Source organism: Hesperophylax consimilis, chromosome 9, assembly GCF_061612785.1.
Source record: "Hesperophylax consimilis isolate HC1 chromosome 9, BYU_Hcon_1.0, whole genome shotgun sequence".
NCBI classification, from domain to species: domain Eukaryota; kingdom Metazoa; phylum Arthropoda; class Insecta; order Trichoptera; family Limnephilidae; genus Hesperophylax; species Hesperophylax consimilis.
In genome coordinates, this window is record NC_142844.1 from 39,929,084 (window position 1) to 40,001,172 (window position 72,089).

Below are 72,089 nucleotides of genomic sequence, written 5' to 3' on the forward strand. Positions count from 1 at the left end.
CAGATTGTAGTTGTCTTCTTATTGAAATTGAAATTAGACATTTGAAGAGCTTGTGAGGTTGTTTGATTTTGATATATGATTAATATTAATACAGAATTTGTTCCACGTGAACTCCAATAAAATTACTGATGTTTTCTACGAAAGGTGTTTTGAAATAACATTTCAATCAAACAAATTGAGAAAACTTGGTATCTTGATGACGAGAAAAGTTGTTAAAAAAAACTCCCACGCACCGACAATAATATTGAATGGAAAAAAACTCCCCCGAAATAAAATTGCGAGGATCGCAAACGTAGATAAAACTCTGAAATCTTTTTCTTTCAAAACATTTGGGTATTTCAATTCTCGCCCGTTATAAAAGTAGGGTGTAATAAGCCGTAGTATTTAATGTTCAAGTCCCGTGTTAAATCTTCGAAGAAAGCAGATTTACTTAGAGGAAACCTTTATAAACTGAAAGTTTGCCCAAACTTTAAGTAGACTCTGGTACAAAATAGAAAATAAATTCCCCTCAGCTAACTAAATGACATCAGAAAGAAGATGGGCCAAACTTTTTTGGGAGATTAATTAAATCTAATAACCCCCCAAAATTAAAGCATAATTTATATCATCACGGCATTATTTCACTTTTAGTATTAAATCATGATTGCTTCTTTATAATCCTATAAAAATATCGTTACAGATTTCACAACATGTAATATCAGTAAAAAATAAAGGAGAGATTAGAATTAGTGCGAATTTTTAACAGTGGTGAAAATTTATTTTAACCATCGCACAATATGTTTTTTTAAATCCATGTGGTGTTGAAGGTCAGACTAGATGCAGAAAAGTAAAATCTATAGAGGCTACTACAAAAACCATAAATTCTGAATTAATAAGCATTGCGAACAAATAGTAATAATTCTAAAAAAGGCGCTTTCTTCGAGTCACAAGTACCGTCAAACACAAAAGGCGTACGTACATGCGAACTTAATACCAGAAAATCTGTACCTCCCTACAAGTTGTATGCTATTTTTTCCTAGTCCATTAATCAAATGGCCTGCAGTGAAAGGGTAATCGCCATAATGTTTTAGTGTTACTTAAAACACTCAAGATTCTAAATCACCTGTAATTTTCTTTGCATAAAAGGAACAGGTCTCAGGCACGGTATTCTGCATTATGGAAACATTTCCGTGCCGCTGGAAATTGCCACACCGTACAGGCACTTTTTAATACACTGAGGGTAAAAGATGCTCCATAAAATAGATTTACGTATCGGCTACTAAAACTTCCCTTCTCCTGCATTATCTATTGTTTTTTAATTCTAGATGTAAATAATCTGGGTTGTGTTTATTTATTATTTTTACGCTTTTCTATTAAAGATTTATAATGATTTTTGTACTTTAGAACAAGGCCCTAGCAAACTTACATACAAATATTATATAACATATATCAAATTTACAATCTAAGGAATAATTTCTAACAAACCTCACATAACTTCTTTGATCTACAAGAATCATCTCCATCTACAGTCTTCATGCTGAATGTTGGTAACTAACAATAATCTTTATGAAATTCCTGCCATCTTTTGCATTTTGATCCACACCTTTATGCCATAGGTTCTTCAAATCATTCGTTTTCCTGATGCTTGACTAGAAATAGCTTTAACCGTGTTGGGTGACCAGATTTAATGGCCAGGTACATCACAACCTTCCTCTTCCATCTCCTTTCCTCCGAAGATCTCGGAAGTTTCACCACCTACCCCAAATTGGGATTTCAGTAGCTCACTGTTTGTTTGATGTTTAAACGAAATATCCATATATCACAATTGTTGTGATCTGCTCCCATGTTTTTTTTTTCAAAACATTCGTTTAAGGAATGGGAAATAATCTTACTCCCTCAAGTATGTTTTTCAGAATTCATAGCTCGATTTTTGTACGCACCTAAGATCTAATTCAGGACTCTTATAGCAGGAAGAACCAAACATAGAATAACATTACTTCTTGCATGAAATGCAGGTTTTTATAAGCCCCTGGGATCTGATTCGTGACTTTTATAGCAGGAAGAACCGAACATAGTCAAGCATTACTTCTTGCATGAAATGCAGTTTTTTAAACTGTTTTACACTTTTTTTCCAGATGAAGCTTGAATTAATATAATTGGATAAAAAATATGTATAAATTAGTAGAAACCGAGCATTGACTTTAAAACTATGTTTTTTTTTTACGCTCAAGTACCTACCGTAAACAAATGTCGTAACCTAACATCTATGGCCAATCTGTCAAAAAAGAAACAAAACCATTTAAGGCTCAACGTGTTGTAAATTTAAATCTGCAAACATTAAGTTGAATTATAAACGATTTTTTAAGAACTAAAAATTTGAGTACTCCTTAGTTATTATCGAATAATTGAAGATTTTTGAATTATTTGAAATTATTGAAGAAATAGAAAAAGAGATGGTAAGTTTTTAGATTCTCACGGCCAAAAGCATTTTTATTGTTTGTTTTTGGGGTGTTATGCCGTGTTGCGCTAACTCCTTCTTTAGCCGACGTTTCGGACAGCGTTGCAGTGTCCATCATCAGGGCAAATCCGGTAGATCCGAAGATGTGTCACACATTATCAGTTTAATTAATTTTTTGATCTTTTTTTTATTTTTATTTATTTCTCTTCTTTTCTTTTTTTCAAACTTTTTTGTATAAAACAAAATATGTCCATTAATTAATTTTAATTTGACTGTCTTAAAATGGGAATTCCACCTAAAAATTAAAATATATGTTTTTTTGTCTTTTAATGGGTCCACGTTCATCAAAATGTAGACTTTCCATTCGTTGGGCACCCCTGGTACAATATTTAGGTATCCTTTTCCGGTTCCACGATAACTCAACACAGTGACAATTCAACACACCTTTAAAAAGTGATATAAAGTCATTAGAAACGATGAAAAAAATAAAATTTAAGCCTAACCTAACCTAACCTACTTAACCCAGTTAATAAAGTTTTTGTTTCATCACTTTCCATGACTTTATATAACTTTTAAAAGATGTGATGAATTATCATTGTGATGATTTATCCGTTCACCCATTTTCCAAACGTGTGAATTATTAATTTAAGTTATCGTAAAAATAAAAATAAATCGATCAAATTAGCCCCATTTTACGTCAATTTGCTTTCAATGTATTATGTCAGGCATTAAATGTAAAAATTATTATTAATTTTTCAAAAATATTTTTTATTTATAAGCTTTCAAAGGATAATGTTTTTACGGTAAGAAGTTATAATGTTATGTTTATTTCTGGGAAATAATTTTTTATTGCTGTTCCTTTTATGCGAGCTTTTCGTCATTATGTGGAGAAGCGACGGTAAAACGTATTACTTTTTAATGCGATGAAACATAATTCATACAGTGGCAGAGCGCTGACAACATTATATTTAATGTGAACTACAAGGTAGGTACGCATTTTAACATAGGTTTATAATGTTATTATTATTACTGCTGTTGAAACTAAATATTATATATTGGATACCCAACTGTTCAAGTAAAACTATGAATTGGAGTTTAGACGACAAACTATTATTTTTGAATGACTTCCTGACACCATCTGAAAAACAAAACTACTGATTTAACTTTTCAAAATCAAAATAGATACCGTGCTTTCATCGGTTAAGAAAATGAAACAATGTTAATGGTTTTCATATCACAAGAAAAATTGATTGTCCAACAATCTTGTTAGTTTTTTTAACAACAGGTGACGAGGTGTAACACGGGTTGCAGTCAAATGGTAAATCCGTGTTCAACTACCAGTGGCATCTCGATGTTATTTAAAAAAAACTTTAATTTTAATATTTGCCTCCATGTTAATATTGGCCTCAGTGTTTCCTCCCTCGTACAACATGGGCCTCTTTAAGACCTGTTGTGACACTTTCTCTTCTCAAAAATACTCCTCCACACAGCAACCCTAAAAATACGACATAGGCCCTTCCTCAAGTCAATGTAAAAGAAAATATTTTCATATAATTAAAATGACGTCATTTGTAATTGCAATCGAAAAGTACATTTGTCATTAAAAGATTTTTGGAAGTAAAAAAAAAATTGTTTCAGCAATGACGAATATAATTTCAAAAACTTCTTATTTACGGTTCCGTCACCATAATAATTGATGGGCAGTAAAGGCCTTGAGGCATGACGGGTATTGAAGTATCACGTGATCAAGTCAGTTTTCGTAAATAATAAAATATAATTTCATAAAAAACATTGCAAGATAACATTTATAAAAATAAGAAAAATATCCCACTTAAATTATTCTTGGTCGATGGCTTATTTCCTTGCTTCAAAATTTTTTTTTATATGTTTCTGGCGTGCACCCTTTCAAGAATGTTCATGCATTTCGTTTAAATTGTTCAATCTCAAATGATTCAATTCAATTCAATTCAATTTGTTTATTTCTTTAAAAACATTACAAAATTACATTTTATTTCGTTTTTAAGTATATTTGTAAAATGGTATTACATAATAGTTAGCGGTGTATAAACTATACCAGCATCAATAGAGCTTGCCTTTTAAAGGCAGCTTCACCGATGCTAAATATGTCGATATCCGAATTAATTCTGTTCAACAGCAAGACTGCTCTCCCCACCGGCATGACCATTGGCAAGTTGGTCCTGCAGGCCGGGAGATAAAACAGTCTATGCTGTCGGTGACGGAGATAACCATCAGGAACATAGAGACTAATACTCTCCATGATAGTCGGATTTTCAAACCATCCACGAATCAGTTTGAAGAAGTGTGATACAATATTCACATCTCTTCTGACCCGTAGATGGTTCATACCGAGCATGCCCAAGAGAAAGTCAGTAGGATAGAGTCACGGGTAGTAGCCATACTCCCTCAGGTAAAGGAATCTCAGAAATTTGTTCTGCACTCTCTCCAACATAAGGGAATACTTCACCTGATGTGGGCTCCAAACCACCGACCCACTCTCAAGCCTACTCCTAACCAACGCAATGTATAGCACTTGGAGAACCCGGGTGTCTCTAAAATTCCTCGCAGTGCGTAGGACGAAGCCCAGCATTTTCAGTGAAGCACTACACGTCATTTCAATATGAGCATGAAATGTCAGCCTACTATCAAACATGATGCCAAGATCTTTCATAGTGGAGACACGTTTTAAACTTCGGGCATTCATGGTATACCGGTAAAACCAAGTATGACGTGCCCGTGTGAAAGAAAGAATGAAACATTTAGAAACATTGAATTCGATCCGATTCCGTTTACTACAGTCAACAATTCTATTAATGTCCGATTGGAGTCGAATGCAGTCTTCTAAGGTTTTAATTTCCAAGAATAGTTTCAGGTCATCAGCAAAAAGAAGTGACCTGGAATGCAGAATATTTTCTGTAATATCGTTAATAAAAATCAGAAAGAGGAGCGGTCCTAAATTAGAGCCCTGTGGAACGCCTGACAGCACAAGGAATAATTTTGACAAGAATATTCCATGAGATACAAATTGCTTTCTTCCAGTAAAATAGCTTGCAAAGAATATGAGAAACCGTAAAGAAAAACCTATAGTTGACAATTTATTTAATAATATGTCATGGTTTACGGTATCAAATGCCTTCGAGAAATCATTATATGAGCAATCTACTTGGTAGCCCTTATCTAAAGATTTGGAAATATAATCTGTGAGTACCAGTAGGTTAGTATCTGTTGATCGACCTTTTCTAAACCCATGCTGTTCCGATATTAAGAAAGGCTCTACTTGAAACAGCACATGTTTATGAATTATCGATTCGAATAACTTAGCCGGGGCGGAAAGTATTGCCACTGGCCTGAAATTTTCGACAGATGTCTTTGATCCACTTTTGAAAATGGGACAAATTTTTGAGACTTTTCAGGAATCAGGAAATATACCAGTATTTAAAGATAGGTTGAATATAAAACTCAGTGGCATTTTTAAAAATTCAACACATCCTTTTAAAAAAATACTGGAAGAAAGTCTGGCCCAAGTGAATGTGTATGTTTCATGTTATTAATTGAAGATTTAACATCTGATTCGTCTATATGACTTAATTATGATATATATGACTTATCAATGTTTTGGGCTCCCTTCACATTCATCTTGGAAGCAGAAATGGGATTTAGTAATGGAGGCTCATTACTGTACACTGATTGGAAATGGGTTGCAAATGCATTGGCTACATCCGCTCCTCTAATTTCCCAATCACCATGCATCATGATGTCTGTTATACCACCATCCTTGCGCAGTGATTTTACGTAGTCCCAAAATGCCTTGGGATCATGCTTGATATCACTCTCTATTGAGTCGACATACGTTCGGAATGCTATATGAACATTTCTTCTAACAACTGCTCTGAGATTACTGAACACTTCATACTCATTTTGGTCACCAGTAACTTTCCATTTTTTATGGTGAGCATGTTTTTTCTCAATGCTCCTGATGGTATCTCTAGTGAACCACTTCGGATATCTACGTCCACCTCTGTTGGGAGGTTTCCTAGGGAAGCAAGCGTCAAATACATTATATATACATGGATAAAAATGGTGTAGCGCCTCATTAACGGTATCGAATTTAGAAAGTTCATGCCAATCCAATTGGCTCATCATCTGATAAAGTTTGACAAAATCACCCCTACCAAAAGTCCATCCCCGCAAAGTGCCGTCTGTAGTTTTAGGTAATTTGGTAGTCTTCGGAGGCTTTTTACAAGAATACCGGAACTCTAATGCGGGGTGGTGCTAAAGTTCTCACTTCTAGATAACAGAATGTACAATCTAATTCGTCAAGCATGTGAATTTTAAAAAGGTGAGAAGGAACAATGTTCAATCCCAATTCGAATAAGCGGGGAAATTTGTTTTTTATAAAAAATAGGGAATTGTTGAAACCACTGTTTTGATGGGATAGTTCTTTGTATTGAGGCATAGCACGCTCCCTTGGGTTGACTAGCAATGTGCCAATACTCTGACCAAACTTTGTGGAATCTATTTTTGAGGATGGAAAAAATTTCGGAGAGGGGAACGTAGTTTACGAGGGTAACATTAGGGTTGGATGCTCCTTGTTTTGCGAAGGAATCCGTAATATCGTTACCCACGATGCCAACATGTTCAGGAATCCAAATCAGAGTTACGGTTTTACCAAAGCTTTGAATGACTATCAGCGCTTGAATAATGCATACAATGTGACTATCAGGATGAAGAAGAGGACTGGTTTTAAGTTTTGGAGCGAACTGAGAAATTCAGAGAGAATAAGGGAAAGCTAAAAAACATTTTTTTATTGTATATTTGAGAGATTCAATTGCAATGCTTTCGTCTGATATCTGCTCACAGATTTTGGAAGACACCGTAAAATACGGGGACCTTTTAATCAACTACAGAGTTCCCACATTAGTAAGAAAGCATTTAAGAACAAAAATACTATCAAATAGCTCGCAAAACCCAACAATAGCTTGTAAATTTCTAGTCACACAGAAAAAGTTTGGTGATCGGGAAAAGATCACTTAAGCAAGGGTCGGGGGACACCGAGGAGAGAGTGGCCAGACTAGTAGAGCATATGGAGAGATCCACTTCATGGATTTGTGTTAGGGCGTGTGATTCTAGTAGGATATCCGTCATTCAAAATAAAAAGGTTGGATTCGTCTGGGAAATCCATCACACTTCAGCCATCTCGGTCAGAGAAAGCAGAACCCAAAATTGGGGAATGGCCTTAGTTGACGAACAATTCGCAACCGAGATAGCCTAACATAAAGGATGTGTCCTTTATTTTACCTGCTACCACTTGGAAGTCAGCATTGGGGGATTTGATGTTTTTTATTAAGAAAAATACTTCTTCTTCTTCTTTATGTGCCGTATCAGGTCCCCCCGACGTTGGCGATCACTCTTGAAAATGTCTCTTTGTCTTGCGCTGCCCGGAATAGCTCCTCCACACTTCTAATGCCGGTCCACTCTCGTATATTTCGCAGCCAAGACATTTGTCTCCTACCAGGCCCTCTGCGACCCTCTATCTTGCCTTTCAATATTAACTGAAGCAAGTGATATTTCTCCCCTCGAAGTACATGACCCAGATATGAAATTTTCCTGATTTTTATTAATCTAAGCAGTTCTCTCTCTGCTCTAGCCCGCCTGAGAATTTCTGTGTTGGTGATCATGTCGGTCCAAGGGACTTTGAGTATTCTCCGGTGAAGCCACATTTCAAAAGCCTCTAACCTGTTCATGGTATTTACTTTCAAGGTCCATGTTTCACATCCATACAACAAGACCGACCACACATAACATTTTAGCATTCTCTGCCTTAGTTTTAAGCTGATATTATCATTGCAGAAGAAGGATTTCATTTTAATGAACGCAATTCTTGCTGCTTCAATTCTGCACCTAACCTCTACATCTGGGTCAAGAGTCTCCGTGAGAATACTGCCGAGGTATCTAAATCTTTCGACCTTTTCGACATTGCAACCATTTAACTGTATCACTGATTCAGAGTGATCTAGTCGTCCAAAAGTCATCTATTTTGTTTTATTGACGCTGATTGTTAGGCCCAGTTGCTCACCAGCATTATTAACAAGATTTAATAGGTCTCGGAGGTCATCGATATAGTCAGCTAGTAATACAGTATCATCTTCGTATCTTATGTTATTAATGACAACTCCGTTGATCTTAAGACCCTTCTCAGTATTACTTAGAGCTCTTTTAAAGACATAGTTGGAATAGAGATTAAACAATAGTGGCGACAGGATACAGCCTTGTCGTACTCCACGCTGAATGGCAATTGCATTAGATCTCTCATTCCCATGTCTTATTTCTGCTGTTTGGAACCAATACAGGTTTTTTATGAAATTCTGGTCTTTGGAGTCAACGTTACAATCCGCAAGCATTTTCATTAGGTCAGCATGTTTTACCCTGTCAAATGCCTTTTCGTAGTCAATAAAACAGGCAAAAACTTCCTTTCTTTGGTCACGACACTTTTGCAATAGTACATCGATAGACAATAATGGCTCACGCGTCCCAAACGCATTTCTGAAGCCAAACTGAGTGTCATCCAAGTCCTGCTCGCACTTATTGCGTATCCTGGCATGTATTATTTTAAGGAATAATTTAAGGACATGACTCATCAGGCTTATTAATCGATAGTCACTGCACTTCTTAGGGTATTGTTTTTTAGGCAATGTCACGAAGGTGGATTTTAGCCAATCTTGGGGTATATTCCCTGTGTCGTATATAGAATTAAATAACCTCAACAGTTCACTAATTCCAAGAATATCTACTTTTAATCTTTCCATTTCCTGTATTGCATTATCCAATTTACCGCTGTATAAACTTCTTACATTCCATGTTCCTAGTCTTATTTTTGAATTCACTATTTTGAGCCGGGAGATTCTTCGCACCCCTGGCCCATTTAAGGGCCGCCCGGGACTCGGGGCCATTGGTTGGTTTCTCTCCATAGTGATATGCTGGGAAAAGATACTGGAGTGGTTTCCCATTGCCTTCTCCAGGGATTTTTCTGTAGGGGTTACCTTCCCTTAGCTGAGCTGATCCGGTTTTATGGCGCCGGAAACTCGCCATTCGCCCTCTCCTTATCAGCTACGACCATGATGTTAGGGTCAGTGGTCATATTGCCCGGGACTCGCGGGATCATAAAGACCACTCTAGGACGCTAAGGAGTAGGACTTACTGGAAATGTTGCTGATGTTATTGCAAGATGGCGTATCACGGTATTTTATAGGCCCACATCCCCCAGCAGGAAAATGTTCCACCGTGGCCTTTCCAGTCATTGAGCCCCAAAGAAAAATACTAATGATTTTTTAATAAAAGGGGCATCACCGCCGCCCGTACCACCTGGGCGATCATCGAATTGAAACGAGGACCATCACCTTGCCAGGCGATAATTTAATATTGCAATATTGTCTTCGATAATTAAATATTACAAAATGATATTTTACTCATTACGTTTTTCCAAAAAAAAAATTTAAAAAATTACATATAATAATTGTTTAATGAACGTGAACGAAGCAAAAGTGTGAGTCAAGTCCGAGCTTTCTGGCAATAACTATGTCCGTCCACTTGCATCAAAAAATATTCTCCGATCTGTTCAATTCAGGTTGAATAAATATCAATGCAGGTAAATAGACACACTTAAAACCTTTTTCATTCAATCTTTCCACTCCAAATGTTATGCACCTATCCCATTAATGCATCGAGTACCTGCTTTCTTTGTTTATTTATCTTTCTAAACACGTGTTTAACTCGCCCGATTCTCATGAAGAAACCATAAAATATTGCCAGCAGAGAAAAATACAACCAGTCGGAACAGAAGGTAGCTACCTACCTAGATACTTGCCACACATCTCTACCAACACCGACTGGGTATAATACTGTATACACGATGGTGGTGTATTGTGTAGGTACTGTGTATGGAATGATTGTCTCGTTTACTCAAGCCAAGCGGTACATCGATCATTGCAAATCTTTTTCTGCTCCATTCTCACGGTTGTCACTTGGGATGCGTACCTCCTCCCGGTGTACGCGCAGGGAATACGCTTACAACGAGAGACAATACGTTAAAGGAGATATCTATGCATCACATCGCACTCCTGGAATGGGTCGACTTCGTGGAAAGCGCGAGGAACGTCCATATTATGTGATACTAATCTTCGTCTAGTCTGAATAGTGAGACGAATTGAAAACAGCGTTATCCAAAATAGAAGTGTTTACATGCGATGAAATAATGATACTTCGAACATAAATACACTCAATACAAGAGGAGAAAGAATCATTTGAGGCAAACGAAATAATTTTTATGTGAAATTTAACTTTATATTAAAAATCACGAGAGTTATTAATAGTCGTATTAAAGAAAGTGTACCCAAAACAAAACCTTTTTATGTTTTTTATCATTTCAAAAAATCCGCCATCAAAAATACTAATTCTCGATGTATGTCTGTAACTCCGGTTCGATGAACTCAAGAACTCGGATTTACTTTGAATGAACTGGATGTTTGAAAAATAAAACAAGCGATAAAATAGGTACGTACGTACCTAAAATAACACAATATTTAAGGGAAAATACTTTGGATGTCTTTTTCAAAGATTTAAAAGAAAAATTTTTAAAAACAAATTCTTAAAAGCCTACGGCTAGGTATTTTATAAATAAAATAAACGTCAAAAGTGAACCTGTCCACAGAAACAAAATACCAGGAGCCCATAAATTTCATAGAGTAATTTTGTGTTAATTCCACCTGGAGAACAAATATATTATTGCAAAACATGTATTGCTCAGTGACAGTACTTGTGAAAAATCACATAACGATCAAACCTTTTATATTTTATAATTTTTTTTTCATATTCTTTCTGTGTAGGAAATTTGATAAAAGCGAGCGCGTTTCAAACATTACGTCCAGTTTGAAGGTGTGGGAGTAATATTGTTTAAATATTTTATTTTATTAAGAAAAAAAATTGAACTGTTTTACCTACCCTGAAAGAAAAATTCTTCAGGATTTTTACAGTAACAGGCAGTAAGTTTCTTCACCATCGTTCCATTTGTGACATAATTTTATTCGTGCCTTAAGTCGAAATATTTCAAGATGATAATATATTACTTGCATTACAGCTAAACGTTGATAGAAAGCTATGTTTGCATACCAAAAAAAAATATTTGAATCAAGATTCATTTTCAAAAAATACTTGATATCTATTTTAAATGTTGAAAACATTAAAAAAGGTCTCCATTGTATCATTCCCGGAACAAATTTCACGCCAAAAAGCGAAAAACTAGCTGTAGTCAAAACAGATGATTTACATTATTTGTTAAAAATGCAAAATCTCCTGAGAGGGCCAGCAAAAAAAATCATTAAAACACATGTAAAGCTTAAAAAGCGAATGATATTTTAAATTCGTGGATAAAGCATTTTTATGGTAATATAGTACTCTGGGAGAGCGGCCGCCTGGCAAGGGCGGGGTAGCGATGCAAGGGAATAATGGCAGTATTCGCATCGCGAAATGAATGAATTTTTGAAGTAAAACGGAGTTGGGGATGCAGAAAATTCTCTTTATGTGACAGGATATTTTGAATAAAAAATTCATACAAGAGTGCCCGAACGAAGCAATGTGTTTCACGGTGAGCGAAGTGATATATACACACCAAGTTAATTAGTTTTTGGAATTTTTAATAAAACATCTGCTTGAATATTTTTATGCACTCTCAACATTGTTATCTTCTCGCGTTTTTTGTTCTACCGCAATATCACAAGACTTTGAACTCGGAGTATATCATCTGAAATGGACATGCAGCCAGTGTGCAATTATTTATTTTATGTAAATTTAATATATTGAATAAATACATGTTTTATTTATTTTCTTTGGATACGTAAAATTAAATATACAAAATAAAAAAAATATACAGAAACAAAAAAATTAAGATGGTTTTGCAACTAATTCGTGTGTGCTTCGACTGCGCTCATTCAACAATTCAACAATGTGTACGGTAGGCCAGAGAGAATTTATTTTTTCAATTTAAAAATTCATATGTGTTTAATGAATGACCCTTTACTGCACGCATGAGAAAAAACACAAAATTTAATTGACCTGCGATAACATCTTCAGAAGTTCCTCGCATAGCGCAATTCAGGTAACTTTTATTATTATTGTTTATGGTCGCTCGTGTTGGACTATTATTTCTCGCTTTTGCAACTCTTTCTGGTGACTTTCGTCAAAACTGTAGCAAAGTTTCTTAGACGCGATGCGCGTGAAACTCAAAATAACTCGATTATTTGATGCCAGACATGTTTACTAAAAAAAATTTCGTGTCCAGTGTTTGGTGAACCAACACAGTTAAATACAACATGTTAACTACTTATTTTATGGTACCATTTGGGGTGAAAAGCGATTTATTATTATTGAATTAAGGAAAAAGTGTTCGGATCAGAGTTTGTGAATATGAGCAAAATACATAGAAAAAGTGTGGTAAAATGCTTCTATTCCTGTCTTCGAAGTTCTAAAAATTCTCTCCGCCTTAGTGTACTGTAAACCCTTAATAGGAAAAATAAAAGATATTCATTGATCAGTTAATTTTATTTTTGTATGGTGGGGTAAGTGTACTGAGGTAAGCGTGCGTGGTTATCGGGGTGCTTAGATTTACCCCACTACATAAAAATGATTTTTAGGGATATACAAGTTTCACTTCCTGTTTAATTTTTGCAGTGAATTCGAAGCAGAAATATTTAAGCAGAGTGCATACACTTACACCATTTATGCGTATATTTACCAAGCATATCATTCAAGTATACACATTCGACACGCACCGACCGGTCGGTGGCCGAGTTGACATCGCGCTTGGGTCCCACTCGGGCGTAGTGTGTTCAATTCCTCGGCTGGCTAAGTCCTCCATCACAACACAAGCAACATTTTCAGCTTACTGTGGTGGTATTAGGAGATTTTCAAATATTTTCAGGTTATTCGTAACCCGGGAATGTTTGTCTTTCTTTAAAAAAAAAAAAAAAGAAAAAAAAAAAAAAAAAAAGTTAACTTTTCGCTTTATGAACCGTTTGACGTTTTTGTCTTCGTTCAAGATACCTTATAAATCAATCATAGTAATGAACAACACATTGGAATAAAATATATATATAGCGTTTTAATACAAAAAACATAACGTGAAAATTGCATCCGGTAAATTCGCGTGACTCCACACATTATAGGTAGGTAGGTACAATACACCAGCACGGATAAAATAAAATATTACTGCTGTGATTGCAGCAAGTGAAATTAAGGCGATGGGAATGATGAAAGATGGGATAGTGGAAGAATAATGGACAAGGAGAGTTTAGAAGTATGAATACTCAAATCTGATTTGCAAACAAAGCTATAGCCGTGTCTTTTTCTAAATGATAATCACTAGGGCAATATTAAATAATCATAAAACAAATCTCATCTGCCCTGATGATTTACACTGCAATGCTGTCCGAAACGTTGGCTAAAGAAAAAGTTAGCGCAGCACGGCATAATACCCAAAAACAAATCACTATTATGCTTTTGCCCTTGAAAATCTCAAATCATACAGGAAACAAATGAGTTTATGGGGCAATTTTTCTTATTAATCAATAAAAAATATCTATCAAATAATATGATACGTGTATAGCTCGTAATAGAATGGTGTTAAAAGCTAAAAAAGTGGAGTTCCATAAAATGTAATTCCAGGCTTGATTAAGCCTTACTTCATAAAATTATTTTAATATAAACAGAATTTCTGAGTCCATGCTGAAATAGGTATTATGTTAAAATACATTTTTAAAATGCTTTTAAAATATTTTACAAAACGCGATTCGTTCGAAACGTGATTTTTTAAATCTGAAAGTGCATTCAAAATTCTTTTGTCGTCTTTTATCCGCAAAAAAATCTACCAGGAGCGCAAACATGCGAGAGGAGTGATAGAAGCGCTCGTTCTCCGCTCGGCGCACCTTTGCACAATCCCGGTGTCAATTTACCCGGCGCACATCTCACATACTTATCAGCTTCCAACTGCATCATGCACCGTGCTCAAACACCTTCCCTCTCTTCTGCTCGCCTGGTTGCTGGTGCCTGGTGCCATGTACGTGTAGGAATACCATTGGCGGGATAAGTTGGGGTTATTAACGATAAACGTGCAAATTGTTTTTTTAAGGTATCCCCTTCGAACACTAATTTATATTATTTTACACAGTAGTTATCTGGTGTGGCCAACTGGATTTTAAACAGCTTGTTTGACTTTGATAGAATGTGACTTGTTCCTCTAATTATGAATGAAATAACGTTTTAAATATATTTAAAACAGAATAAAAAAGATGTGCCACAGAATCTAATGTACCTATTTGTGAATACGACGTAAGATTTATGTATTACTAGTTGACTAGCTGGGTACATGGCGTTGTTCAGGGTTATGAATGGTTTGGAATAAAGTTTCGAGGTTGTAATGTAATTCTAGTGTCCTTGAAAACTGGCTCTATTTTTAAGGTGGAAATAATATTATTCTAAAATTGAATTGAATTGAAAGTTTTTGTTTCAGAGAGGTAAATTTCTGATTGTGTCAATTATTGACTGTTTTTATTTTTGAAATGGGTTTCAATCGTCTGTGCTTCACAAATCCTACAATTATAGTCGTCTAAGGATTTTTGCTTAAAATTAAAAAAATCAAACAATGAATATTATCTAATGATCAGGCAGCATTCTGCGGATGAACTCATATCTGATTTCACAATAGTCTTAACAGTAAATTAGTTGTTTTAAATTGAAAATAAGTTAACATTTTCTGCTCTCCAAATAAGAATTCAATCGTGCTATAAATTGGTTTATATTAGTAGAATCAATGACATGTTGTGGAAGTTTGTTCCATGCATCCACTACTCTATTTGCATACTACCTACTCTGTTTCCGGGTGCAAAGTGAGTTTTTTTAGTGTTGAGATGGTTAGAAAATTTCGATTAGATTAAACTTTTTTTTCAATCAGGAAAAACGGGGTAATTTTTTTTCTTACATTTGCCTAATTAAAATTACACATCTTAATTATTTATAGCGGATAGTGATTATTTATTGCTAAACACTTTTACTTTGTCATTTGAATCTGTTAATACGATATATGACTGTGAATAACGCTAGGAGTGTGTCCCAAGAAAGGGTTCTTGTTGGTCCGTCTACTCTGCCTACCCGTGGAAAATGGCGTGAAGTTTTATTTGTTCGTTAGTTTTTTTTTAATATTTCGCTTTTATTTGACAATGTTGTAATATTATATTAAATCACTAATACGTAATGTTGTTTATTCCCTTGTCGACAAGATACGTACTTGATGCGGTTTTGCACGTAGACATTTGTATGTAAATAAGGTATTATCTAACTGCTAAACAAACCTGCACAGGCGAGCTTTTCCAATAACTGGCGCCCATAACGCCACGTTAGAGGAGAAATAGCTGCCCAATAGTAATTGAGGAAGTTGGAATGAAAGCGGCATAAGTCTAATTCCAGAACTGAATATTTAAGGGTGGGTTTCAGTACGATCAAGAGTTGTATAAAACATAGAGAAACCTTTTTTTTTACCAAAATTAAAAAAATAAAATAATATTAGACTAAAGCTGCTTACACTCATGAGATTTTTACCTCCTTCTTTTGCCAACGTTTGAATCATCGGTGCAGATGTGTAATACACATATAATACACTTGTAATACACATGTAATACACATGTAACACACACGTAATACAGACGTGTAATACTCATGTAACACACATGTAATATACACGTGTTATAAACACGTATATTACACATTTCCCCTTAAGATAGACATTGTAATGCTGTCCGAAATGTTTGGCTAAGGAAGGAGATAGCACAATATGGCACAATACCCCAAAAATAAATCATTGTACTGTTTACACTCCTTCATTTAAGTTAAAAGCTTAACAAGTACAGTGTATCAATAAAATCATGTTTCGAATATGTACACATAATTATTAATTTTCTCTCTTTTCCAGTCTCGTTAATGTTGTTATTTTATCAATTTGTAAGGTTTAAGTATATAATATATGGTCCAAGCTGTTAATTAATAAATTAGGTATATAATTATTTTTTTATCAATAAAAAAATATACCCGAATTACATTAAACAATATAATACAGTTATTAATTACATAATATAATATAAGTATTTGATGAACCCCCATAAATAAGCAGGGCTTGTGTGTATGGGGGGTCTTGTTATATTGGTTTAAATTTGATATGATTCAGTTCAAGTATTCGGAATACTTTTTAAGGTGGTTTATGAATTCTTTTATATTTGCATTCATGTTTCTAATTTTTTCTGGTAATGAGTTAAAAAAATTAACTCCGAGATATTCATGGTTAAACTGTCCTATTGTTTTTTTACATTTAGGAGTAGGAAGTATTGACGTTTATCTAAGATTTCTGTTATTTTGAAAGTGTGCAACTTTATTTTGAATATTGTGTTTAAAAGTTTGTAATGTTCCATGGTACAAGTATAATACTTAATTTTCTGACCTTAAATTGTTTGAATAAAAGTTCGGACGATTATGAATAGGGTTTTTTTTAATATAGTTTTTATTATTAGTTTTTGTGATATGTAAATTGTTTGTGTTTAATTTTTATATGTATCGCCCCAGCCTATAATGCCGTATTGTATAATTGATTGACAGAAAGCGAAGAATGTGGTTCTAAGTAATTTTTCGTTTAAAATATCTCTTAAGCATCTAAATAAATATGTTATTTTCCTTATTTTGTCTTTCAGAATATTTATATTTGGGGTATATGTTTTGATAATGCTCATAATTATTTGATTTTACCATCTTCTTGTTTATTTTTATATTAAACAAAAAATAATTACCGTTACAAGATGCCTGGCGGATGTGAGCATCGAAATTACTGAAGGAAGTGCTAATGGAATTAAATAAGTCTTTATATTTTTGATAATAAAACAATTATTTTTTGTTATTAAAATATAAACAAATAATTTATCACAAATTAAAAATTCATCACCATTTAGAATAGATCTATTGCCAATTCGAAGGAGAATTGAGAGTTTTGGCGGCCGGACCGAAAAAGCTGACGAGTTACAAGGCTGGACGAACGTCGTTCCGTGGAAGCGTCGTACCGTCTTGCCACGATTGCTAAGCCAGGGTCGGTTTTACGGCGCGCCAAAACATGATGTTCATCAAAAATACATCGAATACTTCACCGGTTGATGCAACATTTCATTTATTACGCCATTTCAACCAAATAAATACTTATGTCGTTTTCATTCTGGTCGGCTCAAACTGCAGGGGCTCACCTATATGACCGATGACCGTTAAACTCAGTAATGGCTGTACTATCATAAGTTAGTTTTAAATCGCGTAACAATAACTGCTGCCTAGCAGAGTTTCATAAAGTCTTTACTACCTACGATAGTTAGGAATTACACTTATCCGATTGTATGCGTTTTACTTGCCTAGAATATAGCGGGTATGGAGGTTAGGGACGTCGGGTATTTAATACTTACCTGTGTTACAAACAAAGTCACCATCCAAGTATATTTTGACTCCAATAAACACGATTATATTTCAGAAGGATAATTTTATTTTAACAGATTTAAAAGATCACAATTTTACATTAAACTAGAAAGGCTTTAATGTGGAAAATGACAAACGTATAACAGGACTCGTCAGAACGGCTATTGAACTCGGAATGATCTATGGTTATCTTTAAGCCGTTCAGGTCTCTGCGTTTAGGGATTACACATCTAAAAATTAACTTATAAGGTTGATAAGTGATTCTCCACACGGGCATTAATTGGGGACACTATAGTATAAAGTATAAAATTGGGGACACTGAAGCTGAAGTATGATATAATTAGAAAGGACGTAAGTTGATATGGTCAAAATTCTGGGCTCAATTCCAACAAGCTAGTGTATCACATTTTTCTTTCGAGACTCGTTAATATTGTCTTTAATGATTAAATAGCACTTATTCCAGCCAAATACAGAAATGGCGACAAAAATTTATTAATATTTATGTAAAATAATTTATATTCATTTCATATGTTTTTGTTATAATTTGTGTAATTCGTAAAACCCCCTTTTTAAATTAAAGTAAATCAAATTTAATAAATAATTGAAACATCTTTAACGGGTGCAATTAATTATTTCAAATTATATCCAATTGTAACTAAATTGAAAATAATAAAATTAAATCGGTTAAACGGTCGAGCTAAAACAAATAACATTCGATTGAATATGTATTACGGATTTTTTTTTCCTATTTTTTTGCTTTTACTAGTTTGAATTGAATAAAATCACAGGACTTTCTCATATTGTTTTTATTAATACCCATATCCATGTTTAAATTTAAACCTAGGTAGGTAGTTTTCTAGGTAATAGTAGATGCATGCACAATGTATATCTGTTTTATGTTACATAAGCGCAGAACAGTGAAAAATAAAGATTATCACTGACGTTAAAATTGATAGACCAGCCAATCAGGAAAAGGAAAATATCGATAACTTTAAGAGATTCTGAATAAATTAGCAATTCTCATTTTTTTCCGTGTGGTTTGCCTCCAGTTTGTCGAAATGATTGAATGAAATGAAAACCCAAAAAATGAAAACCCAAATTTCAAGTTACGGCAAGTTTATCAAGTGAAATTTTTATGGACATTATAAACATTGTTGGATATGTGAATAAGTAGTTCCAATTTTGAAAATTAAAAGTTCATTGAAGTTGCGCAGGAATATTTCACATTATCCACACACCAACATACGAAATTAGTGAGATTTATTGTTATTACCCTTTTGTGGTTTCTTATTTCGAATATATTTATTTTAACGGTCAATTATATAACTTTCTTAACATTGTTACGTCCTCTTTGCCGTGCGCCTCTGCCGGCACGTATATTATGTGCTCGAAAAAACCGCACTCTCAGCGTCACGCGAACATATAAACATGTACATTCAATTTCATATAACATGCATTAATGCCATGAAAAGTGCAGCATCCAAGTGTTTTTCTATGAATATCAACCAGAACCTGCTGAAAGGGTTTCAAATATTAATTTATGTTAATGCTAGCAAATTAAATATTATTAAAATCTAAAATTAGCTTTAGTACCTAATTGCGAAGAATTATTTATTGTTATTAAGGTTAATTTGTAGAACTACATTTTGTTTTTTTATTTTTTTATATATACAATAATATTATTATTGGGTTTATAAAAACAGTTTATTTTTAAACAAGTTCTGCAAGTATTTTTAAACAAGAACCAATATAATTCGTTCACCCCTACTAGATATCTTCAAAACTAGTGCAAATACGAGTGCACATTGAAGTACTTAATTATACTATTAAAATAACCCTATGAGTCATCGTTTGGGAATAACTAACATTAAGACATTCAGTCAAATTTAAACATTTCACTAATTGGGGAAACTTTACTAGGGTAATAACCATCAATAATTTCTATCATTTTTACACAGAAATCAATTAAGAAATCAGTAATTGAAATTAAAATACATACCTAGAAATAATATAAATGTATCGTCTGTAAGTGGGCTACCCACAGTTTGATAATGCCTTTAGAGGGCGAAACAGCTGTCACGCGTAATAATAATTACACAGCAGAACTTGTTTAAAAATAAACTGTTTTTATAAACCCAATAATAATATTATTGTAATTATAAAAAAAAAATAAAAAAAATTAAAAAAAAAAGCGAAGAATTATATTTTGTTTGCATAAAACGAGTTTAAAGTGTGTGAAATGATTTATAGATCTTTGTTTTGAATGTATACTTCCAAATATTGCAGGGGACTTATTTTAGTTTACCCATGGCACCCATTGTATTACCAAACTTCGTAAGCTTTAAAGTTTCTGTCTCGAGAGCGTCTTGAATAAAAGTTGCCACTATGAATATTTAAAGTAACCATTAACACAGTAATGATATAATTACATTACGTCGGCAGTTAAGATATTTCTATGAATCTAAATGATTCAATGCCTTTAAAGTGTATTTAGTGGTTTTCGTAGGCTTTGAAAGCATTTGGAAATTGTAATATTATTTATTCATTTCGCTTTTATTTTTTTCAAAGAGACAAACAAGTTTACTAAAAGATTACAATTTAAAAAACAAGTTCTCTCTTCTCCAATTGGTAAAAGCTTTTATTATAGTTTGTACTTTGATAAGGAATCAGCTTTCAGAGGGTTTGCGATGCCTCGGTGCAAATCCTACGCTTTTAACCAATTAGCTACAAACCCGTTATCTTTTCTCATAACTTCGAAATAACATAATAATAATACATTGTTAATTAGTTTAGAGCGAATTTTGTGAAAAATCCCTCCCAAGGGCGGTGAACATGCATTTAGTGGGTTATATCATTATCAAATGTTCACAGCATGTAATTATATTCCGTTGCGGTTAAGGCTAAGAAGAATATCAAAATCTTTAAGAACGAAAATCGGATATTCAGAGTTTTTTTTTTAAAGTTTTTGTTTTTCCAAATTTACAATGCCGGTCCGGGGGTAATTTTAAATATCTTCTCGGGGCAATTCTACGATTATACACGATGGAAGTAAAAAAGGTGAATAATTTTTTCGAAATTAAATTTTTTTTGTCACAAATAAAAATATTTTTTCATAATTTATTTTTTCATTCAAACAATTCAACCTTTTTTTACTTAAAACTGCCTTCAAAAAATCCCTCTGGGCCGCCAAAGTTTAGGGCTGCCATCTCAAAAGGCCGCCATAGTTTATGCTTATCAAAAAAAAAATTACGTTAATAATATTATGCATTGCCATCTTACGTTTTTTTTTAATTTTTAAAGTTTAATAAAAACAATCACATATAAAAATAAATTTGTATTAAATAATTACAAAAACTAAAAATTTACAGCAGTCGAACAATTTACGTCTAAGATATTGACATGAGATCAACATACAACATTATTCCACGAAACTGTCTCGACAAAAATAATAAAAAAGGATAAAAATCAGGCTTAATAATATGTTTTCTAAACAAATACTCCTTTCCTATAACCTTCACTCTCTAGGCTTTGATGTCTTTCCAGCTTAAAACATAAAATGTATGTTTTCTTCTTTTTTTCCCGTAAATTAAATCACGTTCCGTGATTTTGACAGACATGTACATTATTTTTCCATAAACCAATAACTTTAAAATATTCCACAGGCTTAAATATTTTTTTCATTACCATTGTCATATAAAACATTATTCCATCAATAACACAATATTGATTGTTTTATTGGTTGCATCATTATTCCGGACACAATTGCTTTATTATTTTAAAAACCAAAAAATAAGAAAATCATCATATAAAAAATCGTTTAAAGGCGAAGTAGTTTACTAAATCATTTTCCGTGCATTAAAGTGAAGATACCCTTCGTACCAGTAGTTCTGCAGCCTCTTTCGAGCTCGGCTGGACTTGGCAGTTATTCTCTCTAACAAGGCAGTATATAAAACACAATCACATTTAAAAAGAAATTTGTATTAAATAATTACAAAAACTAAAAATTTATAGCAGTCGAACAATTTACGTCTAAGATATTGACATGAGATCAACTTACAACATTATTCCACGAAACTGTCTCGACAAAAATAATAAAAAAGGATAAAAATCAGGCTTAATAATATTTTTTCTAAACAAATACTCCTTTCCTACAACCTTCACTCTCTAGGCTTTGATGTCTTTCCAGCTTAAAACATAAAATGTGTGTTTTCTTTTTTTTTTCCCGTAAATTAAATCACGTTCCGTGATTTTGACAGACATGTACATTATTTTTCCATAAACCAATAACTTTAAAATATTCCACAGGCTTAAATATTTTTAACATTACCATTGTCATATACAACATTATTCCATCAATAACACAATATTGATTGTTTTATTGGTTGCATAATTATTCCGGACACAATTGTTTTATTATTTTAAAAACCAAAAAATAAGAAAATCATCATATAAAAAATCGTTTAAAGGCGAAGTAGTTTACTAAATCATTTTCCGTGCATTAAAGTGAAGATACCCTTCGTACCAGTAGTTCTGCAGCCTCTTTCGAGCTCGGCTGGACTTGGCAGTTATTCTCTCTAACAAGGCAGTATAAAAAACGAGCAGCATGAAACCCGCCACGTGACAATAAAACTGTCATATAACCATAATATAACGTACCGTTCCTTCCGACTCTGGGAGGGATCACAGAGACAGTTCATAACTAGCCCGGAAATAAGTATATGGCATACAAACTCGTACGTAATTTTCACAAACAATATAAACCAACACATTTCATAAGCGGTGGGGATAAAATAAAACAAAGGGTTGAATTAGGGACACAGCTCAGCTTTTTCTGAATTATGTTTTCTTTTATTGTTTGCAAACATGCTTTGTAATTTGTAACCATGTTATTCTGTAAATATTTGACAAAGTAAGTGGAGAATTATTTAAATATTAACCTTGTGGACGACCATCTTCAACACTTAAAAAACATGACTTAACCTATGCTTTTGCTAAAAATGTATGTGTTGGCGTATAGTCAAATCATTTTAAACAGACTCTTGCTCATGTAGAAGTGAACTGGATCAAAAACAATGTTTTTGTTAGGAAGCTGAACAACGAAACTGAAAAAATAAAAATCACATTGTCGAAATGAAAAGCCAGTCTTAATAAAAACGGAAAAAAAATTCGCTACGCACCCAGTATATTTGGACATTTGCGTGTTCCAAATGTTTTTTTAAATTTTCGTACCAAGTGTTCTTACTATTGGTGTGCATAAATACAATCACCTGTCCTCTTTAATGATCTGTCTAATTGTAGATATCGGGGTGCCATCCAGACTTTCTCATCTTATGACCACGGCTCAGCAGCACTACTTGTATTTAAGTATTGAGTATGAGAGTGAGGGTGAGGTCGTAAGATGTTACAATATATGAGTGTGAGAGTGAGGTCCTGAGATGTTACAATATATGAGTGTGAGAGTGAGGTCGTGAGATGTTACAATATATGAGTGTGAGAGTGAGGTCGTGAGATGTTACAATATATGAGTGTGAGAGTGAGGTCGTGAGATGTTACAATATATGAGTGTGAGAGTGAGGTCGTGAGATGTTCCAATATATGAGTGTGAGAGTGAAGTCATGAGATGTTATAATATATGAATTTTAGAGTGAGATGTGATCAAACACAAAATGAAGGTAACCGAAACACTGAAATATGAACAAGTCAAAAAGCAAATTAACTCCCTGAAATTGGATAATGATATATTGTTACCTTAATATACGTTTTCTCAATCTGTACTATATAGCATCTTAAAAAATATAATTTAAAAACTTCGGCTCTTGTTATATAATACTAATTCTCTAAAATTTTGTATGTTTTTAGTTAATTTGAATATTGAATTATGTTAATTTGAACGTTGAATTTCGTTCGTAGTCTTTGAATATTATGTTCACACCGCCTTTTAAGCATTATTTTATTTTTGTATATACTTACTCCTCCCATAAACACGAGCTCCTGGAGCTCACCTTATGGAGTTGTAGAATAATTAGGAAAAAAGCATTTTGCATACTTTTACAATTTGAAAGCTTGTATTATTTTGTAATTAATAAATACTTTTCTGCCTTTACTTCATGTTATCCTTTTTACAATCTTGCTCATTTAGGAGTTCTATAGTTCCAATTTCTGAACTATAAATGGATATTTTACACAACAACACAAAGTCATTAATATTGAAAATATAATGTTAGTTAACAGGGTATTTTAACATAATGTTAGTTAACAGGGCAGCTAATGGGTAAAGTTAACAAAGGAAAAGAAAAAAGTAACTGAACCTATCCTTAAATTAACATTTAATTAAAATTATTTTCAAGTGTTCACAGCAAGTGGACACTGTTTTTTTTTAATAACGGTAGTAAATATTTTAAAATTCAGTACATAGATTTTAATGCAATAACTGAAACTTGTGTTTTTACTGTAAGTCCAAGATATACTGCTCAGTCAAATTATTTTTAAGATGAATCATTCGCGTATACTTTCGTAATTTTCGAAATAGATATCTTATTATCAGACCTTTATTGAGCGCAGGAATAATCTCCATTATAATGTTATTTTGATGTAACGTTTTGCTCACAGTAAAATTTTCCAAGAAAACGGTTTCAAATAAACAAAAATATTTCAATGCGCAGTAACATTTTTATTCGTTGTGTTGGAAAACATGAATATTATTTTTTGAGAGTACTGTAAATACAACTGTAATAATTTTCTTCATTAAGAAAATTTTCGCTAAAGTTAACAGTTTCCACAGACAAGCAAATACATCGTTTATATTAAAGCGAAGCTTAATGCTAATCCACTATTTTCGATTAATCTTTACTACGAATCGGTTTACGAGTACATCAAAAATATGTTTTTGATATATTGAAGTTTTTCCTATCGTTTCCCGTTTAGAGTAGAACTAAAATAAAATTGTTAATAATTTTTTTTTTAATATAAGCAACAAGTTCAATTTAAAAATAAATATAAATTTATTTGAAATAAAAATCATAATATAAACGTGTCCACCAGATACACGTTGCATCTCGTCAAGATAGCTACTAACCAAACAAAATGCATTATCATCATAATACCAAGGCTTGACTCGGCCCTTTAATAGATGCGCACCATGAATCCTCAGCTTAAAACCATATTGTAAACTAATGCAAAAGTCGTTCTAAGTTGGCCCGTGACCTCCGGATCGTTTGCCTAATAATGACCTCCCCTAGAACTCTCGCAAGATGACCTCCGATAGCAGGTCACCATCGTAATAATACGGTTAGGTTACTTAGCATATTGTCGTGAGCTGTGTCCGGTCAGGGTCCGGTTGTTCTTAATGAGATATCAGTTCTGTGTAATTACACCACGTGTAACATTCAACTTGCAACGCTTGCATTATCCAACATATTTGAGAACATTCGTTAGTAGTTACTTTTAACCTAATCCTTTTTCGCAGTAGTTGAAGGAAATGGAAAAAAAAACGGGTGCTGACTGATTTTATTTATTTAATTATTTTTTATCAACGGTATAAATATACCATAAAAATAATTGCGTGACACATATACAAGCTAATAAGGTAATAAAAATATGTTTTCGTATGCAACATCTTTTGGCGCGCCTACGAGGTGAAACCGACTCTTGCGTAGCAAGCGTGGCAAGACAGGACGACGTACGGAACGACGCTCTATTCGGCCAGCGTCGTGACTCTGCTCTATCCGTCTGCTCTATCCGCCCGGCCGCCAAAACTCTGTGCGATATATTTGCTTCTATTCTCACTAACATTGATTGTGATCTATTCTAAATTATCATGAATTTTGAAATATGTAATAGGTATGTATACTTTAATAATAATAACAAATTAATACATTTTTTCTACCTTTTCACTTTACTTTACTTTCAGTTTCACTTCCTTCAATGCGAATGCGAAAATATGCTAATTAACAGTCATTAACTTGCTTTTCTTAAATGTCATTTTTTCGAACTACCCTGTATTTTATGTTATATATATATATATATTTTTTTAATGTTATATATATATATATATATATATAACATTAAAAAATATATATATATATATATAAATATATTTAAAAAATATATTATGTATTACAGTAAATTTATGTGTTTACCATTGTAAATTTAAAATCTGCTTATAACCTTTCTTTACATCTTTTTATTTTATTTTTCTTTTTTTTAATTTTTCAAGTCTCTTTTAAATTTTAAAAATTAATTTCATCCAAATAAAAAGTAAAATTTCAATTTTATAAACTCATTTGTCAATATTTTTTTACTATATTGCTATTTTTGTATTATCATATTTGAATATTCTTTTAGTCTATTCTCTACGTTTATATTATTTAAAATACAAGTAAGCAACTTCTTATATCAACCAAGAAAACTTTTCATATTATTTATAAAGTGCAATAACTAAGTAAAAGTCAATACACTAGACTAAACATGAATCGCTTTTAATAAATATGCCTATTTCTGCCTGTCCTAATACAGGTAATCTCCTAGTTGGATAGCCAAAGATCACTGTAATATGTAATATGTCATGTTTTTTAAAAAATTAATAAAAAAAAATAATAATAAAAAATCGATGTTGATGTTTCACATCTGTCAGGCTTCCCAAGACGGCATTTTATTGAATGAATAGTTAATACATATCAACAAACAAGTCCTGCTAAGCCAATTGAATTGGCTTGTTAACAAGTGCTTTAAGTTTAGTTACATATACATTTTAGAAGTTATAATTTACATCTTATATCTACAGATTCAACATTTTTTCATATATATTAATGTAATTATTTTTTCCGAAATCCAATTTTACAACATATATTTAACCTTATTGGTAGACTTACATTGCTTTATAGTGTCAGGTAATAAATTAAATATCTTCGGTATGTTGTATTCAAACGTTCTCTGTCCTTACTTATTATTAAATTTCTGAACTATTAACCCATCATTGCGCGTGAATGTAGTGCTGTATTTTTGTTCTAATTTCTCTTTATGCTGCGAGGTAATTATGCTGAATTAAAAAAAATTGCCATAGTATAGCCTTAACAGGTAAAATTTTGCTACTCTGAAACAGCAATGGTGTATTATTATGTCTCCGTTTGAAAATATTAGGGACGACTAGTAATTTTATAATTGCGTTTTGTACAACTTGGACTTGTTTCAGATTGGTTATAGTAGTATTTCCTCATACTGTTAATGCATATCTTATAATAGATTCTGCCATTGAAATAAAAACGGTTTTAAGTGTATCAATTGATAGGAAAAAAATTAATGTGTACATTATGCGAGCAATTGATCCAACTCTTTTACAAGTTTTTTAATATGTTTGTCCCATTTGAAAAAAGCAATCTACTGTTACACCAAGATAGACATATTCCGTAACTGATTCTAGGCTTTCACATTTATAATTAGTTGGGATATTTTTATGAATGCAATTAAAATTATGATAAATAATATTAGGATTTAATTTAAATTTGGCATTAGGTGATCTTATATGCATTACTTTGTTTTTTTTGCATTTTTTAATAGTCCTGCATCATGTGACCATTTAAAAAGTTGATTAAAGTGAATTTGCATGAGTTTAACTGCATTTTTTAGATCTTTATGTGATATGACCAATGCCGTATCATCTGCGAACATAAAATGTTTAACAAAAGAGAAAAGTTTTTTCATTATAGTTACATAAATTATATACAGTGTGGGACGTAGGTCCCAATATGGACCCTTGTGGAGCTCCTGCAGATACATTTTTTTTATTTTGTAAGTATTATTTATTTTGGTACATATTTTTCTATCTCTAAGATAATCTTTAAATAAATTTAACACATTTCCTCTTATTCCATTTTTTTCTAGAGTTTCTAGTAGTTTCTTAGTTAATTTCGAGTTAATTGTGTCAAAAGCTTAAGAGTTATCGATAAATATAACAATAACATGTAATTTATTATTTAATTGATTATTTATGTAATTTAGAGTTATCGATAAATAAAACAATAACATGTAATTTAATTGATTATTTATGTAATTGGAAAAATCTTGCAGTAGTTTTTGAGTATTTTTTTTCTTTGGAAGCTATATTGATTTAGTTCTATGATAGCGAATTTTTCAATGTAATTATTCAATTTATTTGATAAAAAAATTCAAGATTTTTTTCTAATACAGGTAAAATACTAATAGGACTATAATTTCCCAGTTCAATGTGTTTTCAAACTTTAAATATTGGTCTAGTAAAGCTACATTTAAATTCCGGTGGAATTTTTGCTTGCTTTATTATCTTTTGATTAAATGAGTAATTTATTATTGGCCCAAGAGTTTTTATATTTCTTTTAAATCAAACGTTCTTATATTGTCAATACTTGTGGTTTTAGAGTTTTTCATTTTTTTTAAATATTTTCAATATCAGTTATAGTAGCTCTTGGTATAAATAAACTGTGAGGTAGTTCCTCCAGTATCTACTATATTAGTAGCTTTGTGATAGCATTTATGTAACATGTTGCTGATGCTATCCGAGAAGTAATTCACAAAATCATTTGCCACACAATCCTCAGTTCTATCTATTAACATATATCGTGTTATAGTTTGATCACAATCGTTTTTGGGTTTACGTCCTAAAATGTTATTTTTCTCGTCCCAAGTTTTTTTTTTGTATCATTAAAACAGTTTTTAAATTTATTATTATAGTAGTTGGTTTTATCTTTATTTATAAGTTTATTGACAAGGATTCGTGATTTTTTGTATTCTGTTTTAGATGTTTTGTTTATTGGAGTACTTTTATAAAGTTTATCCCTTTTATTTATATGACTTAATAATTCACTGCTTACCCATTCATTTATTGCATAAGTTTGTGTTTTCGGTTTTTGCACTATCGTTTTAGAACTACTTTTGTAAAATTTGTTAAATAAAGATTATATTTTTTCATATAATGAGATAAAATCCTTCTCCTCTATAAGTTTACTCCAGTTATAATCTCTGATATATCTATCAATATTCTTTTGTGAGATGATTTGAATATAATTATTTGCAAAGTCTACCTGACGTTTATGAGATTTTATATTAATAGCAGTGATATAAAATGATCGGCAATATTATTTTCACAGACGCAAGCAGTTATTTTCTTGCCTCTAAATTTGGTAAATTTATGGTCAATACACGTGCGAGTAATTTGTTCATTTAAAACAGCTTCTCTCGTTACAACATTGATACATTTAAAATTAACAAATAAAATAAAAGGCTGTATTTAGCTACAAGAAAAAAATGAGAATTGCCAGAAGGTGTTAAAAGCTACAAGGAAAATATCGACATTTCCTGCAAGTTAATTAACCTAATAGGTCTTCCCGGGGAATCAGCATTGGGAAGCAAGTTTTGCACTTGGGAATAATCACAATTGGGGGTTGACAACCTTAAATTATCCAGGACATGTGAGGCATTAAGTATTTTACTTATCAATCAAGTATTTATTTTTTCCTTAGTGTTGTTCGGAGTTATGAATGGTTTAGAGTAAAGTTTTGAGGTTGTTAATTCTAGTATACCTGTATACTTTTTTGTGTAATATTTTTAAAGTTAACTTCTGATAAGTTTCTGTTTCACTCGATCGTGCCACGTCTTCCTCGAGCGTGCCCGACTTCCACCATTCGCTACTACATATCAAAAAACTGTATCATAATATCAACTTTTATTCCACTCCGTATCTCATTCCGGTGCAGAGATATTGCGTTATCTTCCTCGGGCGTTTCCGACTTCTTCTACAATTCAAATTACCCTCTAAACACTCCTGGCAATAATAAGAATAATCTTTAAAATTTTCTGCGAAATCGGATAAGTAGTTTCTGTGTCTATGGAGGACAAACAAACAAACATTGATTTTCATATACATAAATAGACGTCATGAGAGGCTTTAACGTGATATATATTTTACAATATTTACTGCATAATAAAGACGTGAAGATTCCCGGTTATTCACATTTGCAGGTATCGTTTTGAATCTGAATAATGCTCACTCACTTGAGGCCCAATGAGTAACTTCTCCTTAGGAATAAAATGAAAATAGCATATCATTTTAAATAAATTATATTTATAATATTACGTATAAATGAAATAGTCAATACGTATTATCTAGAAGTGCAATGCGTCGTGGCATTTTACGAAGTGAAAGTATTTAATCTAAATCCTACCTGCAGTTAAAAAAAACAAACGCCAGTTGAAAAAATTTAGAATTATTTTTTACCTGTATACCTACAAGTATATATTTAGAAATAAAAATGAAAATGCTTTTTATACCTACAACCATTTTGGCAAATTCCCTCAAGCGCGCTTTACGAAGCTATAAATTAATTTTACAGTATAATAATAATAATAAATTTTATTACAGGATGTGGTGAGGTTGGTGTAATACCAGATTTCTAATATATACTCGTACATACTAATACACAAGTAAGTTAATATAGTACAAAAACTTAACCTAAAATGGTTAAAAAATTAAATACAATAGATATTATAATTATTTTTAGTGTGGAATAACTTATTGAGTTAAACCTCAAATTGTAACATTTAATTGTTGAAAACAATATTAACGATTCTCAAACGGAAGATGTGAAACAGAAAAAAAAACACAAAAATTCAGTTGAACCCAGGTCCTCTTCCTTGTATATTCCTAAAATACACATTCATCCTAGACTTGAAGAAAAGTATACAAAACGCCATTTAGATTGCACATAGTTCGGGCAGAGTCTTGCAATTATAGATAAAGATATCTACTGTTTACGGGTAGTATCATAGTTTAATTAAAGTTTCTTGTTGTATTTCTTGCTAATATTAAAAACACTATTGTTACAATAGAATATCGAGCTTCGATAAAAGTTTCGTTGACTCTAATTAGCAAATGGTTATGAATATAAAATCACGGAAAGCATAGAAAAGACTGAAACGGCAAAGGTAAATACAAACATCACCTGAAAGGTTGGAACGAATGTTTGCTTAAGTTAAATATTCACATCCCTTTCTCAGTAAGTTCTCCTTTGTTATAAATGTTAAATTAAGTTATCCGTCGCTCGGTTAGTTAGATCGGTAAAGAGTATAATGGGAAAGTTTTGATTGTGTTGTTTGTGAAGCTTTTAAAACAACGGCGGTACCAACAAAATATAATTTTTAGCTTTTTTGTACCTATAAAAGGCTGACAAACAACCTTGAGTTCTTGTTCGTTATAAAAACGAGTCAACAGAGTGTGAAGAATGAAGAACTTTGTAGACCGAATAAAATCTATTGATTTATTTGTACTGCGTTCTTACAAATGTTCTCACTTAGGCACTTGATAATAATCCAGTTACAAAAACTCAGTTATTGAATTTATCTACTTTAAGTTATCTACTTCAACAGCCTACCCGAAAATATCAGAACAATAGAAAACGATAAACACCCACTAAAAGCAATTACAGAGAAGTTCAATGAAAAAATACCAAAATGATGAAACTATCTTTTTAAGTAATTATAAATTTTAATATTCATAATTACAAACACTAAATATTCTTATTCTTGATGATGACCACTCTTCTAGACACAAGCGCCAGCTTCTATAGATGAGGAACATTAATAAATCAAAATCAGGGAAAACTAATTGTATGAATTATTTTAGTTAACATTATTGAATATACTCGGTAATACTATTATACTTTAAATTGATTAATTATTTAATAAATAAATGCATTGTTAAAAAATATATTAATATCTATTTAAATTTACAAGTTTCAGCTAAAACAAATATATCTACAATAAATTACACAATTATAAAAACTCAAATAAAGCATAATACGGCCTCCGTGGTTGAGTGGTTTCGATTCTCGCCTATGAATCCGGAAGTCATGGGTTCAAATCCTGGCGTGCGTAAGTAAATTTTGTTTGATTAATTTGTCTTATTTCTCAATTCATGAGTTTAAAATCAAACACGCCAAACTTATATTCGGCACATTTAAGAGTGCTAGAAATTTCCTTAATCGCCCTGGAGGAAAACCATAATTGAAAATCAAAATAATGCTTGAAATGGCTTTTGCCTTCTTTGAACAGATATGAATAGGTAGGTACTGCCATCACCTTCCGCTCCCCACTACCTTCAGTCTCACAACGTACCTCAATTGGGGATGCTATAGTCTCACTACCTTCAGGCGATTAAGAGGAGTTGGAACTGTTGTGCGGTACTCCCACAAAGAGAGAAGCAAAGTACATAAGTGAAATATATATATATATATAGTTCCAATATAACTAGCCCAATCTTCTTGACATGTTTTTGAGTTATAACAGGACATTTTTTTTCCGAAAATTTATAAAATGTTTATAAAAATGTGCATCGGCATGCTTTAAATAGTAGATTGAACTATTTTTTGTAAACATGTTAAATTGTGTTTAAATGTTGCATACACCCATATATTTTTCAACGCATTTTGTAAGTAATAAAAAACATTATTTTTAAACCTCAAAGGATTTTGTTGATGGTGAAATGCGTAATGCACCACAGCATAACGTAAGTTAATAAAGAAAACAAAGAAACAAAAAACATTGCTTTTTGTTTTTGGACATTACGACTTATTATCTATTTTGCGTTTCATTTAAGCCCTACAACGAAACACTACAACGAAATCCCACTCTCATTCAAAAAACAAAAGGAGAAAAAATATATATATCCACAACAAATACAGACTTAAATCGAAACCACACAACTGCACTATAAAACAACATGTATTGTATTTTAAATTATTTCATAAAAACATTGCACACCACATAATACATATTTTTTAAATGTTTTTTATTAATATTTAGTAGAATAGAAAGATTATTAAAAAAAGTTACACCATCATTTCCATTACATCATTTACGGAAAATACGTAACAATGTAGGTAAATAGTATTTACTAACTAACTAACCATCACGCCGTTTCTCCGCAGGGGTAAGTAGAAAGGATGGAGCAACAAACAACTGGGTCTTGACACAAACTCCTTGCATCATTCACATTTATACATCGCCTTATACATACTCTTCTATTATACTGATATGGCCCGACTCAAGTATCTGGTTCACTTGATCGTACCATGTGTTCCTCGGTTGTCCCCGATTTCTACTACCTTTCACATTTGCGTCATATATTCTCCTTGCACTCAAATCATCTAAGCGTCTCTTTCTTAATCTTAAATTACGCTTACATCAGCTTTACTTTCTTTGCGAGATCATACATGCGCCTAATGGATTTCATTTCAACAGCATTCAGTCTACTTTAATCCTTCCTCTGCCAGTTCTATGCCTCACTGCCATATCTCAGGGTAGATACCAGCACCCCATTGTGGACTGCTAGCTTCACTTCTTTGTACATTTTTTGCTAGCGCCAACTGCGTTCAGCCCTCCATTCAAAGAGTTGCATTTACCCTTTTTTTAATATCTCTGTCAGCCTTACCATTTCTCGTAAACGTACTTCCCAAACACACAAACTCATACATCATCCATTTATATAAATTATTTCTCCCAATTAGATTTACACGTAAAATTTTTTTCAGATGATACTGCAATTTTCTACTGGGGTAAAGATTTAAACATCTTACTAGAAAATGCACAGAGACATAGAAAAAATTAACAGTTGGCTCCATTCAAATATCCTAACAATGAATGTTAAAAAAAACAGAAAACATGATTTTAAGCTCAACTCTTAAAATCATTCCTCATCATGTATCCTTAAAAATTGAATTTTAACAATTTAACAATCTGCAAATCCTGATACAGGAGAAATATCTTGGGCTGTGCATTGATAAACACCTAACTTTGAAACAGTATATTCAAGATATTAATGATAATATCACCCCCCCCCCCCTAATTAGCGTATTTAGCCGGATATTATATCTGTTACCAAATAAAATTTAAAAAGGTCTGTATTATAGCCTCGTACATTTACATTTAAACTAATTGATTGAAATCTGGGAAAATGCATATGAATCATATATAAATGCACTACAGGTAACAACACTAAACAAAGTAATCAAAAAGCTATTTCACTTCAAACCTAGAACATCCACAAAAAATTATATATGGAAACAAAACTATTAACATTAAGAAAATTGTATGAATATAATACATGTCTCCTTATATAAATATACAAAATAAATAAAAAAACTCATACATACAAATACAGAACTCATAAAAACGTCCCAAGTACACATACACTTTACACAGAAACACGATAAAATACATTTAAACACCTTATATACTCACTATGGCAAGCAATCTATTGGTTACGAGGGGAGCAACATATATAATTGCCTCCCAGACAAAATTAAAAATGAACAAAAGTGTAGGTCGGAACCTACACAAAATGTTGGATTCGATAATTTCGTGGTCTGCAATGGCATCAATTATTGTCTCGCTAGATATCAGTTTTGTTTTAAAAAAAATTGTTCACTTTTATGCGCAATCAACAAAATAATGTAAGTGAATAATGTCATTAGGTACATTAAAAAAAAATCACTTTTATGCACAATCAACAGGACAATTAATGTGAATAATATAGTTAGGGAATTTATTTATATATAATGTATTAGTTATTTCTAGTTAAATAAGTGAAAATGTAATTTTCTCTTATCTAGAATAAAATGAACAAAAAAATCCATCCACCTGCTACAAATATTCATCATTCACAACCATATTATTATTATGGCATTCTATCTTTTAAACACTACTTCGTCCTAGACACAAGAGACTAGATCTTCAATAGTATTAGCAATCAGCACCGCATTTTCCAGCATATTTCCATCTTTCAGTTTTATCACATTCATGCTTCCGTTTTCTGGACCACTTCGAAACTTTTTTACCTCCTTCCAAAACAGTTTAATGTTTTCTTGGAAGTGTGTTCGTTATTTCTTTGTTTATATGTAAAGTATTTTGTTTATTTTTTCAGAGTGTTTTAAAATGAAATTTAAAACCTTTATTGTATTTTATGTTTCTGATACTTTCTGGTAACGTATTAAAAACTTTACTCCAAGATGTTTATAGTTGAATTGATCCATTGTTTTTTTTCTTCACATTTTGGAGTTGAGAGAATCGATTTTTATCTGAGTATTCTATTATTTTTAAAAGGTGCAGTTTAATTTAAAAGATTTTCTTTTTATGATATTTTTGATTAAGATTGTAAATTTGTAATGTTGCGTTGTAGAGTTATAATTCATTTAGTTCTGTGATTTTAAATTCTTAAAACAGAAATGGTGATGTTTTTTTATATTAATTATTGAGCTGTGTAAAGTTGTGTGCATGTTTTTTATAAGTTCCACCTCATCCTCAATTGTATTATTGATTGGCAGATGGAAAAGTACGTCATTTTGAGTAAATCTTCATTTAGGATATGTCTAAGAAATCTGAAGATCTATGTTAATTTTCTCAATGTTTATTATTAATTTTTTCATATTTAGAGACATTCAATAAAATATTTCGTGGACATATATGATAAACAGCAGAGGGCCTGATACTGTACCTTGAATTATTGAAAGTTCACTACATTCAGAGTCACTAACTTGATAAATTAATTTTAGTCTTTTATTTAGGTAACTAGTCATCCATGCTAACAGTTTTCCATTTATCAATATAGATTATAATTTATTTATTAGCTTTTTATGTGATATTCTGCCGAAGGCCTTTTTTAAGTCTATAAATATTTCTAGAAATTTTTCATTTAGCGGTAGCATTATATAAATATATATATGAGTTTATTGTACAGTTCTATCGGAAATGCTTAAAATCACTCATTATAAAATATAAATATTTCTAAAATAATCGTTAATGTATTCAATATGATCGATGTTAACGCGTCAAAAAATATAACATGAAAATTTATCATAAAAGCCATATTTATATTTGTTTATAATAATTCAAAGTCTTGAATCAAAAATAAATATAAATACATTTTAATTAAATTTCACATCATTTTATTCTAGCTGACACCTCACAATCCCTGTCTGTACAATGTAAAGACAGGGGAATTACGAGTATGTCACGATCCAGTTGGGCAGCGTTGTGAGTCGGGTTAAAGTAAGGGCTTTAGGAAGGTATTTATTAATGCGGATCTTGAAAAGGCCCGGATTATAGTAAGGAGAAACAACAGGCGCCACATACGAGCCGACTTACACAAAAACAAGTCGAAGAAACGACCTGTTCTCATGAAGCCAACATCAACTGTGAACTGGTGTTCCACTAGTGTCGGTCGAGTTTCACGCACGTGTACAGGTGCACCAGGAATCAATGCTAACAGCTCCTTAGAGCAGGCTCCGTTATAATACCTTTATAACAGACTCAGCATGTCAACATTGCGTCTGTGCGTTAGGGATGGTAATCGGTCTGTTAACTACGGATGAGATGGATCGCCCTCCTTTGCACAAAATTAAATTGGTTAAGTATATGTACATAAATTGTTTTTTTTTATGTTGTTATTAATTTTATAAGTTTATTTTGATGGCGCTGATAGTGGCGAAACTAGTTGGCATTGCAACTTGGCATATTTACATGAGTAAAAATAGATTTTTTTGCATTATTTATTTTGAAATGAAGGGGCAGTGCAATCTAACGCAATACATAATTTAAAAAACAATAAAAATAGGTACCTAAAATAAGAAAAAAATAGTCAGTGAACTATGGCATCCCAAATATATTTGAGTGGTAAGGAGATGGAGAAGTAGAAGGTAGGAAAATAAAACCTGGTCACCAAACATGGCTAAAACTTTTCAAGACACCTTTTAATTCTGAATTGTGGTCTTTCACGATTTCCACCGTCTATTCTAAAACCTAAATTACCCAATGACCATTGTAATCTTCTAATGATTGATCCCTGAATGCCCCGATTACTGGTCCCCGTTCATTGATCCCTCGAGAAGATGATCCTTCTGCCACAATTGGCAACATCCCTCAAAGCTTCAAAGCTTATGTACTAATACAATTATTTGTTTTAGTACATAAGCATCCGTGAGTATTTTAAAAACGTGCTTGTCCCTTATCCTTCCTTAAAAGAAACATAATTTATTTTTAATTTTATTTGTTTTCACTGTAAAGTTTTGTAATATTAACGAGCACTCCATTCCTAAGAAGAAGCACCAACTTACTTTAGGAAATAAAATATACTGCACGATATTGTATGTTATGCAGAAATTGTATTTTATTTACCTCAAACCCACACAGGAGGCCTTGAAAAAAATAATTTGGGGATGCTGTGGAGGGGAAATGAAAGATTTTTAAGGAAATGAAGGAGATTAAGTTCTGGGAAGGAAAATGGTATGAGAGGTGGGTAGAAATCTATGAATCATTGTTTTTAGGAGTGACGGACGAATGAATATATCCCTCTCACTGCTGTAAAAGGCGATTGGTCAAGAGACCAGTTGGAGAGGTGAAAGGGTCTCCCAAAACCAGCCTCTCCCAATATGGCACGACTCGCAGCTGGTGGAAAGGCGCATCCTAAACATACCTCACCGGATGAACCCGGCACACCTGCTAAATCACCCAACTTGGCGAACCACTTGGGGTGACCTATGAAAGAAGTGTAATTTAATAAATATGTGATAATGATTCCGGGGCTGCGGTACCCAAACCCTCCTCCCAAATTGAAAAGTTTGAGCTGAGCTATTGTTAACTGTTAAAAATGATATGTGTCAAAAACTACCGAAAAAAGAAAAAGGTATTTTAGTAAGTTGGGAGTAAATTTATTCACTGATTCAATTTTCAAATAATATTAACACTTTTCCGTGGTCGTATCGCGGCGAGTCGGATTGTGGTGTGGGGTGTAGGGAGGTATTGGCAGGTGCAGGTAATTGGTAACGTTCCGGCGCATATTCGAGTGCCAGCGAGAGCGAGGGCGGGGGGGAGGGGGTATCGAGTGACGTCTCGGGCGGCCGCTGACGTCTGCGTCGGCGCTTCTTTTCCAATTTCATTTGCCGCTCCAGCGGCGCGCTCTCTCGCTCTCTCCAATAGGGACGCGGGCGTGCTTATACTGCTTATACTCGCTCCAACGACTGCCTGTTTGTGTTTGTGTCGTCTGATTTACTTGCGCATTGTGACTGCTGATTTCAGGAAATGATATGGCTAAACGATTGGAGTTGAATGCTTTTATCACTCAAATGATAAACCCAAGGATCCTGAAACATGTGACAGACCACGCTATAACGCGCTATATTTTCATGGCTTGATCTATTTCAGAATATGGCAATATGCTGAAATAGGCCAAGCCATGATGCGTATAGCGTAATGGTCGCCTACCTTATTCCCAACTCATTAAACGTTTACACTGCGTCTTACGTAGGTGAAGTCAATGCGAGCGCAATTGCGATGCGGTTTGAAGCAATATAAAGCGGACCTATGCAAAGCGGTCCTCCGCATCGGGAGCGGGAGTAGGCTTTTCAGCGATCTATTTCTGTTGAAGAAAGATTGATGTCTACTTCGTGGAACGAAATTAACAAAAAAATCTATCATATTTTACTAAATTAAAAATTATTAACACATTTATACATAATATTTAGTATAATACTCAAAAAACAATAATTTTCCATTGTCCGCCGGGTCCATGATATCGATTCTCCAATTCAGGCCGCTCGAAATCGCCGTCGAAAGTACATACATTGGTCGACATTCTTGTTCGTAAGTCTCGTCGAAGTACATAATCAATTTCCGCAATGTTCTTGCCCGCATATAGTCCAAACTAAAACAATTAAATATCTTGGGATCGTAATTGACGACAAACTTCATTGGAATTCACACATCGAAGGAACCTCAAAAAAGCTCACAAAACTCATCTATTTCTTCAAAAAATTACGAAATATTTTGTCAACTACCGATCTAAACAGAGTATATTATGCTCTATGTCACTCTCTATTGGAATATGGAATAATAGAATGGGGCTCAGCATCATCAAACCATCACAACTAAAGAAAACTCAAAATTGGATCATAAAGACCATATTAAAGCTCCCCGTAAGGACGCCAACTACTGATATTTTTAAACTGTTTAATGTTCCAAGCTTACAAAAAATCTATGCTAAGAATATTCTAGTTCATCACCTAAAAAATAAACCAGAGGCAAACCCCTCTCACTATTATAAAACCAGAGCCAAGCAAACAGACATACTAAATATTCCTAAATGTAATTCTACCTTTGGACAAAGAAGCTCTGAATTTTTAGCAATAAAATTATATAATAAACTCACTCTCAACATCAAACAAAGGAAAACGAAAAATAAATACTTTAAGGACATCAAATCTTGGCTTAAGGAAATATCGGAAGAAGAACTAGCTAATATATTAAAAACATCATCTTAGTCGCTGAAAACGTATACTAACATAATATATATATATAGTCACCCTCAGCACAGGATCTCCTAGTGAGGAGGACTTCAATGATCTGTTTTAATTTTTTTTTCATGTGCCATACAAAAATGTACCTAATTATTTTAAAAAGTAACTAAATTAAAAAAATAAAAAAAAATACGCCAAACGTCAGAAGTTATTAATCTCGAACAACGAATGGGTCGAACGAGAATCGAGGCCCTGTTCGCATGAAAATGTCAAACCAATTGATGGGAGTCGCTGTAGTCACCTTTCAATGGTCACGTTGGACGCTTCCAAGTGGCGAAAAGCATTTGAAAATATCGCGCCGCGCTGCGTTGCGTTCGCAACGACTTCGCTCACGTGAAAGCAGCGTTACCGTTTTCTTTTTCTGGCGACCTATCGTATCGTATCAGGACAATCTTCACCTTGCATGGCTGTAACCCGTGACAACTATACTGAACTGAACTTTATTTATTGAATATCAACGGTATTATAAATATACCACACAACATAATTGATGTCACAGAATAACAATTAACTGTGGCGTTTTTTTATATAACTTGTACGAGTTTCGTAGATTATGCAAAAGCTGTATATACCATCAATCTGGATTGTGAACTAAGTAAACTTGTGCTTTACTTTCTTCGTAATATGACTAAGATATTGGACTTTTCTTTATATAGCTAATACAATTTCGCAATTCTTGGTCCCTCGAAAAAATTTCTTAATTATTGGCACCACATCAGTTCACTTTGATGATACGCCTATAGGTATCAAATACATTTCATAAGCGTGAAACAAAACAGCGTGTGAATATTTCATTATTTCAGTTTGATTAAATTCGTGGAAATGATTAATTAGTCCGACTGACCGACTAAAGTAATTTCATCATAATGTATGAAAGGCTGATAGGAACTGGTAAATAATATGGCAACTTATCTGTGAGAAATAGATTAGGATGCAAGAGAAACCTTGAAAATTTTTATGTTTTTTAACGTCTGTGTTTGTGTTTACTCTCCGATAAAAAAAAAAAAACAGAGATGAAAATTACGAGAAAGACAAAACTAGTTCCAATGTAGAAGATATAGGAGATAAGATAATTATACTCTTGATTATATATCTGAAGTAGGAACATATAATGTACTTAATTTCCTCACGCTTACTTAATCTGTAAAAAGATGAATTATTTTAATTATCTTAAAAAAAAACAATTTTCTAATTTGTGTACCTATGTTAATATTATGTTTGTATTTATTTCAAAAGTTTTTGATTATTGTTTAAAAAATCATTAGAACTAAATGTAAAGACTCCTCCCATAAACACGAGCTCCTGGAGCTCAACTTATGGAGAAATAGAATAATAATGAACAAATTATTTATAAGTCTGCATATTGTTATCATTTATAATGTTAAAAAAAAAATAAAAATAAAATAAAAAAAAATTTAAAAAAAAATAAAAAAAAAATAATATTACATATATTTTGTGTGGTAAAACATTTTATTAGTGAATTATAAATGAGGAGAACCGTAAAGAAAATGAAGTTACTGGGAGCGTGAATAACGTGAAAACATACAGACATTCTTATATAAGTAACGTTGAAAAGTTTCAATGTTAAAACAATTCTAATATGTAATTATGAGCACTGATATTTCACAATTTACTGAGAAGTAAACACGAATGCTAATTAAAAATAATGATTGTGTTACCTTTCGATGTTGTTTCACAAAATTTTCAGTGTTTAGAACTCATTTTTTTATTTCTGTTTAATTACGAGTAGGTTTGTGGGGATCTGGTAAGGAGACAATGGAGAATGATATTGTTGTTATGTCATTATTGTGAGTCATTATAATTTTGCAGTTGGGAGATGACTGGGACCGATGAGACGCCGCGTTGATGGAGACCGGACTCATGGATGTGTTCAGCACTGGTGAAGATGTGGAGTCTTCCAGGTACTCCAGTGTGAACGAGGTAGCCGAAAGTACGATGAACCTGGTCGGCAGATGAGCTGGAGATGCAGGCCGGCGACGATGCTGCGGGGCGGGGGCGCAGACTGGCGAAGTGGTTGCAGGGTCTAGGCGCGTGAGGTCAGCGCTGACCAGGAATGATAACCGGGGCCAGGGAGCAGAGGTGGTCCCAAGGAGTCCATAAGTGTAGTCCGTGCAAAACCGGGTGTAGGTCCTGTATAGCGGTGTGGTGAAGAAAGGACGCGGGGGAACCGGCCATAGCGGCCGACTCCTCCATTACGCCGAGTCGGACTTCTTGAGTGGAATGATGTTGATTCCTATTTTTTCGTCTTCCACGACAAAGCGTTTGGATATCGAACCTGCAGGATCGCTGACTCAGTTCATTTATTTATTTATTTATGTCTATTCTTGAATACACATTTTACAAATGATTACAGTGGTTTATATTGTAGTACAGAGAAAAAAGTACAGAAAAAAGGTATAAAAAATAAAGAACATAGGTTGATATAGGTAAAACTGTGTATGGGTGATATTGTATGTTACGTGAACACCTCACTAGGAGAACCTGTGCTGAGGTGTTAACGTGTTTGTGATTAAGTGTGACAGGTATTTATGTGTTGTAGTAAAAAGTTAATTTTTTTTTTCACAGACATATATTGAAACATGAAAACACACATTTATATGTGAGTGTATGTTTAAATATTTAATTTTACTGTTTATATTTTGGTTATGTTTGGTTTGGAATTATAATCTTTTGAATAAAGTGAATATCTTGATTTTTTATCCAGGCTACGATAGGTTTTTTGAGAAAGTTTGTAGATGTATTTGTAGTCATTAATTAATTGTATGAATGTTTTGCATCACCATGCATTCCTTCACATTCGTCTAATCAGCAGTTTACGTATCGCGGTATCAAAGGTCGATTTTTCAAGTGATGTTTCGTAATGCATTGTAGTCTGATTGTTGATTCACCTTTTTTCGACTTCCTGCAAGTGCGGTCTGATCTATGATATGATGATTCTAGCAGCGGTGAGCAAAACGTAAGCAAACTAATGAATTGCAGTTTCGGCAAATATTGTTTAATTTAATTCGTACGTCACTGACATAATACACAATTGTGCATTGCACTCGTACGGTACAGAACAGCGGTACCTCAAATTATTCTCTTCAATTTTAGTTTCAGGAAGTGTTCATGAATATTTCTTCGTCCCCTTACTGTGCCCATTTTCAGCGTTGTCTGCTGAAAGATAAAGACGATAACACCATAGCGCACTAAGCGCACTGTATCACACTACTGCATAGACACTTTACGCTAAAACTGCCGGTAGCGAACCGTCGAGTTTTGCGAGTGGAATAAATTTTAAGTGGAGAAAAGCAAGTCTAGAATTATCACTGAATGATTCAAATGAAGTTTGTAGTTGTGTTGTGGTTCAGTTCCTGGCGCTCTTTTCGTTCGTTCAAGAGAATTGTTAGTTTCATTGGCTTCTTTTAAATACTTTTTGGTGATACTTCAAAAGAGTAAACTGTCAGCGGAACTATTACATCTCGTTTTGAAATATATTCTAAGTCTGTATGGTGTATTATGAAGAATTTTATGTATTGGAGTTCGGATTTTTTTCAAAGTAAATTATGCATTTAATAAAACTTTCATTGGCTATAAAAGGATGCCGGAAGGTTTTTGTACTCCCTGTGCGAACATGACTTCAATGCTAACGACTCTCCACACTTCAAAAACTTTAAATGCTTTTCTGCCAATTTAACGCACATACAATGAGATGGTCTTTTCGTTTTCAAAAATAAAAATCTGTTAAACTTATAGAGTTTGAAATGAAAGTACAGTTAGTTTTCGATGTGTCCAAAAATGACGCAGTTATGAGCTTTCAACGTGAACGGGTGGAACGTATGCAATGGTGTCTAGCCAAACGACACACGATTCAGTACAATTCATAATTAGAATGGTAGTGCTGCAGTATTGCCGGGTACGTGCCGCGAGGTCACATGGTTTTCTGCCAGTGGCAAATATCAACATTTTGTCGACTTATATCTTCGTTACTTTTCTTTTTTTTCAAAAATTAAAAAAACATTTATCCTTAGCAGCCAATTAATTAGACACAATTAGTAAACAGTGAAACTTCGTTGTAGGAGACGACCTCATTTTCTCTCGATTTTAATTTCTAATTTATATTCGCTAAAAATTTCTTAAAATAAACGATCCTTCTTCGTGAGGTCTGTATTCGTCCATCCTGGTACACCTCACTGTTATTCATCAGGCTTGTTACTTGCAAACTCCACTATGAAGAATATATTTTTTTATATACTATTTCTTAAAGCTATGTACGTACTTTTAATTTTTCTATTTTTTATTATATATTCTTATATTACATTTAATTACAATAATGACTTATTACATATATCACGAGGTGTGTACAGCCTGTGTTGAGATGGCAATTTACAGAGTGGTTGTTAATTAGGTTTTTGTTTAAACAATATTTTGAAAAAGCCAGATAAAATAAATAAAGTATTTTATTATATTTTAAAATTATATAATTCAAGAATGAATGTGGAAGGTGAAGACGAAGCGAGAATAATTTTAAGTAATTAATTAATAAAATTTCAGTTTGACCAAAAGGCAAAGGTAGTATAAATATATATATACACAGTAGGCACAATTTTTTAATATGTTTTGAAATACTTCTTATGTATATGTTTATTGGAGGTAATCAATGATTTTACTTTTAAAATAAGTTTTGGTTTGTTTGTTTCTAATGTCAGCAGGTAGAGAATTGAATAGCTTAAGGCGATGCAATAATTAGTAATGCAAAATCATGTGTTTTTGGTTTGAAAATATGGTCGCCTAGAAATGTTTCAGATGCTTTAATTAAATACAGCGAGTATAATACATCTTGACCTTTGAAATAATCGAGTATTTTTTAGATAAGTCTTTTTATTAGCCCAGAAAAAAATAATGTATAGGCCTATGAAAACTGCTTTAAAGTTCAAAATCTCCTACTTACGAACCCATTTTCGGTTATGATTTTATTGTATAATGTGGCAAATTAAGTTATTTATAAATGAAATGATTGCAAAAAAATTAAATATTTATGCCTGAACATCCACAAAAAAAAATAAAAGGCACTTTTTGGCCATGTTTTTTTCTTGCATAAATCAAAACAGGCGGATGGTGTTAAGCGGGAATTTAAACCTTATCGCCATCTACGTAAGGGTTGTTATTGATAGCGGCTCAATTTAAAATATTACACGACGTAGTGCATTGCCTTAATAGCATAGTGTTTAAAGTTTTTTGTCCATAGGCGGTTAAACAACTGGGATGTTAAAAGATTTAACATGTGAATGTTTCAAGGTAATAGTGCTCATTCGTTCTTCACACATGTGGGTATTTTTAAATTGATGAAGCAGGATATTTTTTTTATATAATTTTTTCAGGTTAGGAACATTATAGTGATTAAAAAATAAAATCAGTACTCGTTTTTAAAGTACTTTTAGAATAATCTTCACCTCCAGGCAAGTATGTGTGGCACTACCCCAACTAATAATACAGAGACGATTGTACAAGAGCACAGTAAACGTGTTTCAGTTGTTTTCTATTCAAAATATCCCTAACGCTTTTAAAGAAATGGACGAGTTTCCTCAGTTTTGTCGTTAGGTTTGTAACATGTACATTCCATTTAAGAAGATCGTCTATTTGAATACCAAGATATTTAATAGTATCGACTCTACTCGTTGACGGACAAGTACATGGGGTACTTTTTCCTAAGTTTTCCTTTTTTTCTTTTGTCTCGCAGTATCCTTGGTTGGTAAGGATCGTATTAATATTAGGAGACCCGTTTAATATATTTATAACTATTTGATATAAAAACGATCGCTTGATGCGCTTTTTATACGCAATAGCATTGCTTATATTATATTATATTAAATTAAGAAATCGATGATATTTTTAATGTATTTTTAGATTTATTTATGTCTATTCTTGAATACACATTTTACAAATGATTACAGTGGTTTATATTGTAGTACAGAGAAAAAAAGTACAGAAAAAAGGTATAAAAATAAAGAACAAAGGTTGATATAGGTAAAACTGTGTGTGGGTGATATTGTATGTTACGTGAACACCTCACTAGGAGAACCTGTGCTGAGGTGTTAACGTGTTTGTGATTAAGTGTGACAGGTATTTATGTGTTGTCTAAAAAGTTTTTTTAAGACATATATTGAAACACGAAAACACACATTTGTATGTGAGTGTATGAATTTTTGGATAATTCTTGAAGAACGTGTATAGTAAAATTAATGAATACGTTTTCCATAATGGTTTAAAACTTGAGATTTTTAATTTTCACCATAACAACTTGTGCGTTTGTGTTCGTGAATATGACGTTGTTGACGCCACATTCTAGAACAACATTCACCAGCATCAGTGACAACCGTCTTACCAACCAGTAGCGTTATCATCATCATAATGACTTTGTAGCCAGTTCGAACCGTTTAGCATCGTTTTTAAAACCAACAATTGAGAATGAAAGTATTAAAATTACACATTTTAGTTAGATAATCACAATCATAAAAATGAACATTAAATCTTCCACACTTTTTAACGATATCCATAGTTTATGAAAATCCCTACGGTATTTTAAACGGTTGGGATTGCTTGGATAAATTTCAAGCAATGCTCTTGAATTGAACGCAAATTTGAGAGGTGGGTTTGGGTACCGCCGAGCCGGGAACCATTTATTGGATAACCAAAACCTCCGCCGTAGGTCACCGTAAGTGGTTTGCTACGTTTGGAGACTTAGGATCATCGGGTGAGTTGTATTGTATATGATGTACCTATCCACCAGCTGAGTGGCGAGCCAGATCGGAAGCGGCTGGTTAGGGTGACTCTTTGACGTCTTGAACTCGTCTCTCTTGACTCATCGCCTTGCGCTGCAGCGGGGGGATAGATTTGATAGATTCATATGTCCGTCACTCCTGGATACGCTGGACTTCTTCTCCTTCCTTTCCTTAAAAGACCCTCGACACAGCATTCCAAAAGATGACTCCGGCGTGGGGTTAGTAAAAAATAGGCGAAAAGCGAATGTAAACAATAAAAACCTGCAGTAAGTCTTCACAGATTAATCTCCTCGTATTTTAACATCTAGCTAAATCTACACTAACTTATTGACAAATCAAGAGTAAAGGAACAAGTTTGTAAAGGGGTGACCGGGTCCGTGATGGGGCTGGGAAGAAGGTTCCAGGACCTTCGGCAATCTGACAGCCTTCAGAATACAGAAACACTCAGGTCTCTGGTGAAGCGTGATTCTGACAAGCCAACAATGCCTGCGATTTGAATGAACAAGTCCAAATTGTAAGCAGGATTGGTGTCCCTAATCGAGGCTTTAGTGTCAGCTTCTTCAACTCTAATGGAAATGTTCGAGTTATTATTATTTGGGTTCTTGTGGCCTAATGAGCTGGGGTTAGGAAAACGGTGTAAAATAATTAAGGAAAATGCTTTTTCAAAAACCGTTTCATTGTTCAACGAAAGATACGGACCGAATTTTTAGTGGGTTGATTGACTAGTAACATATTTTGTTTGGAAAGTGGGAAATATTTGATAGTTCTTTTTAAAAAATGTCTTAAACAAAATAGGTTAATGACGTAAAATATACTAAAAATACTTTTAAATGTTAATAGCAGTTTATTCTTAGATTTGCGGTTAAAAAAAACTTATTTTTGAGATTAATATTATCTCTAATTATTAGAGCGTACGATAACAGATTGCAGATAATCTGAATTAGTAGAACAGATTCCTGGATGATAAAAGGTTCTGGGTATAGTTTAATAAACTAATTTATTAACTTTCATAAATATGTAAATAAATTTTGTTTTTAATTATATTTCATTTAGTTATAAAATTTTATATTACGTATCTAGTTTTACATTTTATATCTAGTGTACCTCTATTCAAAAACTACTATACAAGTATTCCATTACCTACGTACTAATATTTGGACTTCACAACACTCAGACATAACCCACGAAAAACTGAAAGGCTTTTGGCTTCCTTAACATTTAAAGGGAGTTCATTGAACATTTTGAAACCTTTATAATAAATATCGTTTTGTGTTGTCGATAAATTTGTCTTGGGAAACCTAAAATCGTTGCAGCTTCTCGTAAGATAACCATGGACTGCACTATTAATACTACATATAATCTATTTATTATTTTATTTTTTAACTTACTAGGGTATTATATACCAAACGTTGCTACACCCTTAGAATATTGAGTTGGGGTTGCATTGTTTTTATCCTAGTATATATGCTACAGCACAGTTAAGACCTCATATCTCTTTTCTGAATTATTTCCATTCTTTTAACTTGCGTTTTATTACTCAAAAAACTGAAATTTGTTCAGTAGTTCAGGTGAGATGCTGCAGTGGTGTTGTAGACCACATTCCTTGTTTTAGGGTCTAATTTTCCCCTTATCCTACTTAAGAATTTAAATTTTTTTATTTCATTTATGTACATAATAAAAAGTAGCGATTCCAAAACAGATCCTTGAGGAACTCGAAGATTTACTTCTTGTTCTTCGGAGATAGCGTCCTGAATTTCCAATGAAACGGAAATATCGCTATTATTAAATGTCATTTGTGGGCTTAACATTAGTAAAATATATTTATAATATGTTATCAATAAAAAAAACAAAAGCATTAGTAATAATAATAGTATTTGTAAAAAGTGACGTTGACCACTCTCCTCTACCACGTCTACTTCCACTTCCCATTTATATCAGCCTCACAACATCCCCATTTGGAGATGCCATAGTTTCACTGGCTCCACAGCATTTGAGATTTTTTTTCGGTATTCACATTAAATAAACCGAAACACAACAAATACAAATTTGAAATTAAAAAAAGGAGAGTGAAAAACATACTTGTAAACATATTATAAACCCAAACAACCTTTGCAAACTTTGAAAAAAGTTTACAAAATATCACACAATCGTGCTTACTATATCAAGGAAGATAAAAAAAGTAGAAAAAATTAACGGGTTTCTGAACTACTCAACCTATATAATAATCCAACTAGCGCAACATAACTAACGCAGCCTAACCCATACAAATGTCGTCTTATATGGCTATCACAATAAGGCATCAGAAGGGTTAGAGAACAAAGTTATTCCAACACCATTGTACATTATTTCAAGCATTGCAAAAGTATAGTTGTGAATTGAACAATATACAAATCACGACATTGCTCTAAGCTTCAGCGTAAGATTTTAGAATCCTCCCCAAGATGGAAGCCTTCCTCCCTGACAATACAAATCATGTAAAACCGCCCTCTAATCGCCTCAATTCCACTGAACAAAGGTTTCCTTCTTCAGTTCCGGTAGGTAAACATAATTCAGTGCTGCAAGCTTTGCAACGCAATTCCGCTGAGAAACTCGCGGCAATACAAAACTCGGGATGCATTCGAAACAAATGTCGCATTACTGCCGTTTCTCTCCAAGTACTCTGTTGGCTGGATCCCGTATATTATACGCTTTGCTCGATGTAAAATCTTCATTGCTTAAAGCATATTGTAGCATCTTACAATCTCTAATTTGTTATTATTTTAGCTGATGAAAATAATTTATAAAATGTATGAATCTTTAATAAATGGTGGCGTGAGTAGAAATTTTATTTATTTAAATATTATCACCTCATAAGAGTGCCTAAGTGCCCCTAAAGTAGGAAGGAGAAATTGATATAGATGGAGATTGGGAAGTACCCGGCTCTTCAGATATGGTCAATATGCACGGTAGAAGCCATTTCAAACAACATTTAGATCCAGAACAGTGGTGTTTCATCAGGGCAATACCAAGAGTATCTACTAACCTTCTCATTGTATTGCTATTTTTATATTATGATTTATTACATACATGGGACCTCTTAAGGCGATGCACCACGTCATGTAATATTTTAAATAACACACCTTACGTAGATAGCAATAAGGCTTAAATTAACGCTTAACACCATCCACCTGTTTTGATTTATGCGAGAAAAAAAACATGGACAAAAAGTGCCTTTTATTTTATTTTGTGGATGTTCAGGCACAAATATTTAAATATTTTTCGATCATTTTATAAATAACTTGATTCGCCACATTATAAAATAAAAACATAACCGAAAATGGGTTCATAAGTAGGAGATTTTGAACTTTAAAGCAGTTTTCATAGGCCTTATACATTTTTTTCTGGGCTTATAAAAAGACTTATGTAAAAAATACTCGATTCTTTCAAAGGCCAGGATGTCTTCTACTCGCAGTTTTTAATTAAAGCATCTGAAACATTTCTGGGCGGCCAAATTTTCAAACCAAAAACACATGATTTTGCATTACTTTGTAGTGCATCGCCTTAAATTTAAAATGTATTAGTCAAACTATAGTCGTGGCTACTATGCTGACGGCAGAACAGTCAGCTAATAGCTGGCCACTGTTTCAGCATTTTAGAGAAAAGAAAAGACAACAGGTTGATTACAGAGAGTGTGTTTATTAACAGAATAGTAACAATTTAAGCAATTTACTACAAAATTAAATAAGCTAAAATTAAGCCATTATAAAAATCCTTCATCTCACTACTACCAATGACGAGTTTCAAGTTTTCTAGTTCCAATATTAGGTCATAGAATCTAGTCCTAACTCCATCACTCGCTAACGATCTCGATTGCTTCGTCAGAGAGCTTGGAAAATTCTTACAACCAGGTGACAGACGGCCGCCGGTAGTCACGCAGTGAATCCTAGAGTTTTAGCTTCTTGAGTTCGATTAATTCGGTACAGTTACAGATAAATGGAGCAATCCTGTATCATGGTTCTATCCTTATGCAGAAAAAATATGGTTTGACTTCGTTGATAACATGGGCTGAAAGAAAAAAGAAACAAGGAAACTACGCCAAAATCTAGAACCACAAAACTACGCCAAAAGCTAGACACCGGAAAACTACGCCAAAAACTAGCTACCACAAAACTACGCTAAAAGTTACATACCAGAAAACCAGAGATGATCTTAATAGTAAAATAAACTAGAAGTAGTAAAACAGCTTTTTATGAACACATAGTAATATAAAGTAATGTAATAAAATTGAATGACAGCGAAGGTTCTAGAAATTAGATTCAAATGGGCAGTCAAACACTCAAACACCCCCATTCAAACATGAAACACACACTTATATTATTGCTAGCCATTATACCATACTGCAATATAAAATGAAAATGGCGAAATATATGTAAATAGATATAATCTTTCGCTTATGTTCTTGGCACACATTCCTCACAAAAAGATTGCGGGGATATTAAACTCAGCGTGAAAATGTAAACAGGTGTATATTTCTCTTTAACGCGACGTCTTTACGGGGCGCAGACACAGGTAAAAGCTTCTGATATCATTTGTAGTTTTTTTTTTAAATGTGTGGCACTCCCAAAAGACTTTATTTGCCGCACCCAGCAGGTTTATGAGGAAAGTGGAATAAAGTTTAACTATCCGTGTCGGGGATATTCATCAGCGCGCAGAGAGCAGTATTCCTCCCAAATAAGGTTTAGCGAATACAGGTTGACAAATTAAAATACGTAGTAGAAGGAAATGTGAAAAATCTTTTTGAAATTACTTCCAAAATCCAGTTGGTAGCGAAATAATCTACCCGAAGCTTTCTGAAGAGTTCTCTCTAATGGTATATAATGCAAGACAGATACATTATTTGTATCGGCCACTTGTAAATAAAGCAATTACCGGTGAAAGTATGAATTGTCTATCACGAATAGTCCTATTTTTTTCGGGTGGGTTTTATATTAATAATTAATACGTGTTGAGAAGCACTTTGTTCTTGGCGTCAATTACAATCACTTGTTTAAAATACAAAATCGAGGGGAGAATTTTGAATTAATGAACAGTTACCGTTCATTTAAAAAAAGCATTTTTGGCGGAAGTCCGAGCTTCCCTCTACATTTCGCGATGGACGCAATTAAGTTATTTATTTTAATAATTACTTTTACGAATTTTCCAGCTAAAACACATACCTATATTATTATATCTGTCAGTATTTTGCGTCTTATTTTGAATCCATTCGAATTTCGATTTTGTTTACGTGAATGAATGGAAATCTTGAAAGTAGAAACAGATTTGCTTCCCGACATCCGTTGTCAAATATAGATCTTTTTGCGTGAAAACCGCACAAGTGTCCCAACAGCTCCAGTGATCTAGTGAGACTATGGAATCCCCAATCGGGGTATATTGTGAGGCTGAAAGCAGCGGGGAGGGGGGAGATGGGGGAAAGAACTGGTCACCAAACACGGCTAAAGCAATATCAAACGACGTTTCAATTCTGAATGGTGTTTTACATCAGAGCGATACTGAAAGTATCTTCCACGCTAGAACATGCTGCGAGTGTATGATGTTATTTTTAATGATTGCATTGTGAAATAACATACATTTTTCAAATAAAATTTACTTGCCCACGTCAGGATTTGAATTCGCTACATTCAGATTGCTATTCGAGAGCCTTACCTCGACCACAGAAACCGTTATTCTGAAGATGGAAGGTCTTCCGGAAATAGTTATACATTTACTTTTAACACGTTATTCCAGTCTCAAACAATTACAAGTTGCATGAAACCAGTAAAGTGTAGGTATTTTATATGCAGTAGAAACTTATCTCTTCGCTATACAAAAGGAGATGTATGTATACAATGCAGCAATTGATTGACTTTATTGTCTATCTCCATTATCTTCCGTTCCCCGGCAACCTTGTTACCTACTCGTTACAGTGTACAGTGAAGCGATACGGAAACAGTCTAGCCCCGGCCTCGGCCCCGTTGATTAATACAAAAATAACGAATAGTCCATTCAGTTCCATTCAGAGTCAGCGAGCTGAAGAGCGAGCTTCCTAAATGAGCTTTAAACAAAAACGATTGTAATAATGCAGGCGTTTGTTTCTGTGCGAGTTATGGGGTGCTCATTAGGTTGTCAAAATAGTACCACGTAGCTCAGAGCTGTTATTTCTTGTGAAGGCTGCACAAGCCAGAAAGAAGACAAATGTTTTTATATGCATCGATTACCTTGAAGAATTTCAAGGTCTTTCAAGTGACTCGAGCGATAGCGTTTAAATAAAATAAAAAATCTCGAACAATAGAGATATCTGGGCGTTCGGTTTTGGATTCAGCCGCGCTCATTCCAAAAATCGTACCGCTAAACATTAATATCTCTAGAAATCTAAAATCTCTAAAAAATAAAAAAAAACGACACTTCATCAATATAAAAAGCAAGACAAAAAAATTGATAGCGGTGCAATTACTATCCAAATATGTAAATTACTTGCAAACACTTTTTCAGAAGCCTTTTCTGCAAAACATCTTTTTCGCAAGATAACTTTCAAAGGAAGGGGTAATAGGTGCGCTTTATTTTGGTATTGTTCTCGCGGGCTGCGAGAACAATACCAAAATGTAATATGCTTTTATTAATTATTAAAATAATAATATGCTTTTTCTTGGATGTGATATTACATAGTGCGCTTTCTTTACAGTGACCTTTCGTACCGCAAAGCATTTTTAAACTACAATCTGGTAAATTAACTCTGGAAAAACTAAATGTTTACTTATTTGAAAGATTGCGCGAAGCTGTGAAGTATTTAATGTTTGTTTTTAAGCTACGAGTTGTATAGCGCCCTTCGTGGCAGCATTAGGACGCGTCCTCCAACCGCTTTGTGTTTTTTTTTAGTATTTTAAAGGGAAATGAGGCAACATCCCTTTGAAATTATTTTTAAAATCAGTCAATCAACATTTTAACTTAAATAAAAATAAACTTAATAACCAGTTATTGCAACTTTATAATATGCGATTTGAGTGCAGTGTTTTAAGAGTGAATATTCGGAAATTTTGCTCAAAAATATTGGACATTCGAAACAAACGTCGATCGGTAAATGCACCCCAGATGTTTTCAACGGAATTCTCGTCAAGTTTTTTGCCCAGGATAATTTATTATCCCGGCCGTCGCTTTTTATTGCGGGTAGAATGCACCACTTCAAAGATCACCATGACCAGGATTACATGGAGATGAATGATGGATTTGCCGAACGTCACAGCAGTGCTGCCAGGGTCTCTTATCTATGTGAGGTGTCAGCGCTTTATTAGAAGCAGACACATACCTGGACGCTATTGGTGGACGCGGTGGACTCTCTCGCTGCAGCAGCTGGTCCAGTTTTTTTACCACCTAGGATTCTTGCTGCAGAGTCTTCATCTTCTATCATCGTGTTATCTGTTATTATACTTCATTTTACTTAACTTCACTTTATTATTGTAATATTTATATTTTTTGTAATACCTACATCAACTTTAAAGCGCCCCTGGGGTATCTCACAAAAGTGACGCTATACAAATTATCCAATAAATAATAATAATAAATACGCTTTCCAGTTTGAACATAAAAAAACTTCAATGTGTTTAAAAGCTTTTACTTTTATTTATTTGTTAGCTGTATGTACTCCGCCACGCATTGCTGTAGCCATGTCTATCAGTGCAGATAGAGAAACAATAGCGCGTGTTGCGTTTACGTTCAAAATATAGCGCAGCATAAAAAACATGTTTTTACCTCTCATAGGTAACATCTATATATTATTATATATGAATGCAACGTTAGGTCAAATTTTCAAAGCAATCGGCGCAGAACTTTCAGAGTTTTAAGATTTTGAACAAACGAACACTATAATTTATATTTATTGAATACATTTGATACAAGGAAATTAAATATGTGGATTGAATACATTTGATACAAGAGAATTAAATGTGTGGATTAAATACATTTGATACAAGAGAATTAAATATGTGGATTGAATACATTTGATACAAGAGAATTAAATATATGGATTGAATACATTTGATTCAAGAAAATTATGATAATACAGTTTTAATAAAAATATTGTTTTCAAACCCTGTTGGGAATGACCACTAACTGCCACTATTCAAAATATTACTGGATGGCCAGTAAGTACGATAAGTTAATGAATTATTGATGAAATATCGAGTTCGATATACAGAACCCCGTGTTTTTAGTCAGCACCAAGTAACATCGAAGCGAAGTTTCAGAAATTCATTAATCTACAATAAGTTAATTTTCCGTTTCGTAAATTACTGTATGTTTCATTTCAGTGCCCTTAATCATCTTGTTGTTATTGTGTTTGGTAATAGGGTAAAATTCCCCCTCTAATTGGGTGGCGTTTTCGAGTCGGCGCACTTTCTTCTCTAAATCCCGCTTTGAAGATTTATTCACACCAGCAAATGGAACCGTGATTCGAGACTGATCAAAGACAAATAGGGATAGTTTCCGGTTACAGCTGTATCAGCAGATCTGAGATTACGGCTGCTGTTTGTGGTTACTTGTTTTGCAAGATGTTGCCCCGGTAACTACCCTTTAAGGTGGGAATAACTACTATCTCCTACAAACCCTCTACTATTTCAATTCAAAATTTGTATTGTAAGTAATGTATTAATATTTACATGACAATTTAACCCACAGAAACTTAAACATTTTTAAGGAACATAGTAAATATGTTTATCATATTGGATACCTATTCATATTATATTTTAAAAACCTATAACCAATTCAACATTTTATTTCTAATGAATTTAATTTTATTTTATTTAGTGTATAAATAATATATTGCTACTTCTCAACTCCAAATCAGCAATGTGATGATGTGTCTTGAAATATTCACAGTCGTAAGTATTATCCTGATTTATTCTTGGGATATTATGCCGTGTTGCGCTGTTTTTCGGGCACATCTGACCTCTTGATGGACACTGTAGCGTTGTCCGAAACATTGATTAAAAAAGAAGGAAGCGCTACATAGCAGAATACATTTTTTAATTATGTGTGTAATTCTTATAATGAAATATTACAAGTATCTGTAAATTATACCGATTTTCAAAAAGCTTTAGATAAAATTAATTACTCCATTTGTTATGATGCAGGGCTAGACTCCTTTTGTTTTAATATTTTATTCATTAATTTATTCTGCATCATCACATTTATCCTCGCCGATTCTCTAACCTAGTTAGGAACTGGGCGATTGTCGCTGGTATTGGTTTTGGTAAAATTTCGAATCATAATTTAAAATTTAAAATCTGTACCGGGCGGAAACAGAAAAAAACAAAACTACTTCCTTGCCTACGAAGAAACCAGAGAGTGGGCCTGATCTCTCGGCAGACGACAGTCACAGTTTTCCGGAGTGAAATTGTTTGGGAATGGTTTCCCTTTAATCGGAGTGGCGAAGTCTAATTTTATACGCGGAGATTGCATAATAAAATCGTATAAATGGTGTAAAATACGAAGTTCCATAGTGGAATTAGTTCGGTGGCTCGTTCGAATATTGTAACCACGCGGCATCATGAATCGCAAACGGAGTCAGAAGTGTTATCGGGTGTGATCTGCTTGAATCCGACCCATCCTTTATGGGATGAAGAAGCCAGTGGCTTAAAATATTGTGCCCGGTTCCCGGAAACAGAAGGATAGTATTCTTTCTCGCGGTTTGGCACTACGCCGACCGCATTTTCACCAGGGCCGTGTGGAGGCCTATTTTTCCTTACATAAAGGGAATCCTCGCCAGGATACACGGATGCGACCGCGGGCACCGGATACCTCTTCCTCAGTCGCCAGATTACACAGTTCCTGCAACGGACAGTCGCCAGGAGGCGGAACTGAATCTTCCTCTTGCTCCGGCTGGAGTCCCTAGGAGCTCAGCCTGAGGAGGTGCTGCTCCAGCTCGAGTAGGATGTTACTTAATTAGCTAGATAGATAAAGCGTGGTCGGAACCTTGGGGGTAAGCTTATATCTAACTTTTATTATATTGTTTTCGTTATAACTCACACGGTAGAGTGTATAGACTTATATTGTATTCGAAATAATATACATTAATGTTACTCTAAATCTTCTTTCCTTGACTCTAAAGTACACATTGTAACCTGACACATTTCTGGTTTCGAACCCAACCCCTTGAGAACCCTGGGATCACAAACATTCTTGTGGGTATCTAACCTTCAAGAATTGGCGCTTCCAGTACTGGATAAAGTTTGTGATTCCACATTCATTATTATAACCTAAAATGTCTGGTGAGTATTGTAGGCTGCACGTAGCAAGTAACCATGGCAACTACTCTACGTAGCACATTTTTTGTTTTTCTTTTTTATATTCAATAGTATTATGATTAAATTTACAAAAAAAGTTTATTATTAACAAGTTCTGCTGCGTAAAGAACCCCTGAGTCACCCAAATGATTGGTTCGGTAACAACTTACTATAACAAGCTTTATTCAAATTTAAAGAATACAATAATTGAGGGAAACTTTATAAAACATATATGATAAAACTCTACTAACAGACCGAACGATTAGTCATAATAGACCCGATAAAGTTTTACATGACAAAATTTAAAAAAAAAACTTATATAATTGATGTCGCTATTTGAAATTCCTGTCATATTCAAAAATCTGTTTCTGAAAAAATACACAGATTTAGGAAATGAAATTAAAAGAATTTGGCATTATTAGACTATAAAAATATTACCATTTGTTATTTCGGCTACTGGCATTATACCTAGCTCTCTCATTCAAAAAATAAAGGCGTATTAGATCTGTCAAAGAATTAATGTATAAAAATGCAAAAGTCATTTTAAATACACGAAGGATTACGAAAGATTTTTTAAATATTCATATTGAGGAATCAGGATTTAAAGGTCCAATACGAAGTTCTACCGAGTCGAACCCCCTGATATGAAAATATCTGGAGTCGGTGAATTATTTTCCCATTTGATCTCTGGTGATTTGACGTGTTGCTCTTGTATTGTTTTGTATTTATTATGCTTATATAATGCACCTGCATAATGTGGATTGACTAGATGATCATTTTTGGAAAAGCGTGTGGAAGGGTTTAGTTTTTTCCTGTGGGGAATATTTTACGCGAAAGTCGGAAAAATACATAAAAGAGAAACCAAAAATCAAAATGGAGTTCTATAAATTTAACTTGATAACAATAAAAAAATTAACTACTCCATACTACTAAAAAAGCTTGATCAAATAACACTGGGGCCTATTTGGTTGGGTGAAATCATATTTATATAACAGCACACAATTAGTGGATACAAATCAACCCACATATTTGTAACTTCTGGTATACCACAGGGATCAAATATTTTTGTTTTTATAACTGTATTGTTCTCACGTAAGTGAGATCATCTGTAAAACCAGGTATAATAAATAAACTTCGTCAGTAAATTCTGACTACCGGCGGAAATCTGAAATATTAAAATAATTAAAAATAACTGAAATATTTTCTTGTTTAAATGCGAACAAATTGATAAGATATTTTGCGATAAGATCGTTGTTTAAAAGTTCTTCAACCAAACTAAAACCATTATCATTTTTTTATCTGACACAACTTGCCGAAGCTTGTTTGATTAATTATTTATCTTATTGGTCAAAATAATATTTAATATTACCGTCGACTGGAAATTAAAATGAAAAAGGTCACTTTAATAATTTCCTTTAACGTACCTCTTCGAATGAGACCCCAAACTCTCATAATCTGTTGAAAGAAATATTAATTTAATAAATAGTTATTTATTTAAAAACTTTCGATGTGTTTTTTTTTAAAGTTTTTCGTGTTTTTTTTTTCAAAACAACATCACCTTCCTATTTATCCAGCATAAATTTCATTCATTTTTCGTGCGTAATCCGCACGGAATTAAAGTTTTACTTGTGGAAAATTTATTTAATTTTTATCCAAATATCATGTTTTAATGCGTTTTTCAGTTGAAGTTTTTGATCAAATTAAAAACTAGAAATAAAGCTCTGCCGCTTAGCTGTAAATAAATAAATTTGTGTGTAAATATTGTTCATATTATTTCCGATCCCAACCGAAATAAATTAAAAAGGTTCAATCATTTTTGTTTAAATCATACAAATAAAGTATCAATCTAGTTTAATATAGGTACGTTTGTAAGTTCATGTTCCTAAATATTGTTTAAAACCTTTTTTCCTAAAAAGACATGGAAGGATTCGATAAAATAACCAAAATTTACTATTGAAATTTTCCATTGAACAATTTCAGCCATTTTTATTATGAAATATTTCGTTTAAAAAGCAGGTTAGCAATTTTTGGTATACCAAAAACTTTGTTTTATTGCTAAAATTTTTAGGAAATTTACATCCTATCTGATTCCTGTAAAAACTGTGTCAAATTTTTATGTTGTTCAAAAGTCACTAATTTGGTGAAATAAATACTTTTTTCCCCAGTTTTATAAAACTATGACATTACTAACATATGTACAGAAAAAAGAAATGTTGAGTAAATATAAAAAAAAATATTCAGAACTCTCGTATTTATCTTTTACCCAAATGGTAGCATAATTTACTATCTACTATTTAGGCCTCATTATTACCCGAGTAGGAACATAATATAAGACAAACACAATCCAAATGTTTGCTGATTATCGTCAAGTAAAAATGTTAGCTAGCACAAAACAGAGCAAACAGAGGAAGGGAAGACAGAGGAATGGGAATAATGCACCATAAGATGGGTGGCCAAATACTGTCGAAATAGCGGCTTGCTGTGTTTACTCTCCCATCAGCAGTTACTCCATAGTCCATAGTCCACAGCTTCTCCTCTCCGGGATACGCTTTGCTTTGTCTTGCGGACCTCTTATTCTTGATGCCTAACGTGTGGAAGTGTTAAGTCTACTAAGAGTTTTACACCATTATCCAGGTATGTGTAATATTTTTGGGTAATAATCGGATCATTGTATTATATTTTTGAAAACATTTGGCAACCATTGTTTTTTCTTTATAAATAAGTGAATTACTTTAATAAATATTCAAAATATAATCACGCGTTTATAATGATCACAACAAAACACATTAATTTTTGTCAAAAAACAGTATAATATATAAACCTAATTTCGAAAACAGTTTAAAATATAGTTCTTATTTTTTTTCCTAGCTATGAGGCTGTTAAAAACAAAAATGATTATAAATAAATTAGCCAACCGTTTTTTCTATTAAAAAGTAACTGTTTGTCATATTTATTGTTTTTGTGTTTAATTCGTAGAACTCCATTTATTTTTTTTTAAATTTAATGAAAATCTAATTAAATAATATAGTTATTAAGTTCTGCGAGTATTTTTTGGTTTTTGTTATTGTTACAGCTGTTTCGGCTTTCAAGGCCATTTTCAAACTGTGGTTAAGCCACGTTTTGACGACTAATTAATATGATTCTATTTTACCCCCTCCCAATTTAAAATGATTTATTACCTTATTGATTTAACTGTTTGTCGGTTGGGGATTCTTGAGTCTAGTCAACATAAGAGTACCAGCTCGACACACTAGGCATTGAACCCTTTTCAATGTCACCATTCACAAACAAATTATGAAGAAAACCTGTCAATTATTCGCCTGCCAGGTTCAGCAATAATAAATTATACAACTGAAATTGGCATTCTAAACGTAACGATGTTTTAAAAAGACCTAAACAATATTATTACGGTTAGTTTTATTTTATCTAACTATAAGCAATTGCAATATAATTAATTGTGTATTACTTTTTATTGAATTTAATTCATTAATCAATGGAGTAATATTAAAATCCAGTGGCGTTTTGCTATGTTTTATTTATCGATTTCGTGGAAATAATATAATGTTTCTCCAATTTCGATGTGGGTTTTCATTAAATATTTTCTAAAAAATCATTGAGTGAAAATGTTTCGTCCTCAAAACTTAGCAAAGTCGAACTATAAAACCGAATACATAAACAACGTAGTACGTCATAGACAATGCTGCTACTTTGTCAGACTTGTGCTTCTTTATCTGAATGTAAAAACTTTTACTATTGTCAGTTTTGTATAAAGAAAGCTGAATGACGTTTTCGTAAGAATCCTAAAAATTTTTTTCGTTCGACATCTTTCATAAATTTTTACTTTCGTTTCTTGTCGACATCGTGAAACTTCTACACCAGGACCGCGGCAATGCATAAGAAATGTTTCTCGTTGTTTTCATTGTTGGCTGCCATAGTTCAAAGACAAAGTTGATAGTTTTCTTTGCGGACAATGGCTCGCGTTACGCTGAATTGACTTTGGAATTGCCGCAATTGTGAGTTGAAATTTTAACCGATTCGCTCCTATTCTCCTAGTACAATAAGAATGTAATAATTGCGACGTTGTGGGCTTCGCGAGTGGAAACAAACTCGTCCTTTGTCGCTGGAGAAGCTAACAGGCTTCTACTTTGCCAGTTGAGGAAAGCTGTTGATTTTACTTTGAAACGTTCTTGTTGTGATTCTTTCTGGTTGTCTTGGGAATGGTCTTGTTCCTTTTCGTGAACGGAGAGTTTAGTTTCATAATAATGTGCTGTTGTTATTACAAAGCAAACGTCCACAGTTTATTTAAACGGATAGACGGACGATAGCATAAGACTTAATATTTCTCTGAAATATGTCGAATAAATACAAATTAATCACAAAACCATTTATGCTGATGAAATGTATTTATGAGCATTATTTTATGTAGGTACAGGTACTAACGACTTTTTAAGAAGGTGCATTTAGAGATTTGTTTTGAATTCTGTTGGTTGTTTTATTCACTTTAGTTTACGTATTAGTATGGTAATAACAATGTTTCAGAATAAATTGTAGAAAGGTCATTTCATATTAATGAGCTAAACAACAGTGTTGAAATTCATGAAAAAAAATAAACGACCAACGAGCACTACATACTCAAGTTGGCAACTCATCTGTAAAGGTGGGGTTATTTTATGAATGTAAGAATGATTTAATAATACAGGATTTATATTATTATTACCAAATAAAATCTTAGTTTTATTACTGTCTGGCAAAAGGGGTTTGCTTAAATAACTGTATTATGGTGTGATGTGGTTTGAAATCGATGCGTAGTTGTGAATGAACGGCGTGGCTTGCAGGACCATTATCTCGGCTGGTTTTCTGAAAATTAATCTCACTTGGAGAGCAAGTGCGGCCTTGTTAACCATGACTCCATGACAAAAGGCACGTTTCGGATGCAGAATCGGGAAATGTCCTCCGATTACAAATTTTCCAAAAATCAAGTCAAGTCAAGAATGATGGCGTTATTTATGAGTTTGTGATTCGACATCCGTCAATCCTGAGGCGGTCCATAGCTAAAGACTGCCATACAAGAAATGGCGCAAGCTTTCCAATATTTCAACTGCAATGCTCGGTGGCGGGTTTGCAGATTTGACAACCGCTGTGACCAAAAATAATACAGTGTCGACAATATAACCAATGGTAATTCTTCAATGATAGAACTACCACACGCCAAAGTGTCCACATCAGCCCTGATGATGGACATAAATAAAGAGGTAGAAAAATAAATTAAGGTAGGTTATTTACATTTCACATGAGTAGCACTAGTTAACGCATATAAATATATCACTAAATACAGACGACCGATGTAGTTTATTTATTTATTATTATTCATCAATATATCCGAAGCCGAGGGTCACAGGCTCAAACCCCGGCGCGCGCAAGTAAATTGAATTTGATTCATTTGTTATTTCAAAATTTACTATTTAAAAATAATGTATAATATAATTGCTGCACGTTTCAGAGTGGAAGATACTCTCAGTATCGTATTGGTGTAAGACCATTCAGAATTGAAACGTTACTTGAAATGGCTTCAGCCGTGTTTGGTGACCAGAACTGAAATACAAACATATCATAATGTAGGCTTTGAACGTACACAAAACTTAGTGAGCGAAATTCTCACCTTATTCTATTGTGACGTTAATGAAAGTTTCTTACCTTTGTCTCCCCTCTACAGAGATGAAGCAGAAATGCTATAATCTACTACGAGTATGTAATTGTCTATTTACCTGAATTCTTGTTCACTAGTTTACCTTAATTTGTTTCCCATCCCGCGCTAGCTCTTCACTTCCACGCACATCCATTTCTAAGTTGGTTTTGTCATTTCTTGCGAAAGGTGAACGGGAACAACTCAATCTTAACCAACAAAGTAAGCAAGATACTACAATCAAGAAATAACTCAAATAATTATCTACTTGGTATAAAAGTCTTTCAGGAAAGATCATTTTTATGAAATTATTTATTTTCGCAGGGGCTATGAGTTGGTTATTTTTATTATAAATATAAATAATATTAAAATATATAAATACACTTAAAAATATAAATAAACTTTTAAATATAAATATACTTTTAAAATATTTATTTTTTGTTTTGTTGAAATCAATGTTGAGATGGAAGGACTTGTACGAATGGGTACACACCAGCATTAGAAATAAAACTACTTTTAATATTGTTACACATTGTGACACATTTATTCGTTCTATGCATTACACGTCCTGTAAACACTTTAAAACATAACTTCGATCGATATCGATGTCGTCTACTCGTGGTCTAATTAATAACATGAAATATATCCATCGCATCGCGTGGATATATATCATATTATTTATTGTTTATTACTAGAACGTATAACTCTGGGGTTAGAGTGAGCATTCGGTCGGCTAATAAAACGTTCCGAGAGAAATTTTCGCTTTTGTTCTTCGATTGAGTATGATTTAATTGAGCCCTTGCCCGGAATAACGCTGTCTCCAAAAATATTCTTGTTGTGAGAAAGATGGAAAAAACGAAAGCAGTTATTTATCAAATATAAATGTATTGCCATATAATATATTTATAATTTCTTTTATCAAGAAAAAAACACATAATTCTTAGTATATTTATACTTACTTACTTCATATTATTTATAATACGAAATTTTAATACGGAAATGCAATCCTCAGCATGAGAGATCAAAGTTTTTTTACTTATGTATTTAGTACAGGAAATACATACTGTACATTTGTAAATTGTTTTTTTGTTAATGTCTTGTTTTGATTTGTTTTTTTGTTTGTTATTTTGTTTTGATATCATTATCTCTATTTATTACAGAAGAGCGAAGATAAAAAACATTTATTAATTATATACCTATACTTAAAATACAATAGACATGTATAAATGCATAAATATATTTATTTATATTTATTTTTTAAATTAAAAGTGATGAAGAAAAGCAATTTAATCAAAACAATAATTAATGAAAAAACAGAGAATAATGACTGCAAGTCCCTAGGCTTAGTGCGCAATGCTGGAATCTAGACGGAAGGCAGAGGCAGTCTCGAGAGCATCTGATTATGAAGACGCGCGTCCCGATCCTTAATTGATGCATCGCTCTCGTATATGCGCATCCTTGAAACAGTGGCGTACCGAGCTGCTCATTCCAACGGTTAAAAATAAATGAATATCCTGCTCTTTACCAACGCACCCACTCCAACACAAACCCTGTATGGGACGTGTGAAAACTGTAAAAAAACTAATTAAAAAAATATATTTTAGGAATTATCAACTTTCTTTACCAAGCAGTTTTTTTTGCATAATTTTATTCTATCACACAAAAGAAAAGAAAAATTAAATTAAACTTTATCCAAAACACTGATGAAATCATTAACAAAGCCAATAAAATGCTGGGATTTATAATTCGTATAGCAAAACCCTTCCACAACATAAACACCCTATATTCCCTTTACACCTCTTATATTCGCCCGCACTTGGAACACTGTCCACCTATCTGGACTCCTTTATACCAAGCCAATATTGAAAGAATTCAAAAAAATAAATTTATGTCACATAAATATTTTGTGACAAGTTCAGTTCTTGCCTATTTGGGTTATTTTGTCTATGGTGTTTTTTTTAAGTTTGGCAATATTTTTTGAGGAAGAAAAGAGTTTGTTTATGGTCACTTCCTCCCCGTTAGCTTGGGCCAGCTGCACGGTGATTTAGACTCTCGCCATTTAAGGTGTTTTTATCTGAGTTAATCATGTGATTAGAAGTTATTCTTATCCTTTAAAAAAGGCGCGGGGTGTTTTTCCTAACACGAATAGTTCTTGTAGGTTATTATTTTTAGTGGAGGTTATGGAACCCCGCTTTTTTCGGTGATGGCCGGTGCTCATGTTTGCAGTTCTTGTGTTTTTGACTTGAAACCGTAAATAGATTGGTCCTAGCTGTGGCTAGAAGATTATGGCTGTTTAACCCCGCGTCGCGAAGTCACGGATTGCTGTTCCCGAAGTCCGTAAGACGAGTCTGGTTGGATTCCACGTGCTACTCGGATGAAGATTCTACAGGCACTTGTTGAAGGAGTTGCGCCCTCTTGTCTCCCCAAGTGAAGGATGACCTTGCTTCCTTGGATTCCACGTGCGACTCGGATGAAGATTCTACAGGCACTCCTTGAAGGAGTTGCGCCCTCCTCTCTCCCCTAAGTGAAGGATGTCCTAGCTTCCCTGGATTCTACGCCGTCCCCGGTAGATCCGTGGTTCCGACTCGGGTCTGTTCCCCTCTAGCGGAGCCTTTCGTTCGCCATCCGTTGTTTCTTCTTCGATTCTCGGTCACGTAAAGTTAGCTTAGTTTGGTTCAAAAGTCCATCTGGTATGTGTCTACTTTTATTCCTATTGTTACATTGGTATTCTTTGTACTCCCTTGTTGTTGTACTTTTGATGGTTTCATTATAGTTTTGATTAAGTACTTCCTCTGTTATTTCTGATTTCCTACCTTACTTGACAGAAAATTAATCCCACAATCATGAGATTGAGATCTCTGCTCTGCCGTTTTTGAACCCTCTACTTGATCCTGAAGATCTCACCATTACATTTATACATACACACATAAATTATAAACTAAACATACACTTCTAAAATTATACCGAATCACTTAAATTTCATGTTTTCAACTCCCTCCAAACACGACGTCTAATTTTTGATCAAATCCTATCGTTTAAAATTCTAAATAATGGTCTGGACTCACCAGAACTTACCAATTTAATAAATTTTCATATTCCGTCAAGATTAACCCGACAATTTATTTTATTCATCCTCGTGTAGAACAAATATTTAAAAAAAATCCCCAATTCCTCGTGTATGTCCACAATATAATACAAAATGTTACAGCATTGACATTTTTAGTAATAAACTAAAGAAATATCGATATGAAGTAAAGCGTACGATCGATTATTAATATGAGAACGTGAAATGTATCGGGAGCATCTCCTAGCCTCTTTCTATATTCCTCCCCCTCTCCCCTTCCTATAACCCATAATTAATTTTAACATATTAAAACTTCATTTCCAATGAACTTTAGCATAAGAAACTTCTGTGGCTTGATTTCAGTTCACTTGAATATTTTGTAAAAGCTGTTTGTTTCTTACAAATACAATAAATAAATAAAAATAAATAATAAAAGAGGCATGATGCCAAAACATACAAACATTAATGTTTAAAGAGAAAAAGTTATATAAAATAAAAAGTAGGTAGGTAAACTAAACCATTTTATGAACTACAATAATTAGCCAGGTAAATTACAAAAGAGTTAAATGGATTTATTGTTATTAAGTTTAATTTGTAGAACTCCATTTTATTTTTTATTTTTTATATATTCAATAATATTGTTATTGGGTTTATAAAAACAGTTTATTTTTAAACAAGTTCTGCTGTGTAATTATTATTACGCGTGACAGCTGTTTCGCCCTCTGAAGGCATTATCAAACTGTGGGTAGCCCACTTACAGACGATACATTTATATTATTTCTAGGTAGGTATTTTAACTTCAATTACTGATTTCTTAATTGATTTTTGAGTAAAATATTAGAAATTATTAATGGTTATTACCCCAGCAAAGTTTCCCCAATTAGTGTAATGTTTAAATTTGATTGAATGTCTTTATGTTAGTTATTCCCAAACGATGACTCATAGGGTTATTTTAATAGCATAATTAAGTACTTCATAGTGCACTCATATTTGCACTAGGTTTGAAGATATCTAGAAGGGGTGAACGAATTATATTTGTTTGTTCATTAATTAGAATAGCTTTCGGATTATTAGAGTTTTTGTCAATTTCTAATTGTTCTAAAAGATTCAGTTTACGGCCTTTATTTTGTACGTGTAACGGAGTTGGTTTATTATTATCATTAAGTGAGTGATTTTCATCTAGGAGATGTTTGGCAAATTGAGATTGCATTTTATTATTATTTTTAAAAGATCTTATATGTTCTTTGAACCTAGTGTTAAAGGACCGGCCCGTTTGTCCAACATAAACAGCGTTGCATTCGTCACACTGGAGTTTATAAATGCCACTATTTTGTAATTTGAGTACCTTACTTTTTGAGTTTTTAAGAGATGATCCTAAGTTGTTATTTGTGCGGAAGGCAATATCTAAGCCATACTTTTTGAGGACTTTGGCAATTTTATTAGATGTCTGTCCGATGAATTCTAAACACCCGAAATTATTATTCGTCTTATTATTAGTCGCTGGGTAAATTAATTTAAGGTTATTTTTGTGTTTGTTATTATTAATTATTTTTTCAATGTCTCTACCCTTGAAGCCATTATTTTTAGCAATAGTTAGGATTGTATTTTTTTCCTTCTCGTATGCTTTCTTGTCGAGTGGGATGTTAGTAAGCCTATGTACCATTGAGTGGTAGGCAGATAATTTATGTGACCATGGGTGTAAAGATTTATAATTAATGGTCGTATCTGTAAACGTAGGTTTACGGAAAATTTCAAACGTATGTTTATTATTTTCTCTACCGATTGTTAGGTCTAAAAAATTGATTTTATTATTACACTCTCTTTCAACCGTAAAGCAGATTTTACGGTTGATGGAGTTAGCAAATGTGACAAAAAGATCTAATTGTCTCAATCTCAAAAAGTAAGGTACTCAAATTACAAAATAGTGGCATTTATAAACTCCAGTGTGACGAATGCAACGCTGTTTATGTTGGACAAACGGGCCGGTCCTTTAACACTAGGTTCAAAGAACATATAAGATCTTTTAAAAATAATAATAAAATGCAATCTCAATTTGCCAAACATCTCCTAGATGAAAATCACTCACTTAATGATAATAATAAACCAACTCCGTTACACGTACAAAATAAAGGCCGTAAACTGAATCTTTTAGAACAATTAGAAATTAACAAAAACTCTAATAATCCGAAAGCTATTCTAATTAATGAACAAACAAATATAATTCGTTCACCCCTACTAGATATCTTCAAACCTAGTGCAAATATGAGTGCACTATGAAGTACTTAATTATGCTATTAAAATAACCCTATGAGTCATCGTTTGGGAATAACTAACATAAAGACATTCAATCAAATTTAAACATTACACTAATTGGGGAAACTTTGCTGGGGTAATAACCATTAATAATTTCTAATATTTTACTCAAAAATCAATTAAGAAATCAGTAATTGAAATTAAAATACCTACCTAGAAATAATATAAATGTATCGTCTGTAAGTGGGCTACCCACAGTTTGATAATGCCTTCAGAGGGCGAAACAGCTGTCACGCGTAATAATAATTACACAGCAGAACTTGTTTAAAAATAAACTGTTTTTATAAACCCAATAACAATATTATTGAATATATAAAAAATAAAAAAAATAAAAGTTAAATGGATAATGAAAGGTTGAATTAAGAAGTAATGAAGAAGTTAACTTACTGAAGTTATAATCGACTCCGGTGATGATGACATAGTTATTACGTACATAGTTTTAAAATAAAAGGTGAAATTCTGCTTGATATGATTAATTGTAGAACCTTTTTTAACCCGATTGAAGGTCATTAAAAAATCTACTTCATTAATAAAACATTGTTTAGTCTTATCATTTCTTAATATTCACGGTAAAAGAGAAAAATATCCTGTATTTGTGTGGTAGGCTTTAAAATGTAAAATATATTTATAATAAATATAAACATGCCTTCATTTTTCAAAGTTGTGTTAGTGAAGTTTGATTTTTCAAGATATTTACGATTAGAATTTTCAGGAAAATGCAATTTTATTCAGATAGAAGAGTAATTTTTCGCTATTTTCTTTGTATGTTTTTCAATTTAAAGATACGAAAAACAATATTTTAAATGGTTATGAATTTTGCACAGTTTTGCACAATGAACAGTTTTAATTTACCGAATTTCAAATTAATTGGATAGTCAGTAGGCAAAAGTCCCTTTCCGATTGAAAATAAAAATAATAACTTTATTTATTCGTGAATTATCACTTCGTTAAGTTATTACAGTCAATGATTTTTTGCCCACCATGAAGTATGAAATTTATGATTAAAAGAAATTATATGTTCTTACGTCCTGTTTCTAGTTTGTCGCTGAAGCTGTTGATCATTGGGTGGTGTCTGGTCGGAACGCCCTTGGTCTGAACCAGGCTAAGCCCTCAGGATATTGCACATTCCCGGAGGAGGCCCTTCATCACCCCACCCTCATTCAACCCATATACCTCCTCCAACCCAGCCATTCCCGCCCTTCACCCCAGACGTAATGTAGCCTTGCTGAACTCTCCTCTACCCTATGGTGCTCCCACCACTCGATATAAGATATTTGAGAACGCATAATTTACCTATATCCTCAAATGCAGAGAACTCATCAAAGGTGTAAAGTGTTATGGTTAAGAGAATTACCCGGTAAAAAATATTACGTACGATATGTGTCATTTGGTATTATAATATATTATTTTGTTTCGAAAGTATGTATTCCAGTATGTATTGAAATGCGGAGTATTTATATCTGTTCTTTAGTGCCTATCAGAAAAGCTATTTTATAGTTTACAATGACTTTTGTTGGTGTTGTATAGCAGAGGATATAAAATAATGTTTGTTATAGTTTTAATGTTATTGCTTTTACATGATCTCTTCTTAAAATGTTCTGGACCTCGATTCTCGACGAAATCATTCCACTCGAACATCATGTAGAAGGAGCCTCTCGATTTAATCGGACCAGCAGACAGTCTACAGCAGTGGATACACGCTCTCCCTTCACACGTGGTGAAATGAGCGATATCTTCCGGCTCCGTGGATTGGAACTTCCGGCCCTACTTAGCAGTACTTTTATATCTCACCTCGTCTGGCACAAGAAGTATGGCTGATATTAATATAAATGTTTATTGTATGTTTACACATAAATATGATTATGAAATCGTGACGATGATTGATGAAATTATTGGTTAGGAAAGATGTCGATTATTTTGATTTAATAGTTGTACATACAAAGCGATTTATTTTTATTACGTTAAAATAAAATATGATTTATAATTAAGTAAGCCACTGGAGCTTATCTGGCAAAATGTTGGCCAATTCGCTAAACCCGCGAGCTTGCGCTGGCCAATATATATGTGGCCAATTTAAAGATATATTATGAATGATTTTAAAAGTTCCCAAGTCTTTGTAACTTTGAGCTAACAGTTTTACACAACAAATTATTTCACCGTTTATCAATACATGTCTCGCATCTATGTAGAATACACTAATTTATAAAAGCGAGTTATACCGTTAATAGAACTACTAGCAATAATAGTTATGATAAATTTAATAGAAATAATTTTAGAATACGTTTTATTTGTGGTGTGTGAAATGCAAAGGTAGTATGCAGGTTCATATCAATAACGAGATGAAACATTTTGCAACGAAAGCGCAGAGAGCATGCCGAAGGGCTTTCACTGCACAAAGCTTGCGTTAGCAAACAAAGTATAAAAGTTTCATTAAACAGTGTACGCGCTACAAAAACCGCACAACAATACGCCGCTATTCACAATATTTCCCAGCGCAATGTTCGGGGGAACTGAATGGCATATTTTAACAACGTCTCTTCATAACGGAGAACTCCTACTAGATAAACGCGTTGCAAGAGATTTATGTATGAAAGTTGTTCAGATACCTTTTCCGGACTGTATCACGGAACGGCCCAGCGAATGATAAATTGTATCGCGACAAATAGGAAGAATGTTGGAAAAGTAGAAAGAGAATAGTCGCAATCAAACATGTTTGGTCAGAGCTCGGCAGTTATTTCGGCGCCTTAAGTAAATTTAAAAGACGCCCACGCAGGAACTTTCAATTATTTCAGGAAATTGTTATAATTGCTTTAATTTAAACTGTAACATACATTCGTTTCCTTGTAAAAATATAAAACTTGCTTATATTAATTATGCAAGCAAAAGTTAGTTTAAAGGGTTACGAATTCATCGTAGATAGTATGTTATAGAAAACAGATAAAAATTTGGAACAGTAAATATAACGGCATTTAAGTTTTGTTTTAAATTTTATGTAAATCAAATTTAATAATGTTATTTTTAAGTTCTGTGGTAATTTAGTTTTCTTTATTATTTTGACAGTTTGTTGTTTCAGCGTTCAAGGCTATTTTCAAACTGTCGCGTCGTTAGGCCACGCTAAGGCGACTTATTTATATGATTCTATTTACCCCACCAAATTCCAATTTTAATTTATTTATTTGTACACGCCCAATTTGGGTTTTATATTTGATACAATGAAAAATACATTTGATGTAATCAGAGAGTAAAAGAGATATAACAACTAAAATATGTACGAAGTATAGAAATATTAACTTAATGCAACAGAGTAAACTATAGGATGCACATTTCTGTAAATTTAGAAACATTGAAAATTTATAAACATTACAAAGCTATCAAGATAGAAATACAGATTTAATAATAATGTTTTTATATGCTGATATACATTCAGTACCGTTGGTGTTCATGTGATATTTATTCCGTGCACTGTGCAGTCGGTTCATTACTGAATTTATTTCTGCTTTGGTACCTGCAATGTCACAATGGTAAGGTACCTTCTGACGAACCGTTCTACTAGGCACATGAAAGTCAATCGGCCTAAGGATTTCAGGGGAGTCAAACATGTTATTGACAATTTTATAAAGAAAAAATAGATCAGAACATATTCTTGTATCTTTTTTTATATTTTTATTCTAGATAAAATAAAATTACATTTTTTAATGTGGCAAGGCCCATGACTTTCAACAGTGAGGTGTAGTTAATGTTTTCAATAGGGATTACAAATCTATAATTTATGTTTCGTAAAAATTTATGTTAGATTCGCTTGATAGATTTATTACGTTATGAACTCTATTCTGTGGAGTACTTTGAGATCTCCGTCATGCCTTTAACTAAACCCAATTGGATAAATAAATACGCCATGGTCTTCTGCTACTCAGAACTCCATCATGTCTTTAACTAGAACGTTTTATATTTGCTTTTTTAATCAATGTTTCTATTTTTCACATTTTTTCCACGCTTTCTATGTATTACCTACCTATCTACTTATCCAGCTCGGGATAGTATTTTGTTAGTTTTGGCTATACTAAATAGAGTCGACTACAGGGTGCAACAAAAAAAAATACTAAGAAACTTTCACATATCTAACTTATAATACATAGTTTAGCTTACATATTCCAAAATTTACCTATGCAATATATTCAGGGGTGCTCTTTTTATATTACGCCCATAACAGTTTTACATAAACTTACTTCAGGCTATGATTCATATTTATATTAATCAAAGCAAAATAATATTAATGAAGAGATGAGTTAATCTTAGCACTAAAAAAAAAGATAAAATAATGAAAAATTTTAATACGTCTTTAAGGAAAAATGACAGTTAAGTATTACTGTAAAGTGGCTATTTCAATACGAGTGTTAAACTAGTTTTTGCCTTTGAATAACCTTTGGCTTGAAGATGAGGAAAATATCATGTAATACCAGCGCAATGGCGTACAATAGCCTACAGTCTGACTTAGAACAGGAATTCCGGATAAGGAGGACAGTGAAGAAACTACTTTACTTTGAATTTTAAAATAAAAATAAAATACGTAATGACTACGGCAT